The sequence below is a fragment of the Papaver somniferum genome, chromosome 7 (genome assembly GCF_003573695.1).
Source record: "Papaver somniferum cultivar HN1 chromosome 7, ASM357369v1, whole genome shotgun sequence".
NCBI lineage: Eukaryota > Viridiplantae > Streptophyta > Magnoliopsida > Ranunculales > Papaveraceae > Papaver > Papaver somniferum.
In genome coordinates, this window is record NC_039364.1 from 118,250,442 (window position 1) to 118,322,530 (window position 72,089).

Consider the following 72,089-nt stretch of genomic DNA (forward strand, 5'->3'; position numbering starts at 1 on the left):
GGCTTCGGATATGGGGGAGGATGTTGAGGCTTCGGCTTCGGATATGGATCCTGGAGCAGTTTTTGAAGAGAATGTTGAAGCGGAGCGGCTGCTGGAGCGAACGTTGAAGCGGAGCGACTTCTGGAGAGAACGTTGAAGTGGCTCCTAGAGAGAATTCCAGTGAAAGCGCCATTAACCCTTGACTTTGAAAAACGAGTTGATATGATATGGCATATGGGAAGACGGCACACAAATAGTGATGGTCGGCAAGTCGTGTTTTTATCCTCATGGGAAAGAATACGCTTCTTCTGTTTGATTTTCCCTTGCAACTCTCAGAGTCTTGACGGTTACAATGTTGAAGTTGGAGACCGGGTCAATCATCATGCTGTCAAACTCGACATACTTCAAGTGAACAGTGGTTAGGAGTCCCCAGTTCCATCTATCAATCGTGCTTTCCAGGAGAGGTTGGGGTTTGGGAAAGGCTTTGCTGGATGGAAACAACTGCTTTTCTGATACAGTGCGGTTGAGGGCTGCAGATATGTCTTGACGCTGCACCTTGGAGAAATACAGAATCTCACATAAATGTTTCATCATAGACTGCACGATTTTGTGGACGGAGTCCCCAGAAATCATGCAGCTCCTGACGGGAAGAGGGTCTCTGTGAACTCAGGAGGGTTGCTGATTTTCTTTGCCTCGATTTTGGAGAAGTCGTTCCTGATATTCACGTGTGATGAAATTGGATTGCTGATTCTTTTCTACTGGGAATTCAGGAGCAACACGAGCCTCTTCATCTATAGAGGCGCGTCCTACTGAAGTGCTTGCGTCGGATGTTAAAAGTATTCCTTGTCAGCTCCATTGGGGTTGACCTGACTCTTGTGGTAGTCGCTCCGTTAGTGTCTTGAGGAAGATAGGTATCTCTTTCAGAATTATAGCCATGTCTGTCTGAGCCTTACGAGAACCTTTTGTCTTTCCATCAAATCAACAGTGGTAACAAGAGGTTGGCTTCCTCTGACTCCTCCAGTCTCTCGTCCCGGTGGTGGAGTGGCGGCGGCTTTGGTGACAACTGACGGTGTCACTCTTGAAGAAATATTGTGAGTAGCGGCGGCTCTGGCTCTGGTTATAGGAGGTGTTACGCCAGAGGGGATGCTTCCGGTGTTCCTAGTGTTGGCGCTAGAGGGTGTAACGCCATGGGATGTGTTGACTGCGCTTGCAGAGGATACATTGGTGTCGGCCATTTTCTTCTTTCTCTCGTTGGATACATCCACATACTATGTATGCATCATCGTTGGCGGGGGCACAGACCTCAGACAAGGATTCAACATTTTGTGCCATCTCTGAAATTGGTGGCATTCTCCGAGCGAATGTTTGCTGGATATTGCTACATCCGGTTCGCCATACTCTTTAAAAGACAAAACATCTCATTTTGCGGCTTGACAATATCAGCTCGATTTGCGGCAACATCTTCTAATATTTTTTTCCATGCCTTCCATGGTGATTGGATTTCGAACATCGCGGCTTTGGGAGTGCTTTGGATGGCCGGGGTAACTCTTAAAGCGGAAGGTTGGGATTGGTGATTGAAGTGAATTCTGGTTAATGACTGAATTTATACCTAAGACCCAACATCTTGTGTTTGGGAAGATTGGAAATCGAGAAATTGGCTTCGCAACTGAGAGATTAATGTGTTTGTGGGTGAAAACTGCTTCTGCCGATTTTGGTAATTTTGTGTGGATGAGAAACGAGTCTAAACCCTAAAAAATGCACTGCGCGGGAGTACTTTTGATTCGAGAGATCAATCTGTACAATCCTGGCCTAAACCAAGAAATGGTCGTTCCAGGCTTGCTTCGGTCACAAAGTGAAGGAGAAGGGTTGGTCTTAGGGAGGGAAGCGAAGAAAGTGTTGAGACCAGAATCGTTGGTTCTGAAGGTGTAGTTGTTTACGACTTGTATCAGAAAATAGAACTGGCTAGCAGAATGGAAAGCTATCAGGTGATTTCTGGATACTGTGTTGTTCTCTGACCAAAACTTGTTTTCTGGTGGAAATAGGTGAAACCTATTTATACAAGTCGTAATAAAACGTACCCTGATCTCGTAGGAAGTGAAAACGATTGAGTGGTGGAAGAGTGGAGTAACGTGTAACGTTAGAATTTATGCTTCCATGATAAAGGAAATTTTTACACCATTACTTATTGTCATTACTAACCGCCCTTCTTCATGACACTTTCTTGTAACGGGCGTATTGCACGCCGCACGCTGTAAACCGCCAGACCAATACCCTGATGAGTATCCCCCAGTTTGTGACATGTTTGATGTCTCGAGTGTTTTCGTGGAAAATGTGTAGTGGGTTGCTATGTATGGCAAGTCAAAGTCAAGAGTCTTGCCACAGGAAAATAACATGTGATGCTATTAGGTACGTCTTGGCTGATCGCCTAAAACTTGCCACAAGTCCGTCAGTTCGGTGGAGAACTTGGATGGCTGAGATTGCATCTCATGAGGAAGGGTAGCCGTTGATTATGGCTACCTTCTGTTGGCGCCTAGTAATGGCACGGTGGAGGTTTTGGTGTATGCCAGTGGCACTGTGACATGACTGGTATAGCTCCTGCATGCCAGTTGGCGCATGGCGTAGCCATGGCCACGAGATTTAAGCGGCTGGTCGCCTAAAACTTTCCACAAATCCGTCAGTTCGGTAGCGATCTTGGATGGCTGAGATTGCATCTCAAGAGGAAGGATGACCATTGATTATGGCCATATATTGTTGTATAACAAAGTGGCGCCATTGGCACAGTGGCATCTGGCTTAGCCATGGTGTGGCGGCATGCCAGTGGCATAGTGGCATGCCAATGGCATAGCCGTGGCAACTGTTGTGGCATATTGGTGTTAGACCCAAATATGACTTCGGTAACATTGGCCCTGTTACTAAGTTAATCTTAAGGACTTAGGAGAGTTATTGAACTCAGTTGGCATGCTTTTGGCTAAATTAGGGTTTGGCGTATCGCAACCCTATTCAGCACGTGCGGCATGATGGTGGCGTGGCTGGCATAATTATCACATGCCAGTGGCACGAAGTAGCGTCTAACGTAGCCATGACCGCTAGATTTTGGCACATTGGCTTCGCAACATTGGCCATGTTTCCACATCAATCCCAATGCTCTGGGAAACATCACTTGGTTTGGTTGGCGTAGTAACTTTGCCTAAATTACGGTTTGGTGCGTCAAAACCCTAATTAGAGCAAACGCGTGTGCGTCATGTGGCATGTGGCCATTGCACATCGATGTTTTGTGCAAATGGTTCCATAGCCACACCAAAGGAACCATATCCAGGCCATCATGTGGAAATGACCACAAGAGCAGGATTCCCACGGGTGGCCATGTCGTGGCACCATTATTAGGGTTTCCTGGGTCCTGTACGATTCATGGCATGTTGTGGGCCCGAAGTGGCATGATTTGCACCACGAATGAAAATTAGGGTTAGGACTAACGCCACTAAGGCAGAGTCGTGTTTGGAATACCCTAATTGAATATGTTATGGTATTTGGCCATGAACAAGGAGTGGGTTAGCACATTGGCGCGCTATTTATAGTAAGTTTCCACGTTCGACATGTTTCTGTGGCAAAGTGGCGCGTTCGGCATGTTTGGCATGCCAATTAGCGTATTGGCGCGACTTTTGGAAAGTCAATTTGGCATTGTGACCATCTGGTGCAACTTTGCCTCTTTTAATACTGTGGCAGGTTTAGAGCGACCTGATTGGTCGATTAAAAGAGGGGTCGGCCAAACGCGGGCGTTTCCACACTTCTGGTGTGCGTGTGGAAAGTTCAGAGTGACCTGATTGGTCGATGGGAAGGGGGTCGGCAAGCAAGGGCGTGGCCACACTTCCAGTGCACCCTGGCGGGTTTAAAGCGATCTGATTGGTCGACAAATGAATAAAGGCCGTTTGGGTAGCATGGGGCGTGGCCAAGTGGCGCCGTCTAGCCTATGGCATGGCCACGCTTCCCTCGTTGTTGCTCCTACTCCGCGGCTCTGTTTATTCTTTGCTTTCTGACTGAATATTTTGCGCAAAGGCTTTAACCTTGGTACTTTGAGGTCCGTTCTACTCTGCTGCGAGTGAACACAAATCCGTCATGCCATACCGATATTAAGGGTGCCGCCGGGGAACAGTATTCTTATATTAATAAGTAATATAGGCAAGGCGCCGAAATTTACAGAACATCTGGGATGGTTGCTACATGCGCCAGTCTGGATAAATTTCATGTAAATATATTGAACGGCTCAATAAATATGCCAGTGGAGAGGTTAACACTCATGGCTCCGTTTCCTTACAGAGTGGCGTCACATCAGATGCAAGGTTTTACAATTTTAACCCTAAGCTAAAAACCACCATCAACACAAGGATGAGGTCTTTGCATAAGATATTTAAATCATAAAGCATGTTGCTCTCTGGCAATGAACTTTAAAGAACTCTGTGTCAACACATAGAATTCAATCAATTACTTTTGCGCCTTGCGCAGTATACCAGACCTTCCTTGTCGAAAGTAAACCTACACAAACTAGGTAATTAATCCGCCATGGATTAATAGGTGCAAAACCTTGCCTAGAATCAGAAAACAGGGAGCCGCAGCAGCAAAGGGAGGCGTGGCCATGCCTTAGGCCAGCTGGCGCCCCTTGCCATTGGCCACGCCCCATCCTAAACCGGACCTACTTCCCTCGACAAATCAGGTCGCCTTAAAACCGCCACGCTCACACCAGTTGTGGCTGAGCCCATACCTGCCGGCCCCAGTTCCCATCGACCAATCACGTCGCTCTAAAGCCGCCACACTCACGCTGGAAGTGTGGCCACACCATGTTTGGCTGGCCCTCCCTTTTTCGGCCAATCAGGTTGCTCTAAACCTTCCACAACTTTAAAAGAGGTGTCAAGATGTCTTCATACTATGTTGTCCTCCCAAAACCGCGCAAACATACTAACAGCATGCCAAACACGCCAAAAAGCATGCCAATCGCACATGCCAAACGGGCATGCCAAGTGCACTTGCCAAACATGTCACTTACCTCGTCAACATGCTAACGGCATGCCAAACCTGCCAAAACGCGCCAACGCGCCATAAATAGCTCTCTACGTGCTAACGTACCTCCTGTTCGGGGCCAACGCCATGATAAGCTCAAATTAGGGTTTTCTAGTCATAAGCACGACCCTGCATTAACCAAAACCCTAATTTTCGCAACACAAATTATGTCGCTTCGGCCCCACAACATGCCACGAGCCGTGTGGGGCCAGGAAGCCCTAGGAAGGGTGTCATATCATAGCCACCTACGACAATCCTTACTCCTGTGGCCGTTTCCACACTACGGCCTTGCCATAGTTCCATTGGCATAAGTATGGAACCGTTTGCACAAAAAAGTGTCGCCATGCCGCTGCTGCATGCCACACGCACCAATTAGGGTTTCGACATGCCAAACCCTAATTTAGGCAAAGTTGCTACGCCAACCAAGCCAAGTAACGTTTCCCAGAGCATTGGGATTGATGTGGCAACATGGCCAATGTTGCCACGCCACATTTTGGTCTAACACCGATGTGACAAAGTCTAGCGGCCATGGCTATGCCAGGCGCTACTTTGTGCCACTGGCATGTGCTAACTATGCCAGCCATGCCACGCCACCATGCCACAGTCATGCCGCACGTGCTAAATAGAGTTGCGATACGCCAAACCCTAATTTAGCTAAAAGTTGCCATGCCAACTGGGTCCAGTGACTCTCCCGAGACCTCAAGATTAACTTAGCAACAAGGCCAATATTTCCAGAAGCCATATTTGGGTCTAACACCAATATGCCAAAACAGCTGCCACGGCTACGCCATTGGCATGCCGCTATGCCATGGCTCCGCCAGGCCCCACTATGCCAATGGCGCCACTTCACTATACAACCAGATGCGGCCATAATCAATGGTCATCCTTCCTCATGAGATGCAATCTCAACCATCCAAGTTCGCCACCGAACTGACAGACTTGTGGAAAGTTTCAGGCGACAAGATGCCTAAATCACCGTGCCACTGGCATGCACGAGCCATGCCATCCATGCCATATTGCCACTGTCATACACAAAAACACCACCGCGCCATTATCATGCGCCAACACAAGGTAGCCATAATAAACGGCTACCTTCCTTCATGAGATGCGATCTCAGCCATCGAAGTTCACCACCAAACTGACAAACCTGTGGCAAGTTTTAGGTGACCAGCCAAAACAAGCCTAATAGCATTGCATGCTATTTTCCTGCGGTAAGTCCCTTGACTTTGACTTACCACACGTATCAAAGTGCTACATGTTTTCCACGAAAACACTCGAGACATCAAACATGTCACAAACTGGGGGGTGCTCATCAGGATATTGGTCTGGCGTTTTACAGCGTGTGGGGTGCAATTCGCCCGTTACAAGAAAGTGTCATGAAGCAGGACAATTAGTGGTGATAAAAAGTAACGGTGTAAACGAATTCACTTCCTTCATCATGGAAGCATTATGACTGACTGTTACACGTTACTCTATTCTTCCACCACTCAATCGTTTCCACTTCCTACGAGACCAGGGTACGTTTCAATATGACTTGTATAAATAGGCTTCACCTATTTTCACCAAACAACAAGTTTTGGTCGGAAACAACATAGTATCTAGAAATCACCTAGTAACTTTCCATTCTGCTAGCCAGTTCTATTTTCAGATACAAGTCATAAACAACCACACCTTCAGAATCAACTATTCTGGTCTCAACACTCTCTTCGCTTCCCTCCCTAAGACCAACCCTTCTCCTTCACTTTGTGACCGAAGCAAGCCTGGAACGACTATTTCTTGGTTTAGTAGAGTTTTATACAGATTGATATCTCGAATCAAAAGTACTCCCGTGCAGTACATTGTTTAGGGTTTAGATTCGTTTCTCATCCACACACCCAAATTTACCAAAATCAGCAGAAACGGTTTTCACCCACAAAAAAAGATATCACATGCTTCTTTAGACTTTGTGCACGTAGTCACATGATGCTGAAGATCTGGGGTAATGGCATGTATGATAGCATTTAAGTCGTCAGAATTTTTATTTGCAGCAAGGATCTCTTCTGGACTATATCTACCAATATCCTTAGGTATAGATACATCGCCTTCTGTATTAACCGGAGGATCATAGCCATTAAAAACACGTACCCATGTTTGAAAATCACGAGCTTGAAGAAAAGCACGCATAGCGATTTTCCACCATAAGTAGTTTGAGCCATCGAAGACTAGTGGTACGTTTATGGAGATAGAATTTTTGTCCATAGAGTCAGATCGCTACAAACACTGACTTATAAGGTCTTAAACGTGTTTGCCTGCTCTGATACCAATTGAAAAAGCAGGGGTCTAACAACCACACCCAATATTTCGCTTAGCAATCTGTATGGACTAACTCCAATATACTTTTAAGAGAACCAACTAGACAGTTAGACTCAATCTTAATAAAAAGTATATCAAGGATTTATATCTCAATTTCTCGATTCAATACTTACTCAAGCAAATAGAATCTGCGAGTCTAATTGAATACAAGAGAAATCACTTGAACGGTACCAAAGACCAATGTTCAAGTATCAATCAACAACCAAAGGTTGGATTTACCAATTGATCGATTCAACGCACAACCTGTGATATTTCAATTATATAACAGAATATAATGCGGAAAAGATATAACACAGACACCAGAAGTTTTGTTAACGAGGAAACTGCAAATGCAGAAAAACCCCGGGACCTAGTCCAGATTGAACACACATTGTATTAAGCCGCTACAGACACTAGCCTATTACAAACTAACTTCGGTATGGACTGTAGTTGAACCCCAATCAATCTCACACTGATCCAAGGTTCAGTTGCGCTCCTTACATATCTGATCCCAGCAGGATACTACGCACTTGATTCCCTTAGCTGATCTCACCTACAACTAAGAGTTGCTACGACCCAAAGTCGAAGACTTTAATAAACAAATCTGTATCAGACAGAAAAGTCTACAGAAATAGATAAATCTGTCTCCCACATAAATACCTACCAGTTTTGTTCCATCTTTTGATAAATCAAGGTGAACAGGAACCAATCGATAACCCGGACTTATATTCACGAAGAACAACCTATAATTATCAATCACCTCACAATAATCTAAATCGTATGATGGCGAAACTAGATATTGTGGAATCACAAACTATGAGACGAAGGTGTTTGTGACTACTTTTTATCTTGCCTATCGGAGAAATTAATCTCAAGCCAATCTTACGATTGTACTCAAATACGATAGAAACAACAAGATCAGATCACGCAACTACAGAGAAAATAGTTGGGTCTGGATTCACAATCCCAATGAAGTCTTCAAGTCGTTAACCTACAGGGTCTTGATAGAAACCTAAGGTTAAAGGAGAATCGACTCTAGATTATACAACTAGTATCACACAAGAGGTGTGGGGATTAGGTTTACCAGTTGCTAGAGTTCTCCTTTATATAGTCTTCGAATCAGGGTTTGCAATCAATGCTACCTTGGTAACAAAGCATTCAATATTCACCGTTAGATGGAAACCTGATTGGATTCAAGCTAATATCTTTCAACCATTAGATCGAATCTTAGCTTGTTATACACACATTAGATGTAACTTTATTTAGGTTTGAGTAACCGTACCTAAACGTGTACAATTCGTTGGTTCAACAGTAGTTAACCATAGGTTAGCCATATGAGCAATTTCATATCAACCTTATTCTTCTTTATCACAACTAGTTCAAATGACTCAATGAACTAGTTAGAGAGTTGTTCAATTGCTTAGATCTCATAGAAGTATACAAGACACAATCGAAACAAAAACATTTTTGATTCACTCGAATCGATTCATGAACATGATAGCCACGGTTTGCAAAGATTGCATTCCTTAAAATATAAATGTCTTAGTTCACGAATTAAACTGTTTTTAGAAAATAACCTACTTAAGTACGCATACTGGTACGCGGACTTAAGTACTCGGAATAAGTTTGTTTCCAGTTCACAAACTCCAGCAGAAATTCACGGGATGTGAACTTCCGACAGTACGCGTACTGGTACTCGGACTTTAGTTCCGGTTATCCTGAGCAGCAAAGTACGCATACTTTGGTTCAAGGATATTGAACTTACACACATATGAGTTGTCTCAAAATTTTTATATCCAACCATGGTTATGTATTCTAAACTCTCATTTCAATCATTGAAACATTCTTAGAGAACGTTATATAGTTATTTTTCACAAACTATTTTTCGTCAAAGCGATTTTCAAGTGATTGAAACTAATATGACTTTCGTCACTAGTAAAGATGAACTTGGCCAAAGCGAAAGCTTACCAACACATATTTCGAGAAATACATAAGTGAGATAAACTCAGCTCGAAATAGTACATGTGTATAATCATAGTCTATATTGCAATACGACTTTTGTCTCAAGATAGGAGATAAAGTAGACTTTTGAGTGATAGATAAGTTCAAGTCTCCACATACCTTTTTTTCGATGAAGTTCCACAAGTTTTGAGTAGTTCTTCGTCTTTTCATGATGAACACCATGGAGTCTAGAGCTCAACTACACTTTCTATACTAGTCCGAGACTTAGCTATTAGTAGACTAAAAATCAAGACTTACAGTTTTGGCAACTAAACTTGACAAACAAGCTTGAGATAGAAGCGCTTGGGAGTTCGACCGAGCAGTGCTCTAACAATAGCGGCTTAATACAGTTTGGTGTTCATTCTGGACAAGGTCCCGGGGTTTTTCTACATTTGCGGTTTCCTCGTTAACAAAATTTCTGGTGTCTGTGTTATTTCTTTTTCCGCACTATATTGTTTATCTTTATAATTGAAATATCACAGGTTGTGCGTTGATCAATCACAATAGATAGGTCCAACCTTGTTTGTTGGATAAGACTTGATTGATCCTTGGATATTAGTCTTTGGTACCGTTCAAGAACTCTCTTTGTAGTTAGGTTCACGGATTCAGTTATGTAAACGTTCTAACAACAAGATATATATATATATAACTCTAGACACTTTCCTTGATTGAGTTTTGACTCTCGGAGTTGTGTTGAGTTAGTCTATACAGATTGCCTGCGAAAAATTTGGTGGTGTATTTTGATACCCCCAGTGTTTTCAAATTCCCTATCAACTCTCCTCACAAACATATTACGTTTAAGCACAAGTTCAAAAGAACTCTCCCGCAAACAACATGAGCGACCTTGAATCTAATCACAAGAGAAAGATTTTCCTCGTACATAAACATTTACTCTCCAGTTATTAACAAAGTGAATTTGTATCCCAATATTTTTCTCTCTTCTTACCAGTTATGAACAAAGAAGTTAAAAATAACGATCTTAATGTTTGAGGCACTAAGATACAAGATTTTCGTGCGAAAAATAATCATAAAAAAGAAATCGTTCTCTATGCCAGTTATAAAAAAAAGAAAAATTAATGTGATATGACTTAACATAAGAATTATAACTTCTCTAGTCATGTACGAATGTAAAGATAAAGAATTATAACTTCTCTAGTCATGTACGAATGTAAAGATAAGTTCACCACTTATCCCTTGGCGGTTATGTAATCAAGGAAGTAAGTAGATTCCTAGAGAACATCTTACGGAATCTTGTAGCAGTATATTCATAAAATGTGTAATCTTGGAGAGATTAATACTTCCATTCTCAAAATAGTTTAATCATATTTTGCAAGAGTTAAGAGCTTAACCTATGAGAAAATATGAGATGTATGTTCTAATCACCAGAATATGATAGTAAAGAAAAATCTCACAAAGTAAACCTTTACATTGACTAACACAAGTTTGTGTAGGTGTACTAGGTGGAAGATTATCAGAATTACGTGTTTCATAGAAAACATCGGCATAGTGATTTACTTAGATGGATTATAACAATTGCTGACGATAGAAGAATTGAATTTCTTCACAGGAACTCAAGCTTAGGTGCCCAAAAGATATAGATAAAGACAGGGGAACGAGTCTCAGCTTAGATTAATGAACTAGAACAACGCAAATAACATTCTGAAATTGTTGAAACGTTCGGTTATCTAAAGGCTTGGTGAGAATATCAGCCAATTGTTGTTCAAAAGGCACAAATTTAATTTTGACAGTATCATTCTCAAAGAGATCTTTTATAAAATGATATGTTATGTCAATATGATTCGTTTTATAGTGCTCAATGGGATTCTCAGTTATTCGAATCGCATTTGAGTTATCACAAAATATTTTCATAGTTCCAGTATATATTCCATAATCTGTAAGCGTTTGTTTCATCCACAAAAGGTCAACACGAACCTGTAACAATGTATTCGGGTTCACATGTTGACAAGCATAGTAAGTATTGCTTCTTGCTATGCCAAGCCACAAGATTTAGACCCACGTGAAAAAGTCCTCCTGATGTACTTTTTTTTTCATCCACAGAACCTGCGCAATATGTATCAGAGTATGCAGTAAGTTCACTGTTAGTATCAAAAGTATAAGATAAACCATAGCCAGTAGTGTTTCTAACATAGTATGGAATTTGTATGCGGCTGCTAGATGAGACTCTTTAGGATCTGCTTAAAATCTTGCACAACAACCAACACTGAACAAAAGGTCAGGTCTTGTTGTTATTAGATACAACAGACTCCCAATACTGGATCTATAAAGTTTTTGATCTACTGGGACACCATTCTTATCTCTTTGTAATTTATCAGTAGAAGCCATGGGGGTGTGAAAAAGTGGGGGTACAACAACCACACCCAATATTTCGCTTAGCAATCTGTATGGACAAACTCCAATATACTTTCTAGAGAATCAACTAGACAGTCAGACTCAATCTAGATAAAAATTATATCAAAGAGTTTATATCTCAATCTCTCGATTTGATCTTTACTCAAGCAAATAGAAATCTGCGAGTCTTTATCAAAGAAAGATAACTTGGATGGTAACAAAGACCAATATTCAAGTGTCAATCAATTTAAATCAACAACCAAAAGGTCGGATATTCTAATTGATTGAACAACGCACAACCTGTGATATTTCAATTATATAAACAAATATAATGCGGAATAGAAATAACAGAGACACCAGAATTTTGTTAACGAGGAAACCGCAAATGCAGAAAAACCCGGGACCAAGTCCAGATTGAACACACACTGTATTAAGCCGCTACAGACACTAGCCTACTCCAAATTAACTTCGGTCTGGACTGAAGTTGAACCCAAATCAATCTCACAGTGATCCAAGGTACAGTTATGCTCCTACGCCTCTGATCCCAGCAGGATGCTACGTACTTGATTCCCTTAGCTGATATCACCCACAACTAAGAGTTGCTACGACCCAAAGATGAAGACTTTAATAAACAAATCTATATCACACAAAAAAGTCTACGGTAATAGATAAATCCGTCTCCCACGAATATACCTACGAGTTTTGTTCCGTCTTTTGATAAATCAAGGTGAACAGGAACCAATCAATAAACCGGTCTTATATTCCCGAAGAACAACCTAGTATTATTGATCACCTCACAATAATCTTAATCGACGCAGCGAAAAAGATATTGTGGAATCACAAACGATGAGACGAAGTGTTTGTGATTACTTTTTTATCTTGCCTATCGGAGATATAAAATCTCAAGTCAATTATTTCAATTGTACTCGTACGATAGAAACAACAAGATCAGATCACACGACTACAAGAAAAGTAGTATTGGTCTGGCTTCACAATCCCAATGAAGTCTTTAAGTCATTAACCTGGTTTAGAAGAAGAAACCAAAGGTTAAAGGAGAATCGACTCTTGCTTAGCACAACTAGTATCACACAGAAGGTGTGGGGATTAGGTTTCCCAGTTGTTAGAGTTCTCCCTTATATAGTTTTCAAATCAGGGTTTGTAATCAATGTTAGCTTGGTAACAAAGCATTCAATATTCGCCGTTAGATGAAAAACCTGATTAAATTCAAGCTAATATTTCTCAACCGTTGGATCGAAAACTTAGCTTGTTACATACAAATGAAATGTCCAATTTTGGGTTTACGAACCTCCCAAACATTAACATTTGTTGGTTCAACAATAATTAACCAAATGGTTAGCCATATGATTACTTTCATATCAACCATATTCTTCTTCACCATAACTAGTTCAAATGACTCAAATGAACTAGTTAGAGAGTTGTTCAATTTCTTAGATCTTATGTAACTAGACAAGACACGATCAAATCAAAAACGGTTTGATTCACTCGAATCGGTTCATGAACTTTATATCCACGGTTTTCAAAAGCATTCCTTAGTTTAAATAAACATGAGTTCAAGAACAACCGGTTTTAGATATAACCTGCTCAAGTACGCGGGCTTAAGCTCATGGAAGGAGTTCACAAACCCCAGCAGAAATTCTCGGGTCGAGAACTTCCGCCAGTTCGCGGACTTAGCTCACGCCACTTCCATTTCTGTTGATCAACAAAGTTTGCAAACTTTGGTTCAAGGAATTAGGACTTATACATATATGTGTTTCCAAAATAATGCTTATATCCTACCAATGGTTATGTAATCTAAACTGTCATTTCAATCATTGAAACATTCTCAGAGGAAGGATATAGCCGTTATTCACAGACTATTTTTCGTCAGAGCAATTTTCAAAGTGATTGAAACATAACATGATTTTCGTCACTAGGTAAAGATGAATTAGGTTAAAGCGAAAGCTTACCAACACATATTTCGAGAAATAGATAGGCGAGATAAACTCGTCTCGAAATAGAAAATGTGCATAATGAAAGTCTATATATCAAAACGACTTTTGTCTCAAGAGTAGGAGATATAATAGATAGACTTTTGAGTGACAGATAAGTTCAAGTCTCCATATAACTTTTAGTCGATGAAGATCCACCAGTTCCTTGAGTAGCCCTTCGTCTTGTATGATGATTGTCATGGAGTTATTGAGCTCAACTACACTTTCTATCCTAGTCCGAGACCTTTAGATATGTAGGCTAGAAATCAAGACTTATAGTTTTGATCACTAACATGCTTGAGATAGCAACGCATGCGAGTTCGACCGAGCAACGCTCTAACAATCTCCCCCTTTGTCAATTTTAGTGGCAAAACTATTAATACATATGGAATACAAAAAATAAATAAATTAACTTTTGTAGCTCCTATTCCACATGCCTAATCTTCAACATTACTCGAAATCTTCGTCACTTCCAAGTACTCCAATGATCCCAAAGGTTGTATGTTTAGCATCATCATGGTTGAAAATCCGTAGATATAACAACAAGAAAACAATAGTTCTCAATCATTGTTATACATTTTCATAGTATCATTACACAACGTCAAGTCCAATTGTATCACAACTTCAACAACAATACTATGGTGATATGTATCACTCCCCCTTAGTCAATACTCCATCTCACATGGAAACCAATCCCCCTTACATAATGATCCGAAAACCATATGTATTTGTAGTGTTAACTACATATTAATTCTCCCCCTTTTTGTCAATAAAATTGGCAAAGGTACAAGAACGAGATCCTAATGAAATTTCCGAAAGAGACATTTCTTGACCAAAAGAAAGCAAAAATATCAACTTGTTCTTTAGATGCAATCATAAAGCCGAAGCTAAATGCATTCATCAAGGAGTTTATGAAGATACAAGATAACCCCTATAATATTCCACAGCCGCCCTCCCCACAAAGATATGGCAATTAAGCGCAAGTTCAAAAGAACTCTCCCCCATTAAATTTCATTCCCGAAAGAACAACAAGAGCGACCTTAATTTCGAAAGAAAAGAAGGATTTATTTGGACATAACAATTCACATACAATATGAATTTTAATCCAAAATGTTCAATTAAATTAACCACAAGAGAACCATTGATTAATTTAATCGACAAATGCTCAAACATAAGTGAACTTATAAAGACTTAAAAATACAATTAGATTAATCACAAGAGAACCCATAATTAATCTAATCGAAATAAACAACCAAACTAATCACAAAAGTAATAAATTTAATTGGTCATGCTCGACATATAAAACTTACAGAGCAACAACTAAATAACCAAACAAGATGATTAACTTAGTTGAAAATGCTTAACATAAAGTACCTCACGGAACAACAACATAGCTAATCAAAAATAATCAACTTGGTTGTTTAATGCTCAACATAAGACACTTTACGGAGCCTCACAGTAATACATAAAATATGGATCAGGGAAGATCAATTACCGCGGAATACACAAGGATTCATTCTATTTTCCATCACTATTTGCACAATGACATACAATAGACGTAATCCTTGCAAACAAAAGATTTTAACCTATCTTCCATCAATAATTGACAATATAGGCTTAACTTTTGTATTTGTCAAAAGTCCATTCATTGTTTTATCAATACATGCGTATCGACATACGAAAGACTTTACTTTTGACAAGATATGGGACGGTCAAGTTCACGGACGTAAACACACAAATCCCATAACAATATTGCAATATATAAAACCATAAAGATTAATACTGCAAAAATCATCTTCCAAACAAGTTTAGAGTTTAAACCAATAAAATTAAAAACATGAAGATGAAACTGTTGGACATAGCAATGTGTAATCACAATAGTGGCTATTCCAAACTCTAGTAATCCTTCTCAAAAATAAGAATAAATTCTCATAAGAAGTTTCCTAGGCAACAAGACAAACTCGTAATGCACATACAAGATGATTTGTCCTTATAGGGTAGAATCAATCTTTTTCGCATGGATTTACACCAATAATAGCTACCTAAGGCGTATAAAAAGATTTTATTAACAAAGAAGAACATACAAAGTCAATAACGACTATGCACCATAGTTCACAAAGGATGATTGTGAACATTCAAGAATTCCATAGCACTGCGTACTACTTTCCATTCTTGAACATCCTTCTTTGTGATTAACCAACAACATTCTTGTAAAAGCTAAAAATTATCTTATAATAGTATTACTCCAAGAATCCAAGTGCCCAAGTTCAAGATAAGTGGAACAAGTGCAACGAAACGGAGCAAAATACTCAAAAACAAGAGGCAGGACAAATACCAATATTAACTCATCCAAATTCAAGGTTTCTCATATCCATATTGAAGAGAATCCAAAGAGGAAGAGATTTCAAAAAGAATGAGGTCAATCCGAGTTCGGACGAAGAAGTTACGGCCAAAACAAGTTTACCGAATATCGACGTCAAGTATTCATACGGGTTTGCAAACGCATTTTCGTATCCTGGAGCAGTATGCAGACAGGGTTTGCGAACTTAAACCCCTGGATTTTGGTTTTAAATGATGTTATGCATACTTGGTATGTGTACCATGAAGTCTAAACATCCTGAACTAATGTTTTCAAACTTAAACATTTAAGAACCTTAAATACAGATCAAGTTAGGTAGAGATGAACGATAAGCAAGGTACATGGATCATTATAAGTATGTCTGTTCATGGTCGGTTTTGGTTCGGTTTCTACCCAAACCAAAAACGAAACCAATACTATTGGTTTCTAAAAATCTAAACCAAACCAATCCATTAACCATTGGTTCGGTTTCTAAATGGTTTCAGTTGGTTTCGGTTTGTCCCAGTGGTTTTTGGTTAACCTATAATTATGTCAAACCAAAAAAAAAAAATACACAAATTTATAGATAAAAAAATCGTAGTTGCCGATAGTATTGGTTTACACAAATATACAGACAAAAAAAATAAAAAATAAAAAATATCAAGAATAGTTAAAGCTTACTCTAATTCTAGAGATCAGAAGAAGATATATAATATATCTCAATTTAGTTATTGACAAATAAAAAAGAAGGAAGATGGGAAGAAAAAAGTCGAGTAGCAGCAGCTGTAGTTGGGGGTGGAGAAGGGAGGCGGCTGAGAGAAGGAGAAGGAGAAAGAGAAAGAGGGAGAGTATCATAATGAAATATTAGATTTAGGGTTCCTATTTATCCTCTAAATCAATGGGTAGAATCTAATACTTGTAAATCGACGGTAGAAACTAAGTTTAAAAATTAATCGGTTTTCCAATGATTTTTGGTTCGGTTTTAAAGGTCAAACCAAGCCAAAACCAATACTATCGGTTATCCACTTTCTACACCGTAACCAATCCATTAGTAAATGGTTCGGTTTGGTTTCTTCCTAATTGGTCTGGTTTGGTCCGGTTCCAGCGGAAAACCGAAACCATGTTGAGCCCTAATTATAAGTCCTCAAACAAATAATAAAAACATAAAACTTGCTCAATTTTATAGACATACCTTTTTATAAAAGTCCAATTGAATTCTACAGCCTTACCAAATATAATCTGTGCGCCCCAGTTGCTGTGCTTCCCTCACCGTATACATAGCAGGGCATTTCTTGGTGAGGATGAACTTTCAACACACACAAGTTGTGTTGAGGTGAACAATGTCTTGCTCATCATGGCACCAAGAAACAGTTTCTTTCCAACAACTCTTAAATCTTGTAGTATTGAGAAACACCCAAGGAACTGTTTTTATAAGTCTATCAAAGAACTTCAAGAGAACCCAAAAAGATTTGTGTTTCTGATTTCTTGTTTTCCAACTTATAAAAAACAGTTTCTGCAGATAGTTTTTAGTACTGCGAAGGGAAACTCTTTTGATAAAAAAAAGACGTCCTAGATTCTTCATAAAAGAAGACAATACTACTATCTTGATAGGAAGTATCAGGGATTGAGCAACGAATCAATTCATGCTTTGAGGTGATACACTCAGATAACTGAGATTTAAACTCCTCTTGTAACTCGTTTAGTTTATCACAACTAACTGGATTACACATAGGAGGAGCATTGCTCTCAATGATTAGTAAATCAATATCAACCTCAACATGGATATTATTCATCATAACTTGATTTAGCCTGTCAAGAGATTCTTGCTCTTTCTGAAGGTATAACTCAACATCAAGAGATAAGCTCCCAAGCTTCTTTTCAATCCCTGAAAACACTTCAAGGGATTTTAAACCTGGTGGAGGTTTAGATAGAATTTCTTCTACATATTTTATTAAATCAGTCATGGAAAAAAATTATGAAATCCATGGATCTGGTGGTGCATTTATTGAGATAGCACTACTGTCCATAGAGTCACATCGCTACAAACACAGACTTGTAAGGTCTTAAACGTGTTTGCCTACTCTGATACCAATTTAAAAGTGGGGGTACAACAACCACACCCAATATTTCTCTTAGCAATCTGTATGGAAAAACTCCAATATACTCTCTAGAGAATCCACTAGACAGTCAGACTCAATCTAGATAAAAAGTATATCAAAGATTTTATATCTCAATCTCTCGATTTGATCCTTACTCAAGCAAATATAAATCTGCGAGTCTTTATCAAAGAGAGATAACTTGGATGGTACCAAAGACCAATATCCAAGTGTCAATCAATTTAAATCAACAACCAAAAGGTCGGATATTCTAATTGATTGAACAACACACAATCTGTGATATTTCAATTATATAAACAAATATAATGCGGAATAGAAATAACACAGACACCAGAATTTTGTTAATGAGGAAACCGCAAATGCAGAAAACCCCCGGGACCTAGTCCAGATTGAACACACACTGTATTAAGCCGCTACAGACACTAGCCTACTCCAAATTAACTTCGGTCTGGACTGTAGTTGAACCCCAATCAATCTCACACTGATCCAAGGTACAATTATGCTCCTACGCCTATGATCCCAGCAGGATGCTACGTACTTGATTCCCTGAGATGATCTCATCCATAACTAAGTGTTGCTACAACCCAAAGTCGAAGACTTTAATAAACAAATCTGTATCACGGAAAAAAGTCTACGGTAATAGATAAATCCGTCTCCCACGAATATACCTACGAGTTTTGTTCCGTCTTTTGATAAATCAAGGTGAACAAGAACCAATCAATAAACCGGTCTTATATTCCCTAAGAACAGCCTAGTATTATTGATCACCTCATAATAATTTTAATCGATGCAGCGAAAAAGATATTATGGAATCACAAACGATGAGACGAAGTGTTTGTGATTACTTTTCTATCTTGCCTATCAGAGATACAAAATATCAAGACAATTATTTCAATTGTACTCGTACGATAGAAACAACAAGATCATATCACATAACTACAAGAAAAGTAGTATCGGACTGGCTTCACAATCCCAATGAAGTCTTTAAGTCGTTAACCTGGTTTAGAAGAAGAAACCAAAGGTTAAAGGAGAATCGACTCTAGCTTAGCACAACTAGTATCACACAGAAGGTGTGGAGATTAGGTTTCCCAGTTGCTAGAGTTCTCCCTTATATAGTTTTTAAATCAGGGTTTGCAATCAATGTTAGCTTGGTAACAAAGCATTCAATATTCACCTTCAGATGAAAACCTGATTAGATTCAAGCTAGTATTTCTCAACCGTTGGATCGAAAACTTAGCTTGTTACATACAAATGAAATGTCCAATTTTGGGTTTACGAACCGTTCCCAAACATTAACATTTGTTGGTTCAACAATAGTTAACCAAATGGTTATCCATATGATTACTTTCATATCAACCATATTCTTCTTCACCATACCTAGTTCAATGACTCAAATGAACTAGTTAGAGAGTTGTTCAATTGCTTAGATCTTATGTAACTACACAAGACACAATCGAAGCAAAAACGGTTTGATTCACTCGAATCGGTTCATGAACTTTATAACCACGGTTTGCAAAAGCATTCCTTAGTTTAAATAAACATGAGTTCAAGAACAACCGGTTTTAGATATAACCTGCTCAAGTTCGCGGACTTAAGCTCATGGAAGGAGTTCACAAACTCCAGCAGAAATTCTCGGGTCGAGAACTTCCGCCAGTTCGCGGACTTAGTTTGCGGACTTGGCTCACGCCACTTCCATTTCTCTTGATCAACAAAGTTCGCAAACTTTGGTTCACGGAATAAGGACTTATACATATATGTGTTTCCACAAAAATGTTTATATCCTACCAATGGTTATGTAATCTAAACTCTCATTTCAATCATTGAAACATTCTCAGAGGACGGATATAGCCGTTATTCACAGACCATTTTTCGTCAGAGCAATTTTCAAAGTGATTGAAACATAACATGACTTTCGTCACTAGGTAAAGATGAATTGGGCTAAAGCGAAAGCTTACCAACACATATTTCGAGAAATAGATAGGCGAGATAAACTCGGCTCGAAATAGCAAATGTGCATAATGAAAGTCTATATATCAAAACGACTTTTGTCTCAAGAGTAGGAGATAGAATAGATATATTTTTGAGTGACAGATAAGTTCAAGTCTCCACATACCTTTTAGTCGATGAAGATCCACCAGTTCCTTGAGTAGTCCTTCGTCTTGTATGATGATTGTCATGGAGTTCTTGAGCTCAACTACACTTTCTATCCTAGTCTGAGACCTTTAGATATGTAGGCTAGAAATCAAGACTTATAGTTTTAATCACTAACATTGACAAACATGCTTGAGATAGCAACGCATGCGAGTTCGACCGAGCAATGCTCTAACAGGGTGAGCTTAGGAGTAAATTCTTTAAGGCCAAACTCTTGAACAAGTTCCTTGGCATATTTCTCTTGAGAAATATAAATTTCATCCTTATGTTGTTGAATTTGCAACCCAATAAAATATTTTAATTCACCAACATTTCTCATTTACAAATTCCTTCCCCTGAGTGGTTTGGAATTCTTCAGAGAGTTTCCTGGATGTTGATCCACAAATGATCTTATTTACATAGATCTGAGCTATTAAAACATCATTTCCACTCAATTTGATAAAAAAAATGTTTTATCAACTTCTCCTCTAGCAAAACCTTTTATAAGAAGAGAAGTAGTTAGCTTTGAAAAAGCGGGGGTCTAACAACCACACCCAATATTTCGATCAGCAATCTGTATGGACTAACTTCGATATACTTTCTAGAGAATCAACTATATAGTCATACTCAATCTAGGGAAAAGTATATCGAGGAGTTAATATCTCTCTCACTTGATTTGATCTTTACTCAAGCAAATAAGAATTTGTGAGTCTTTATCAAATACAAGGATAATAAACTTGGATGGTACCAAAGACCAATATCCAAGGATCAATCAATTTCCAATCAACAACCAAAGGTTGGATTTCACAATTGATCAATACAACGCACAACCTGTGATATTTCAATTATATAACAAAATAATGCGGAATAGAAATAACACAGACACCAGAAATTTTGTTAACGAGGAAACCGCAAATGCAGAAAAACCCCAGGACCTAGTCCAGATTGAACACCATACTGTATTAAGCCGCTACAGACACTAGCCTACTATAAACTAACTTCGGTCTGGGTTGTAGTTGAACCCTAATCAATTTCACAGTGATTCAAGGTACAGTTGCGCTCCTTACGTCTCTGATCCCAGCAGGATACTACGCACTTGATTCCCTTAGCTGATCTCACCCACAACCAGGAGTTTCTACGACCCAAAGTCGAAGACTTTAATAAACAAATCTGTATCATACATAAAAGTTTAAGATAATAGATAAATCTGTCTCCCGCAGATAAACCTATGAGTTTTGTTCCGTCTTTTGATAAATCAAGGTGAACAGGAACTAATTGATAAACCGGGCTCATATTCCCGAAGAACAACCTAGTATTATCAATCACCTCACAATAATCTAATTCGTATGGTAGCGAAACTAGATATTGTGGAATCACAAACAATGAGACGGAGATGTTTGTGTTTTCTTTTTATCTTGACCTATCGGATATATAATCTCAAGTCAATTATTTCAATTGAACTCGTACGATAGAAAATGGCAAGATCAGATCGCTCAACTACAAGATAAGTAGTTTCGCCTGGCTTCACAATCCCAATGAAGTCTTTAAGTCGTTAACCGACAGGGTCTCGAGAAGAAACCTACGGTTAAAGGAGAATCGACTCTAGAAAAACCAACTAGTATCACACAAGAGGTGTGGGGATTAGTTTTTCTAGTTGTTAGACGTCTCCCTTATATAGTTTTTAAATCAGGGTTTGCAATCTTAGTTACCTTGGTAACAAAGCATTCAATATTCACCGTTAGATGAAAAACCTGACTTATCCAAGCTAATATCTTTCAACCGTTAGATCGAAACTTAGCTTGTCTCACACACAAATGAAATGTATTCATTTAGGTTTGAGTAACCGTACCTAAACGTGTACATTGGGTTGGTTCACAAATAGTTAACCAATGGTTATCCATATGAACACTTTCATATTAACCATATTCATCTTTCTCATAACTAGTTCAAATGACTCATAAGAACTAGTTCAAGAGTTGTTCAATTGCTTAGGTCTTTATTCATGGACACAACAAAATCGGTTAGATTCACTTGAATCAATTCATGAACAATATAGCCACGGTTTGCAAAGATTGCATTCCTTATTGATTTATTGTTTCAGTTCATGAACGACCGATTTGAGAAATAACCAGCTTGGGTACGCGTACGGGTATGTGTACCTTAGCTACCGGATTTGAGTTTACAAACTCAGCAGAAATTTTCGGTTCGAAAACTTCCATGGGTACGCGTACGGGTATGCGTACCTAGGGTGACTGGTTTACTAGTTTGCAAACTTCAAAAACTACAACAGAAATTTTGGGAATGAAAACTTCCGCAGGTACGCGTACGGGTACGCGTACTCAACCTATCTCCTTCACCAATACCGCATGAACACATATGCACGCACTTGGTTTCCGGCACATGGATTTATACACTAATGTGCAAACACACTATATATGCTTATATCCATAGTTGGTAATCTCAACTCTACATTTCAATCATTGAAACATTCTTCTATAATGTTATAATAGTCGTAAGACAAAAAGAATCGACTATCGTCATCAAAGCTATTTTCAAGATTGAAACGTCATCATGACTTTCGTCACGGGTAAATATGAAAATGGTTAAAGCAAAAGCTTACCGACACATATTTCGAGAAAAAGATATGCGAGTAAACTCGGCTCGAAATAGAAAATGTGTATGTATGAAAACTATCATACTTATACAACTTTTGTCTCAAGAGTAGGAGATAGAGTAGATAGACTTTTAAGTGACAAATGAGTTCAAGTCTCCACATACCTTTTGGTCGGATGAAGTTCCACTGGTTCCTTGAGTAGTTCTTCGTCTTTGTAAGATAATCGCCATGGAGTCTGGAGCTCAACTATACCTAACTATCCTAGACCAAGACTTAGTCATAAGTAAACTAGAAATCAAGACATATAGTTTTGATCACCAACATTGACAAACATGCTTGAGATAGCAACGCATGCGAGTTTGACCGACCAATGCTCTAACAATCTCCCCCTTTTTCAATTTTAGTGACAAAACTATCAATACATATGGATTACAAAATAGATAAAACTTTGTAGCTTCTCGTCCACATGCTTGATCTCCTTGGTGCTTCAACATTACTCGAAAACTTCTTCTTTTCCAAGTACTCCCATGATTCCATAGATGTTCAATTCAGCATCATAGTTGTTGAAGTTCCGTAGCCATAACAATGAGAAAACAAAAGCTCTCGATCATTGTTATACAGTGTCATAGTACTATTACACAACATCAAAGTTCTTATATCACAACTTCGAAAAAAATAATCTGGTGATATGTATCACTCCCCTTTAGTCAATACTTTCATATCAACATGAAAACCACTCCCCCTTACATAATGACCCGTAAAACACGTAAATCATATGTATTTGTAGTGTGAACTACATATTAATTCTCCCCCTTTTTGTCAATAAAATTGGCAAAGGTACGAAAACGAGATCCTAATGAAATTTCCACGAGGACGCTTCAAGACCAAAGAAAAGTACATATCAACTTATTTAGATGCAATCATAAATCCGAAGCTAAATACATTCATCAAGGAGTTTATAAAGATACAAGATAACCCCTAAATAATTCCACATCCGCACTCCCCACAAAGATATGGAAATTAAGCGCAATTTCAAAAGAACTCCCCCCCATTTGATGTCATTCCCGAAAGAACAACAAGGGCGACCTTACTTTTACAAGAAAAGAAGGATTTTATTGGACACCAAAAACCATAATGAAATGATTTTCTATATCCAAAATTCTCAATTAAACTAACCACAAGTAAACCCATGATTAATTTAATCGGAATATTCAATCAAATTAAACACAAAAGTGATCAATTTTAATTGAACATGCTCGACATAATAGAACTTATGGAGGTACGACTATGTTAACCATAAAAGAATGATTAACTCAATCGTTTTATGCTCAACACAAGAAAACCTTATGGAGCATTGCAGTATACACATAAGATATGGATCAGGGAAAGATCAATACTGCGGCATATACAAAGATTCATTATATTTTCATCACTATTTGCATATTATAATAGACATAATCTTTGTTAACAAAATATTTTCACCTATCTTCCATCAAAAATTTGACATAATAGGCTTAACTTTTATTTGTCAAAAGTTCATCGATCTTGTATCAATACTTGCATATCGACATATAAAAGAGATAACTTTGGACATCGTATGGGACAATAATAGTTCACGGACGCAAACACACATATCCCATAACACATTGCAATATATAAAATCATAAAGATTAATACTGCAAAAATCATCTTCCAATCCAAACTTTAGAATTTAAAAAAATAAATCTAAAAACATGAAGATGAAAATGTTGGACATAGCTATGTGTACTCACAATAATGGCTATTCCAAACTCTAGTTATCCTTCTTAAACAAAAACAAGAATAAAAATTCTCTTAAGAAGTTTTACTAGATAACATAATAAATCTATCTAAGACTTGTTATCAAATTTCGAATACATGCCAGTTCTTCATTAGCTTCCTTCAGTTTGATCCTCACGAACTCGATATTCTTTCTGGCGATCACGAACTGTTTACGTAGAACTTCAAAATCTTGAAGAAGATCTCCAACCAGTTGCTGTGATAATTGAACGAGTTGCTTGTCTACATGATCAATTGCATGATAACAATGTATAAGAACATGGTTCTCATAAAACTCAGCAATGTTGTTTTCATTCTCAACTTCCTTCTTGCACCCTTCCATAGTTTGCACCATTATCTCACATGAGATTATCTTCCGTTACCGAACCAGTATATATCAAAAAAATCTTCAGAATATATATATATATATTAGATACATATAGCGAAACTCTAGGGTTATACCACTAAAGGTCGGTAATGGGTCAGGTATGCAAACGCTCACAGTTATGAACCAGGTTCAAAAACCGTCTAAGCACAGAAGCCTTATAAAAGGCTATGTCAAGGTACTTTTTAAATTAAAAGGAGGAGTACTGAAAGTTTCAACAAAGCATGATTTTCTCAAGAGTTTTTAAGGATCAATTATGCTTCATTTAGAAAGGAAAGCTAGAGTAGAATTCTTCTTAGAAAACATCAACCTAAAGAACCAAAAAAAAAAAAAATACAACAACCATTCAAGACGAGTTGCATCTTGAATTATGTGTGCATCCTCATGAGAAGGGAACGAGAATGCACAGCGAGACTGGTTAAGTTGTAGATAAAGTGTATAACTCATCAGCGTTTTCCTTCTCTGAGTTACAAAGGGAATTAATTTCAGAAGAAGTATTACACCGAGAATAAGGCATACCTGAAAATGCTTTCTTCCTCAATTTTTTGATTTTGCGCTTAATATTATTTATATTGGTTCTTAAATCTGAAGCATGATTGTTGATGTGTATGTGATCGAGATTCAACACTTTGGACACCGTGTGATCCTTGCAAGCCGGTGATATTCCATCCCTACTTGAGGGATCCTTCTTCCTTTGACGTCTTTTTCTCTTCACTGGAGAATCAAACGTCTTAGTTGTCCATACGACATTTTTTCTTCTATGTTTATAGAAGGAGTTAGTATCATATGTATAACTAGGTCGGTACTTATCACAGTACTCCTTGGAATTTGAGACTGTGATGTTATTGTCCCAGGGAGGAATAGGCTTGATTACTTCCTTTGACATCCATATGAGAATGTTATGAGGTTTTTCATTCCTTATTCGAAAGCGACATTTCCGTTCAACATGACCCTTGTTTCCACAATAGTAGAAGTTGAAAGAAAATTTTTTAGCGGCTCTCCTATGCCCTGTCTTCGAAGAATGACAATCTCAATTTAATGGACCATCAGCTGTGACATGTGTTTCTTCACATAGCAAGTTGTTCTTAGCACAGACAAAATTGATCTTCCCAGTGTTTGGAGCGTCTATTCCTTTATAGCCCAGACCACGTGTATCACGATGTTCTTTACATGCTCCTAACATGGAAGATAATTTTGTGGAGATAGTATTGAACCTTTTCAGATTCTCTTATAGTGATTTTATCTATCTGACAACTGTACATAGATCATTCTTCAATTGACATTCTTTTGCAAGAAGAAGGCTTTCTCTGTCATTATAGTATTTCTGTTGAGAGTCATACTTTGCCTCAGACTCAGCAAGTTTTTCTTTCAACACACAAAAACTCTTCTGAAGTTTTTCACATTCAGCAGTCTTTGAATGGACTTCTTCTTCCTTGTCTTTAAGGATTGATTGTAAGATTTTATAACCACAATCAAATCCTTTAAAGAGTTTCTTTAGTTTCCTGCTTTCACGATAGAGAGGAAACAAATATTCTGCAAGATAGGCAGTTGATAACTTTTTTTCTATGATATCGTCAAAGAGCATGATGTATCGTGAGACTTCTTCATCAATACTCGGTCCCTCATCTGAGTCACTTTCATCTGCAAGTTCATCCAGTTGATCATCTAGGCGATTTTCCCAGTTGACATAGGTTTCTGACAGAGGGAGAGATATGAGAGAATTCTTGGAAGCCTCGGAACTATGGACAGTATCAGGAGGATTCTGATATGGTTTTGCGAAGTCAGAGATATCACTATTGTCCATAGAGTCAGATCGCTACAAACACAGACTTTTGAGGTCTTAAACGTGTTTGCCTGCTCTGATACCAATTGAAAAAGCGGGGGTCTAACAACGACACCTAATATCTCGATTAGCAATCTGTATGGACTAACTCCAATATACTTTCTAGAGAATCAACTAGACAGTTAGACTCAATCTAGAGAAAATTATATCGAGGAGTTAATATCTCTTTCACTTGATTTTATCTTTACTCAAGAAAATAAGAATTTGCGAGTCTTTATCAAATACAAGGATAATAAACTTGGATGGTACCAAAGACCAATATCCAAGGATCAATCAATTTCCAATCAACAACCAAAGAAGGGATTTCACAATTGATCGATACAACGCACAACCTGTGATATTTCAATTATATAACAAAATATAATGCGAAATAGAAATAACATAGACACCAGAAATTTTGTTAACGAGGAAACCGAAAGTGCAGAAAAACCCCGGGACCTAGTCCTGATTGAACACCACACTGTATTAAGCCGCTACAGACACTAGCCTACTACAAATTAACTTCGGTCTGGACTGTAGTTGAAGCCTAATCAATATCACACTGATTCAAGGTACAGTTGCGCTCCTTACGTCTCTGATCCCAGCAGGATACTACGCACTTGATTCCCTTATCTGATCTCACCCACAACCAAGAGTTGCTACGACCCAAAGTCGAAGACTTTAATAAACAAATCTGTATCACACAGAAAAGTCTAGATAATAGATAAATCTGTCTCCCACAGATAAACCTATGAGTTTCTTTTTCCGTCTTTTGATAAATCAAGGTGAACAGGAACTAATTGATTAACTGAACTTATATTCCCGAAGAACAGCCTAGTATTATCAATCACCTAACAATAATCTAAATCGTATGGTAGCAAAACTAGATATCGTGGAATCACAAACGATGAGACAAAGATGTTTGTGATTTCTTTTTATCTTGCCCTATCGTAGATATAATCTCAAGTCAATTATTTCAATTGAACTCGTACGATAGAAAATTGCAAGATCAGATCGCTCAACTATAAGAGAAGTAGTTTCCCCTGGCTTCACAATCCCAATGAATTTTTTAAGTCGTTAACCGACAGGGTCTCGAGAAGAAACCTACGGTTAAAGGAGAATCGACTCTAGCAAAACCAACTAGTATCACACAAGAGGTGTGGGGATTAGTTTTTCCAGTTGCTAGACGTCTCCCTTATATAGTTTTCAAATCAGGGTTTGAAATATTAGTTACCTTGGTAACAAAGCATTCAATATTCACTGATAGATGAAAAACCTGACTTATCCAAGCTAATATCTTTCAACCGTTAGATCGAAACTTAGCTTGTCTCAAACACAAATGAAATGTATTCATTTAGGTTTGAGTAACCGTACCTAAACGTGTACATTGGGTTGGTTCACAAATAGTTAACCAATGGTTAACCATATGATCACTTTCATATTAACCGTATTCATCTTTCTCATAACTATTTCAAGAGTTGTTCAATTTCTTAAGTCTTTATTCATGGACACAATTGAAGCAAAATCGGTTAGATTCACTTGAATCAATTCATGAACATTACAGTCATGGTTTGCAAAGATTGCATTCCTTATTGATTTATTGTTTCAGTTCATGAACGACCGATTTGAGAAATAACCAGCTTGGGTACGCGTACGGGTATGTGTACCTTAGCTACCGGATTTGAGTTTACAAACTCAGCAGAAATTTTCGGTTCGAAAACTTCCATGGGTACGCGTACGGGTATGCGTACCTAGGGTGACTGGTTTACTAGTTTGCAAACTTCAAAAACTACAACAGAAATTTTGGGAATGAAAACTTCCGCAGGTACGCGTACGGGTACGCGTACTCAACCTATCTCCTTCACCAATACCGCATGAACACATATGCACGCACTTGGTTTCCGGCACATGGATTTATACACTAATGTGCAAACACACTATATATGCTTATATCCATAGTTTGTAATCTCAACTCTACATTTCAATCATTGAAACATTCTTCTATAATGTTATAATAGTCATTAAACAAAAAGAATCGACTATCGTCATCAAAGTTATTTTCAAGATTGAAACGTCATCATGAATTTCGTCACGGGTAAATATGAAAATGGTTAAAGCAAAAGCTTACCAACACATATTTAGATAAAAAGATAGGCGAGTAAACTCAGATCGAAATAGCAAATGTGTATGTATGAAAACTATCATACTTATTCGACTTTTGTCTCAAGAGTAAGAGATAGAGTAGATAGACTTTTAATTGACAGATGAGTTCAAGTCTCCACATACCTTTTGGTCGGATGAAGTTCCACAGGTTCCTTGAGTAGTTCTTCGTCTTTGTAAGATAATCGCCATGGAGTCTGGAGCTCAACTATACCTAACTATCCTAGACCGAGACTTAGTCATAAGTAAACTAGAAATCAAGACATATAGTTTTGATCACTGACATTGACAAACATGATTGAGATAGAAACGCATGCGAGTTCGACCGAGCAATGCTCTATCAAGCTTTTCATACTATGCTCGTGGAACTTGTTTTAATCCATTTAAAAGACATAATCGAGATTTTCTGGACTTCCAAATCCTTTAGGTTGAGCAACATAGTCCTCTTCCTTAAAACGCCCATTTAAGAATGTGAATTTAACGTTTATTTGATATAGATTAATCTTGAGAAAACAAGCATGAGCTAATAGTAAATGCATAGACTCCGGACGTGCAACAGGAGTGAAGGTTTTTCAAAATCTATTCTTTCAATATGTGAGTAACCTTGAGCAACAAGTCTTGTTTTATTTTGAACCACCGTTCCAAATTCATCTGTCTTGTTTTTTGATAACCTTTTGGTACCTACAATATTCACACTGGGAGGAAAAGGAACATGATTCCAAACTTCTTATCTCTTGAATTGGTTTAACTCATCTTGCATAACACTGGCCCAAGCAGGATCATATAGAGCTTCACCAGTATTCTTGGGCTCAACTTGGGACAGGTAGCATGCAAAGTTGCATATATTTTGAAGGTGACCTCGTGTCTTAGCAATAGAGTTTGTTCCCCTAATAATATTATTTTTATCCTGACCCTTTCGAACCCATAAGTTTTTCCCAGTGCTACGTTCGATTAGGATACCTTTTTTCAGGGATTTTATCCTCGTCACTAGAGTCATAAGGGTCAGAATCCGTTGGAACAACTTCTTCTGACGTTGGTGCTTCTTTGATTTTCTCAGTCGTCTCCATGGGAGGTGTAGATGGGGAAAAATGGTTTGCTGGTTTTTTAGGAAAGTAAAGAATCGAACGTGTTGTCGAGACTCCTCGACCGAGCAAACTGCTGAACCTCACACAGATGCACTGCAAAGGGAGTGCTTAGATTCGAGAGATCAATCTGCAGGACTCCGGCCTAAACCAAGTCAATGGCCATTCCAGAGTCAATTCGGTCACAAAGAAGGAGATAGATTGGTCTGTAGGAGGGAAGCTGAGAATTATGTGGGATCAATGATGATCAAGGATTATGGATGTGTTGAAGGTTTCTGCAATAATTGGTGAACTGGTAAGTTCGAAAAAGTTCTGACAGATTGATGAATTCTTGAGAGTAGTTACTCGAGAAATTCTGTATGAACGATTACTGATGATGTCCTTCTTGTTCATGGATTCAGATATTTATTTATATTGTCAGAGTTGTGAACACACTGATCCCTGTAAGTGTGACGGTTTCTTGAGTGAAAGAGTGGAAAAATGGGAGATAGTGTTAAAGTCAGTTCCATGTCGTGTGGAGACTTGACTGATCGTGCACCCACTACTTTGCTAACTCCTTCAACCGTTTACACGACTTACGCACATTTCTCGTCGTGGATGAATCCACGTGTCGTAGACCGCCAGACCAAAACCCTAAGTGATATCCCCCCATTTTTGACGTGATTGATGTCTCACGAATCGTGGAGTTTGTATGACAAACGTGTCTTAGTTAGTCAGTTGTTGACTGATTAGACAATGAGTCTAGGTTTTGTTGAATCGAGCACATTTGACAAATGTTTAGTGATTCATGAATATATGTTAATGTTGCTCGTCTGAGCAAATATTGTAAATTCGACGAGTTGTTGAATATTGATGAGTTACTGAATATATGTGGGTTATTCGAGTAACTGAGCAAGTATTGCTCGATTCGACGAATTACTGATAAATTACTAAATATTGATAATGGGATCAATATTCGAGCAACTGAGAAAGTATTTCTCAATTCGACGAATTATTTACTGGTGACGTGACCCAATAAAATATTAATTAAAATATTGGTAGATTACCAAATATTATATAATTAATTCAGATGTTGATCGCCAGATTAATATAATTTAGTGTTTGAACTTGCTCAGGATGGTAATTCGTGGTGCGTTTGTTCAAAACCCTAATTTTTGATCAACCCTTCATCAATTGACGAATTGCTGAAAATTGGTCATGAGTAAGGGAGGGACCGACCACATGAGGTTATGGACATCCATGTGATCCCCAAGTGCTCGAGTAAGCACGCACCAGGGTCCTCAGTTGGACTGTTGGTGAAGGAATGATGATAAAATGCCGGTTTCATCATTTATTGAAAAATAGTTTCTCGATTGAGCATTAGGTGATAAAACCTAATTCATGGAGAAGTGAGGGACCGGCCAAAAAGGCATGAAACCGGCCCTTGGGGGTGTGGGACCATCTGGTGCTTGATTGAGCAAATCCCCAGGTTAGTTGGAGAGAATTTGGGCCCAGTATAAGCAATTGAGAAAATTAGGTCAGAATTATGAAATTCTGTGGGACCGGCTTTGTGCAACCCCTAGGGATGACTCTGGTCGGTCATTAAGGCATGCACGTGTTGCCGTGGTGTCCGTGTCTCCGTACGGAGAGTTTCAGTATTTCCTGACGTGCATTCGAGCAACATTGTGAATTTTCAGAAGAGTTTCATCCTGACTGAAATTCTTGATTTTTGTTAGAATGAGCATGTATGCTCAATTGATCAATATTTTGTAAATATTAAAATAAGGACATTTTAACATTTAATATTGTCGTGAAAGGCTAGCCGGTCATGTGTCCATGTTGGCTTTTAGTTTTTCATGATTCGAGCAAAATTTGAGAAAATATGAAGGAATCATGAATTTTGCTCAAACCAAGGAGTTTCATGAATTGAGGAAAATAATAATTATAAAAGACTAGGGATTGCAAGGTGTGTGTCCGGCCACGGCAAGGGCATGACCGGCCGGCTATGTTACCCAGTCCCGCACGCCTTTCCCTAATTTTATATTATTATTTTTTCATGAAACCATGATATTATGGAGAATCCATGAGTTTTCGTTGAAACAAAGAAGTTTCATGAGTTTAAGGAATAATAATTATAAAAAACTAGGGATTGTGAGGTGTGGGACCGGACACGGCTTGGGCATGTCCGGCCGGCTAGGTTGCCCGATCCCGCACACCTTTCCCTATTTTATAATATTATTTTTCACCAACCCATGAAGTTATGGAGAATTCATGAGTTTTGCTCAAACAAGGAAAGTTGCTAAAATCAAGGAGTTTTCATGAGTTCATGAAAATAACAAAATAGGAAAAATAATGGAAGAGGCACGGGACCGGCCACAGCCAGGGCACGGCCGGCCGGCCGGTGGGCCCGCCCCTGAGCGCCTCTTATTATTTTATTATTATTTGTTGTTTTTCTCCTGTTTTGCGTAGGATTCCTCATCTGTCCATATTTTTGAATGCTCGTTTGTGCATCCGGGTGCTCAGTCGTGCATCATTATCGAGTACACTTGCACCATTTTGTGGGGCTTACTCGGTGATGATCCAGATACCCGATTGTTGAGTATTTATTACTAATTTATGAAATTCGGTGGAGAATGATTCATGAAAAAGAGTAATAAAAGTGAATGGTTGTTTATTATCAATCCATAGGATCAACCTTGTATTCGACCATGAATTTGGAATAATATAGTCGAATATTACCATTCCATGGGATCGTGGATTCGACCATAGAATCAGAGTAATTAAATATTATCATTCCATGAGATTAGCCGTGAATTCGATCATGAAATCGGAATAATGAGAAGATACAATTGTTTATTGTCATTCCATGGGATCAGGTCGTGGATTCGACCATGGAATAGGAGCAATTGTTATTTCCATTCCATGGGATCAGGCCGTGGATTCGACCATGGAATAGGAGCAATAGTTATTTCCATTCCATGGGATCGGGTCGTGGATTCGACCATGGAATAGGAGCAATAATAGATCATTCTGGAAATTCAGTGGTAAATGTCACGGAAGAATTAATCTATTACAGAAGGGATATTAGCCAGTTAAAGCGTCATACCCATTCCGAAAGTGCATAGTCAGAAGACAGCGAGTTGCCGAAGTTCTGAAGACGTTGTTGCTTTCAATTTACGGAGAACCGCCTGGATCTATACACGGTCTCTCTACATAGTCAGGAAACAGTGAGTGTCACCGACGTCCTGAAGGCGTTGTTGCTCTCAATCTACGGAGAACCGCCCAATCGTCCTTCTATGTAGAGGCGGGTCTCTCTCATGTAGTCAGGGAACAATGAGTGTCACCGACGTCCTGAAGGCGTTGTTGCTCTCAATCTTACGGAGAACCGCCCAATTACGTTATTCTACATAGAGGACATGATGAAATGCGTGGAATTGAACGCTCAGCTAGTAGAGGCCTTTCAGGAAACATATTCATCATGGCTTCGTAAAATATGAATCGTCACATGCCTGAAGCCAACTCAGAAATATGTAGTATCATGATTTTACGGTTTTGTCCTTTGTTGAAAATCCATCATCAACAGGAGGAAACTCTGTAGGAGAGTTATCATGATGAAAGTTACTCAAATCGTCAATAATAGCATTTTATGATTCCATCACGATATTGGTTATGATATTATATACTCGGAAACCGCAACTATCTGAGGCATAGCCAAGGAAAATTCCTTCATCACTTTTAGAATCAAATTTCCCTCTGTGTTCTCGACCCTTCGGAATATAACACCTACTTCTAAACACGCGGAGATAACTTGAGTTAGGTTTTTTTACCATACCTTAACTCGTATGAAGTATTTATCGTTCGTGACGTAGATAAACACGGTTGATCAAATAGCATGCTGTAAAGACAGCTTCTCCCCAAAACTTTAGAGGTAAGTTTTTGTTATGGAGCATTGCCCGAGCTATTTCTTGGATATTCCTGTTCTTTCTTTCTGCAACTCCACTGGCTTGTGGATTTATTGGTGGAGAATATTATTGAATAATACAAGTGTGTCACGGAACTCAAATACCTTAGTATCTTTAAATTTTGTACCACGATCGCTCCTAATTTTCTTTAGTTTACGACCTTGTTCATTCTGGATTTTATTTTACAATAATTTTAAATTTACTCAGGGTATCATTCTTATGAGCAAAGAATGCCACCCAAGTGAATCTGGTGTAGTCGTCAATCATTACCAAAGCATATTTCTTTTCTCCAACAGTAAATTTTCGGATTGGACCAAACAAATCCGTATGAATATGTAGCTTTGGTGACAATGTTTTGTGATGACTTATGTGGAACTCTAGCTTGTTTACCTCTTTGACAAGCACCACATATACCATCTACTTTGGCACTGATTTTGGGTACACATCTAACAAGTTATTTGTTAATGATCTTGCCAAGGTGGTGATAATTGATGTGACCAAAACTCTCATGCCAAAGTTGCGTAGACTCCACCTTACTCAAGCTACAACAAAGATTAAACTGAATATCAAGAAGATAACAGTTATTCTTGCCACGAATTCCATGAAAAGTTACTTTTCCAAACTTATCTTCAATGTCAAATCCTTTAGCATTAAAGACAACTTTATGATCTTTGTCATAAATTTGACTAACATAAAGTAGATTAGCAGATATACCTTTGACATAGACTACATTCTGAATTTCAGGCACTCCTGAAAGTTTGATCGTCCCATTTTTGCTAATGTATCAATAACCCCCATCTCCAAACTTCACAGGTTCTCCCTTAAAATCGTACGCATTCAAGAACCATCAAAGGTCACCTATCATATGTCGGATACACCCACTATCGAGAAACCACTTAAAAGGAGAGGTTAACTTCAAGGAAAAAGCTCCCAGAATGACATTACTTTTCCTTGGACTAGGATATATTGTCGTGTCTTTATAATTCTTGTAATATTAAACAGAAAATTTTCAGCCTTTTTGTGTTAAGCACCAACTTTTAACTTTTGTCTAAAGAGCTTACAAGCATGTTGATAATGATCACAAGAACCATATGCCAGTGCGCTGCAAAATCTCTTATGTTTTGATTGTTCTAATATTTGCATATGCTTAGATTCAACATCAAGACACCGTATAACAGTTCCAGCCAAAAAAAGGAAAGCATCCATTGAAGTTTTGGATATTGATAATCTTAAAACTATTGAAAAAGCGGGGGTACAACAACCTCACCCAATATTTCGATTAGCAATCTATATGGAGAAACTCCAATATACTTTCAAGAGAATCAACTAGACTCAATCTTAATAAAGTATATGAAAGAGTTATATCACTGTTTCTTGATTCAATTCTTTCTCAAGCAAATATTAATCTGCGAGTCTAATTGAATATAAGAGAAATCACTTGAACGGTACCAAAGACCAATGTTCAAGGATCAATCAATTTCAATCAACAACCAAAGGTTGGATTTCCAATTGATTGATTCAAACGCAAAACCTGTGATATTTCAATTATATAACAAAATATAATGTGGAATAGAAATAACACAGACACCAGAATTTTTTTAACGAGGAAACCGCAAATGCAGAAAAACCCCAGGACCTAGTCCAGATTGAACACCACACTGTATTAAGCCGCTACAGACACTAGCCTACTACAAACTAACTTCGGTTTGGACTGTAGTTGAACCCCAATCAATCTCACACTCATTCAAGGTAAAGTTGCGCTCCTTACGTCTCTGATCCCAGCAGGATACTACGCACTTAATCCCCTTAGCTGATCTCACCCACAACTAAGAGTTGCTACGACCCAAAGTCGAAGAATTTAATAAACAAATTTGTATCACACAGAAAAGTCTACAGGAATAGATAAATCTGTCTCCCACAGAAATACCTACAAGTTTTGTTCCGTCTTTTGATAAATCAAGGTGAACAGGAACCCATTGATAAACCGAACTTATATTCCCGAAGAACAGCCTAGTATTATCAATCACCTCACAATAATCTTAATCGACGCGGAGAAAGAATATGTTGTGGAAGCACAAACGATGAGACGAAGATGTTTGTGACTACTTTTCTATCTTGCCTATCGGAGATATAAATCTCAAGCCAATTGTTACGATTGTACTTAAAACGATAGAATCAGCAAGATCATATCACACAACTACGAGAAAATAGTATCGGTCTGGCTTCACAATCCCAATGAAGTCTTTAAGTCGTTAACCTGGTTTTCAAGAAGAAACCTAAGGTTAAAGGATAATCAACTCTAGCTAATACAACTAGTACCACACAGGAGGTGTGGGGATTAGGTTTCCCAGTTGCTAGAGTTCTCCCTTATATAGTCTTTCAAATCAAGGTTTGCAATCAATGTTAGCTTGGTAACAAAGCGTTCAATATCCACCGTTAGATGAAAACCTGATTAGATTCAAGCTAGTATCTTTCAACCGTTGGATCGAAAACTTAGCTTGTTACACACAAATGAAATGCACGATTTTAGGTTTGTGTAACCATACCCAAACATGTACATTTGTTGGTTCAACAATAGTTAACCAAATGGTTAGCCATATGAACCATATTCTTCTTCACTATAACTAGTTCAAATGACTCAAATGAACTAGTTAGAGAGTTGTTCAATTGCAAGGAAATCTTATGTAACTACACAAGACACAATCGAAGCAAAAACGATTTGATTCACTCGAATCGGTTCATAAAATTTATAGCCATGGTTTGCAGTTTGCATTCCTTAGTTAATATAAATAAGTTCACAAACAATCGTCTTTAGATATAACCTACTTAAGTTGGCAGACTTAGTTCGCAGACTTAAGTTCCCGGAAGGAGTTCTCAAACTCCAACAGATTTTTTCGGGTCGAGAACTTCAGCCAGTTCCCGGACTGGGTTCGCGGACTGAGTTCACGGCTCTTGTTCCGGTTCTCTTGATCAACAAAGTTCGCAAACTTCGGTTCAAGGAAAAAGGACTTATACATATATGTGTTGCCACACAATGCTTATATCCATCATTGGTTATATAATCTAAACTCTCATTTCAATCATTGAAACATTCTTAGAGGACGTTATTACATAGTTGTTATTCACAAACTATTTTTCGTCAAAGTAAGCAATTTTCAAAGTGATTGAAACTATCATGACTTTCGTCACTAGGTAAAGATGAACTTGGCCAAAGCAAAAGCTTACCAACACATATTTCGAGAAATAGATAGGCGAGATAAACTCGGCTCAAAATAGCAAATGTGTATAATTAAAGTCTATATAGCAAAACGACTTTTGTCTCAAAATAGGAGATAGAGTATATAGACTTTTGAGTGATAGATAAGTTCAAGTCTCCGCATACCTTTTAGTCGATGAAGTTCCACCAGTTCCTTGAGTAGTCGTTCGTCTTGTATGATGATTGCCTTGGAGTTCTTGAGCTCAACTACACTTTCTATCCTAGTTCGAGACTTAGCTATAGTATACTAGAAATCAAGACTTATAGTTTTGATCACTAACATTGACAAACATGCTTGAGATAGCAACGCATGCGAGTTCGACCGAGCAATGCTCTAACAATCTCCCCCTTTGTCAATTTTAGTGATAAAACTATCAATACATATGGAATACAAAATAAATGAATTAACTTTTGTAGCTCCTATTTCACATGCCTAATCTTCAACATTACTCGAAATATTCGTCACTTCCAAGTACTCCAATGATCCCAAAGGTTGTAAGTTCAGCATCATCGTTGTTGAAAATCCGTAGTTATAACAACGAGAAAACAAGAGTTCTCAATCATTGTTATACAGTGTCATAGTATTATTATACAGTATCAAAGTTCAATTGCATCACAACTTCGACAACAATACTATGGTGATATGTATCACTCCCCCTTAGTCAATACTCCATCTCACATGGAAACCACTCCCCCTTACATAATGATCCGAAAACCATATGTATTTGTAGTGTGAACTACATATTAATTCTCCCCCTTTTTTCCAATAAAATTGGCAAAGGTACGAAAATGGGATCCTTATGAAATTTCCGTAAGAGAAATTTCATGCCCAAAAGAAAGCACATATCATCTTATTTAGATGCAATCATATAGCCGAAGCTAAATGCATTCATCAAGGAGTTTATAAAGATACAAGATAACCCCTATAATATTTCACAGCCGCACTCCCCAGAAAGATTTGACAATTAAGCACAAGTTCAATTAAGAACTCTCCCCCATAATATGTCATTCCCGAAGGAACAACAAGAGCGACCTTAATTTCAAAAGAAAAGAAGGATTTCCTTGAACATAACAAATTACATACAAGTATGAATTTGAATCCAAAATACTCAATTAAATTAACCACAAGAGAACCCATGATTAATTTAATCGGAAATGCTCAACATAAGTGAACTTATGGAGACTCAAAAATACTCAATTAGATTAATCACAAGAAAACCCATAATTAATCTAATCTGAATACACAACCAAATTAACCACAAAAAGTAATCAATTTAATTGGTCATGCTCGACATAAGAGAACTTACGGAGCAACAACTAAATAACCAAACAAGGATGATTAATTTAGTTGATCATGCTCGACATGAAGTACCTCATGGATCAACAACTAAGCTAAGAATAACTCAGTCGATTATGCTCAACATATGACACCTTATGGAACAACACAGTATATGCACAAAAATTGTAGACCGGAGGTCGACCAAATACTGTGGAATAATCAAGGATTCATTCTGTTTTCCATCACCATTGACACAATGACATACAATAGACATAATCCTTGAAAACAAAAGATTTTAACCTATCTTCCATTAATAATTGACATAATAGGATTAACTTTTGTATTTGTCAAAAGTTCATTCCTTTTTTTATCAACACATGCATATCGACATATAAAGGACTTAACTTTTGACAAGGTATGGGACAATCATAGTTCACGGACGCAAACACACATATCCCATAACAAATTTCAATATATAAAACCATAAAGATTAATACTGCAAAAATCATCTTCAAAACAATTTTAGAATTTAAACCAATAAATCTACAGCATGAAGATGAAAATGTTGGACATAGCTATGTGTAATCACAATAATGGCTATTCCAAACTCTAGTTATTCTTCTAAACAAAACAAAAAATAGAAGATTTACTAGACAAATAAACTCAACAAGCTAAAAAAAACGGACTTCTATGCCAAAGACGAACACGAACTTGAGTCAGATAGACGGTTCGAAATCCTCACGAGTCTTGAGGTCTTTGAGATTGTGATTGACACCATCGATTACATCTTCAGAGAAGAGATTCTCTTTGAGAAGATCATTGATGTGAGGTTTTATGAGACCAAGGTCATAGGTAACCTTTTTCGACTCAGTTTTTAACACATGAAGACTTTTCAAAGTATCAACGAGTTGTAGTTTTGATTCCTCAAAGTATTTAAGAAAATCGTGAACCACCTCAGCAGATACCATATCCTCCTTCTCAACATCCTCATGAGTATAGGCATAGTGACATGAGGCATTGGGATGATCATCTTCAACAAGGGTTATTTTCTTCCTCCCTTTAGACTCGAAACCTATACCTTTATCAAGAAACCCTCTTGCAAACCCACAAGAACGTGAAGATGGAGAGAACGACATTCTTGACAAACAATAAAACCAAGAGTATGCGTACAATACTCAAGAGATTGGTATTTAAAAGGCTTTCCAGGGAAGGAAGTTTTTTTTTTTTTGGGTTTTCAAACAGTTGACTCGTACCAGAACACGGGTATCCATGCGAATACAACTTGTCCCAAAAAGGTTTGTAAAACTAAAAACTTTTGCTACATGAAAATTCATAAATGGATTAATAAATTCCATAACTTCAGAGAAGTAATTTAGAGCACAAGATTAGAAGGCAACATTGTTGCAATGAAAACTTCTTTAATAAAAAGAGAGCAACACGGAACGACATAAACAACTTAAGCAATCTTTTCTGCAAACAATAGTTTAGCTATAGACGATAAGAAGATAGCTCAACTAGACAGAAGCAGTATGCTAACAGTATACCTGATTATTGGCACAATTTACTCAACATGATTTTTATGAGTAAGTTCTTTAATCCTTATGATTAATTAGCACAAGTATGAGCTCTGAGCTCATTAAAAGAATTGTGTTTATGGTCGAATCTCGTTTTCCTTCCGAATCTAGAAAAAGATTCTTTTTGATGTGAGAAATTATCATATAACTTACTGTCATCAAAATACGATACATAGTTTGAGTCCTTACCAGAGGATTTTTTCCTTGAAGGTATTGACAACCTGTTGATAGTTTCTTTATTCCTTTTAATCATCTCCTTCAGGATATTTCTGATATCATCATTTTTGCTCCTTTCTCCTGGAATCTTATTCACACCAAGGACAACATTATCTTCTCTTTTGACGATAGGAGAGACTTGTTCCTTCCTTAAATGTTTTTTGTTAAGACTTCTGTTCTGCTTCGTAGCATTTGAGGAACTCATTGATCTGACTTTCCTGGTATGTATGTACGAAAACCAATTGGTTTAGACATAAGAATGTCAGTTACACCTTTGAGGATTAAGTCTAAGGTGCGTTGAAGTTGAACAAAGGATTTTTTATTCAACCTAGAGTTACCTTTTTGTTTACCAGAACATTTTGCCTCACAAAAGAGACATACTTTATGATCACAAGAGTGATTAGACAGTACAGTCTTAACAGTCTCGTTATGAGATTTCTTCCTTCCATGTGATGTAGAACATCCTTGATTGGAGGAGACCAAAACATCTTTTCTGAATGGAAGGGATTCCGATTTTACTTCTGGAGCTGAAACATTTTTAGTCGTAGCAGAAGTAATTGATATGTTGGACTGCTTAGAGCATCCTTGAATAGAGAGTTTACTCAAGCGATGTTCAATTTCCAAAGCATCCTTTTTGAGGCTTGCCTCAAGAGATATACATGAAGAATGATCTTCAGTATTTTCTTTGAATTTGTAGTCCCTTAAAATACCAAGGATAACATCGACATGATGTTTTAACCGATTAAATCTATCAGCTTGGATTCTAACAAGATTTAGAATCAAATCACTCTCTTCAGCTGTTTCCCGTTCATTTAGAGAGATATATTCTTTTGAAGGGTAATCGGAATAACACATGTCGGAGCTTGTCTGTCTAGTTTGAACACAGGGTTCGTCCATATTTGAGATTGAAGAATCTTTCCCTTTAATATAAATAGACGAGACATAACTTTTATTTCCGGTGACGCGTTTATAGAGATAGTACTCTTATCCATAGAGTCAGATCGTTTACAAATACATACTGATAAGGTTTTTAACGTGTTTGCCTACTCTGATACCAATTGAAAAAGCGGGGGTACAACAACCTCACCCAATATTTCGGTTAGCAATCCATATACTTTCAAGAGAATCAACTAGACTCAATCTTAATAAAGTATATCAAAGAGTTATATCACTCTTTCTTGATTCAATTCTTTTTCAAGCAAATATTAATCTTCGAGTCTAATTGAATACAAGAGAAATCACTTGAACGGTACCAAATACCAATGTTCAAGGATTAATCAATTTCAATCAACAACCAAAGGTTGGATTTCCAATTGATTGATTCAAACGCACAACCTGTGATATTTCAATTATATAACAAAATATAATGCGGAATATAAATAACACAGACACCAGAATTTTGTCAACGAGGACACCGCAAATGCAGAAAAACCTCAGGACTTAGTCCATATTGAACACCACACTGTATTAAGTCGCTACAGACACTAGCCTACTACAAACTAACTTCGGTCTGGACTGTAGTTGAACCCCAATCAATCTCACCCTGATTCAAGGTACAGTTGCGCTCCTTACGTCTCTGATCCCAGCAGGATACTACGCACTTGATTCCCTTAGATGATCTCACCCACAACTAAGAGTTGCTACGACCCAAAGTCGAAGACTTTAATAAACAAATCTGTATCACACAGAAAAGGCTACAGGAATAGGTAAATCTGTCTCCCACAGAAATCCTTACAAGTTTTGTTCCGTCTTTTGATAAATCAAGGTGAACATGAACCAATTGATAAACCGGACTTATATTCCCGAAGAACAGCTTTGTACTATCAATCACCTCACAATAATGTTAATCGACGCAGCGAAAGAAGATATTGTGGAATCACAAACGATGAGACGAAGATGTTTGCGACTACTTTTCTATCTTGCCTATCGGAGATATAAATCTCAAGCCAATCGTTACGATTGTACTCAAAATGATAGAATCATCAAGATCAGATCACACAACTACGAGAAAGTAGTATCGGTCTGGCTTCACAATCCCAATGAAGTCTTTAAGTCGTTAACCTGGTTTTCAAGAAGAAACCTAAGGTTAAAGGAGAATCGACTCTAGCTAATACAACTAATATCACACAGGAAGTGTGGGGATTAGGTTTCCCAGTTGCTAGAGTTCTCCCTTATATAGTCTTTCAAATCAGGGTTTGTAATCAATGTTAGCTTGGTAACAAAGCATTCAATATTCACCGTTAGATGAAAACCTGATTAGATTCAAGCTAATATCTTTCAACTGTTGGATCGAAAACTTAGCTTGTTACACACAAATGAAATGCACGATTTTAGGTTTGTGAAACCGTACCCAAATATGTACATTTGTTGGTTCAACAATAGTTAACCAAATGGTTAGCCATATGAGCACTTTCATATCAACCATATTCTTCTTCACCATAACTAGTTCAAATGACTTAAATAAACTAGTTAGATAGTTGTTCAATTGCAAGGAAATCTTATGTAACTACACAATACACAATCGAAGCAAAAACGATTTGATTCACTCGAATCGGTTCATGAAATTTATAGCCACGGTTTGCATTTTGCATTCCTTAGTTAATATAAATAAGTTCACAAACAATCGTCTTTAGATATAACCTACTTAAGTTCGCAGACTTAGTTCGCGGACTTAAGTTCCCGGAAGGTGTTCTCAAACTCCAGTAGATTTTCTCGGGTCGAGAATTTCCGCCAGTTCACGGACTGGGTTCGCGGACTGAGTTCACGGCTCTTGTTCCGGTTCTCTTGATCAACAAAGTTCGCAAACTTCGGTTCAAGGAAAAAGGACTTATACATATATGTGTGTGAATACCAATATTCTGCGGAGCACGTGTCACGATCTTAGTGGCCGCACACAATATTAACTGTGTAGCCCTCGCTATACAGAGAAGCCTGAGTAACAAAGGATACCTTCGCAGATCTACTTTATCCCGTCCCAAGAAAGGATGCCTCGACGGTTGAGATGAGAAGAGTAAAATCTTAGTCTACAAGGAGGCAACTGGCGAATTGACAAAGGTAGATGAGATATCTAATCGACATTAAATGCACAAATCTCTTATCTATACGCATAATCAGATCACGTGGAGAGAGACTATGTGGCAGAACCCGATTGGCAGAAGCTGGCGGTGAACAAAGGTACAACCTATACTAAGGTTGGGGAGTTCCCAAAGGAACGTGGGTCAGCTGAGATGGCAAGGTTCGACTGGATAAGGCAAGCGGCGAACGAAGGTACCATTTGTACGAAAGGTATATCAGCAGACGATGGACCCAAAGGCAGCAAAGATATACCTGGAGCAGAAGGGGATATAAATACCAAGCCTCACCAACAAACTAGAGGCATTCAATATATAGGAGAGAATATTTAGTCTTAAGCTTACACCTCTTTAATGTTTAGAACTTAAGTATTCTTCAACTTGAGTTCTCTCTATTACTTTGGGAAGCATTTAAGATCTTTGTAAACACCATACTTAATACAAAACAATCACTCATTACCCCGTGGACGTAGACGAAATTCGAACCACGTAATCTTTTATGTCTCATGATAACTTAGAAGATCTTACATTATATTTGTGTTCTTTGTTATTATTGTGATCTTGAATACCTTTTATTACTTAGCATTATCAGTTCAACAGAGGTATCAATACTACGTAGTATATGATTCTCTGAGATGTATACATTACGTATACTACGGGAAAACGAGTAGTCACAGTTTGGCGCCCACCGTGTTTTTCTCACAAGCTTGAGTTTAGACATAGTTTTATCTTTGACTTATGTATCTTCTGAAACGAAGGGATCTGTGTTCCAAAACGATGAATCTCACTTTCTAGTGATTTGTTTATCCGTTATCGGTGTATGTTCTTTGAGTTCATAGCCTCTAAAGACGTACCTTGTTACAGATCTACACAAATTTTCACAAAAACGTACTCACAAAATGTTAAAATCTTTGTTTTATACTAAAACAGCCTTTTCTAACAAAGCATCTTTTAGATCTGAGAACCTTTGACTGACAGAGGAATCTCAGTGAATATTTTAAGGAAGAAAGATCTTCTCAAACATTTAATAACCTAGTTTTTTGCGAAGATCTGACACCCCTTTTTAATTGGTTTTCAACGTTTAAGGTTGTTTCTTCCAAGGGTGTCATAAGCATTTAATACCTGTCTTTCAAAGACATTATTTCAGTCCTTTTTCTGAAAAGATGCTTAGCCGTCTTCTGTGTCAGAGCATTAATTGCTACTTTTAACGGAGGCACCCAAGTAGCAGATTTTGTCGACTTTCTGTGACCGCAGGATAGCAAAAGCCGAAGGCATGCAGAAACCAAATGATGTACCAACAAGCTCACGACCAGCACTTACCAGAGGGAGATCTCAAAAGCCGTCTCAAGCGAATCAAAGAACCGAAGCAGAGGACGGAAAAAGCGAAATAGCAAGAAGAACGATTGCTAATAAATCACCTGTTTCTGCTGAAGGGATGGGGCAAACATCGGGAGCTCAACCGCTTTACGACATGCCGTTACCAGAGCATCCCACCACTACGCAGCCACCTGCGGTCAACGCAGGGTTGCCCAGAACCTTAATTCCGGCGGGACGAGGGTTGGAAACCTAACTCCAATCCATATAGATACAGACGCACCAGTTATAAAAGAAGGAGCGGATAACTCTGAGGATCCGGCTGACAACACTCCTCAGGGTGGTGGAATCCACAATGAAGACCAAATGGCGATACAAATAGCAGCCTTGCTACTCCGTAACAAGGAGCATGAGGATGCAAGGCATGAGATGACCCAAGAGAACCAGAACCTCAAAGGTATACTGGACACACAGATCGAAGGCTCCCAAGCTCACCCTTCACCAAAGACGCGTGAAAACGGAGCCATCTCAGGAAGGCGCAGGGTGGATCTCAACCCACTAAAGGCCAATCAACCTAGGGGAGCGAGGAGAGCGCACCACGATCCAGACGAGACGGATTCAACATACAACCCTCTCAATCCTACTACGACGAAGCATTTTCCAAAGACGGTCATAATGTGAACATGGTTATGGAGCAGATGGAGAAAATACGGAAGGAAATAAAAGGACTAAAACTGGTCACGCGGGTGCAAGGTTAGAAGAAGTGCTTCAAGAGGCAACCACATCCCCATTGTGTTTTCGTATTTTGAGGGAACCCATCCCTCCGAAATGCCTGGTACCTACGTTCCAAGCATACAACTGTACCTCAGATCCCGCAGCCCACCTACGGTATTACACTCGTGTCCTTGCCCATTGAGAAAGAAATGAGGTAGTACTTTGTAGGTACTTCCCTGCAAGCTTAACGGGATCCACACTAACCTGGTATGACAATTTACCAGCAAACTCAATTGACTTTTTTGAGCAATTGTCTACGGTGTTTTTGGAGACATACATGTACAACAAATCAACAAAGACAGGGTTAGGTAATCTATTTGTTTTAGCTATCGGACCCCAGAAAACATTGATGCAGTACACAGACAGGTGGCAAAAGACGTGTCAAGCAAATAGAATGGTCAATCCAGAAATTAGCATTAACTGCTATAAGTATGGATTTGATAGAACCTCAGCCATCTTCGTGGAGCTTCACAACAGACCCCTCGATTCCGAAGACGCCCCTGCTACGATGTGGATAGCCCGATACTCTCGTCTCTTTTTGACACGTCATATTCTTAACGTGATTTCCTTTTTAAAGTTTGGTAAAGGAAAAATACCACCTAAAAAACTACCTAAAAAACTGTCTCTTCCTCTAGTCTAGTTTTTATCGTGATTCTCTTTTCCCCAAAATATGAAAACTTTAACAATACTCTCAAGCAAAATTGCAGGACATACCCAACTTTAATAATCCGACTAGATCCTAAGTGATTGGAGAAGAAGCTCAGGATGAACACTCCGAAATCACCCAACAAGAACAAAAAAGCTTAGCCCTCTCAAAGTAAGTAATTTTCATCAAACTTAGGATTAATTAATAATTTTCTGATTTCTTATCAATTTTAATTCAATTAAGAAATTAATGTTGAAAGAAACGAAAATGGGTGACTAAAATTAAAGATAATAGACAGATTATATTTCTAAGAACATGGTTTGATGTTTCCTAAGAGTTAGTTTTTTTATTTTTCAGAAATTGAAATTTGTGATTTTTATGTAATTTTGGTTGTAAATCGCACCCTATGCATCAATGACTTCATATTGCAATATAAGAAAGCGGTAATGGACTGGAGGGAAAAAGAGTTACAAGCTGATTATCAATGTATACTCGAAAGGTTTTCGCTATATTTTAGAAACAATTAAAAAGATTTGGTTGTTATCTTGACAAAATTGAAGATGAGAATGATGAAATTGCAGTTCATAAGGTTGAGATCGTGAGTCCGTTAAAAAATAACAAATGTAGGAAAGTATGGTTCAACAAAAAAGAGAATACAGTAGAATGTAGTTGCACTGGTTTCACGTTTACAGGTATTCTATGTGTGCATGCTCCGAGAGTTCTTCTTTCATGAAGAATTTTGGAGATTACATCGCAGTATTTTCTAAAAAGGTGGTCTAAGCATGCCAAGAATGGTTTCATAACAGACAATTCAGGGGCTCCCATACTTTCTGACTGCAATGAATCTTCAAGCGTCCCATATAGTGATTTAGCTCATATTGCTCTTACCGTGGAAAATACAAGGTTCAAGAGCGCAATTAATCAAAGCTTTATGAAAAAGAATGGTAAAAGATAAGCATCATCCAAGAAAAAACCCCAGATATTTTATGTCCTTTCTTTTAACATTCGTTTTATAAGTTTACATGAGACTAAAAATCCAACAATCATATGTTATTATTGAATTACACCTTCTTTTGACCTTTGTTCAGTTCCTGTAAGCTTATCTTACATTTGGTTTTCGCAGTACTCATTTTGCTACCTACACTTTACAAAGGAATTGTAATTCTGTAATTTAAGTGACCTTTGTTCGGGTGCAACAAGAAACTCTATAGGCACATTTACCTTTTGATTGGATCGAAGCCAGAAGCTGGTGGAATTGTGGAAGTATGTTCAGCATTTACCTATTGAAGGCCCTCAATAATTTTTTATATCGTAAACAACAAAAACGTATGTCCTCAAAACGTTTCTGATATACATTGTGTTCTTCCTTGATCATTACCATTTGAGTTGACAAAAGATTGAAGAAAACGATCCCAGAATGCTGATGTACTCTCTTCCATTGTACGTTCTTCTAAGCAAACAAGATAAGCCCTGCAAAGATCATGATCTTCAATGATCTTTGCAGTTGTGAAATTCATTTCGGGCTCGGTTATTTAAGCAAACAGTATGACAAATAGGAAGATGTGTATAGAAAACATATATAAAAAGAACATACTTAAGTTTAATAGTAAACATGCTAGTTTTGGGGATTTAAAAAGGCCAAAATGTGTTGGTCTTGGGATCTATGCTAGTTTGAAAATAAAGAATGTTTCTTACAATATCCTCTCGATCTAGCCCTGATTCAAATTGCGCATTATGTGCACCAAGTTGAATGGATAAATTTTCTGTACAAAAAAATACAATTGATGATTACAAGCTTTATCATGGAATATTAGAGGAATTATGCCTATGCATACAAATTACCATAACTTTTACAGTTATATACAATAGACCAAACTAGCTCTATCTTTTGGAAAACAAATGTGAACGAGGTTGAGCTTCACTGTCACATATGGATGATCTGAATCAAATGATATAAATCATATTAAACAAAGGGATATAACTAATATATCAAAGAGATTAACAACATACATACTTGCCACTTTGCTCACGAGAGTATCTTTTCTATGTTGACAAAACATAATTAAAATCACAGTAAACTTCATATAACGAATAGCAATGGTTATTTCACATAACTAATTAATTTTAAGCACTTCAAATACTTGACCTAAAACTGGTTAACCAGTGGTTAACCAGGTGTAATTCACAAAAGAAAATCTCACAAGTGATGTAAATGAGTAGGATTATAGTAAAACAAGGAATTTAAGAAATCAATAGGGACAGAGTTAGAAAACGAGATTCAAATTAAGAGGGAAGAGAAAGGGATGAACTTGCGTTCTCAATGGCTCCAGAGCGAGACAGACGAAGACGTTTTCCTTCATGGATACTGTGTTTTGACCTTATATAAGATTTTTCAAAAGATATGAAAGATCTCCCTCCAAGCCGGAAGTGACCTTCTTCTTCTTAATTTTACTCTTGTTAGAATCATTATGAGTTTTCTGTTTCGCCATTTTTTTAGGGTTTAAGGATTCGAAGGAAAATCACAGAGGAAGGAGACTAAACAAAACAAAAGTTTCGGATTTTTTAGGTAGTTATATCTTTTTCTTTATAAACGGTTGTTTTTTTACTTTATGAAAACTGTAAAAGGGAAATCTTGTTAAACACACGACGTGTCGAGAAGGAGAGAGTGGCCGAGTATGCGACCCGACCACATCGTAGCCAGGGCGTTCCGAAGGAGAGCTCAGGGTTGTCCAAGACCGCTACATCAGACTCGAAGAAATCCAGAAGGACAACCCCAGGGCACAAGCAAAAGCGACAACAACTCCACAACGTACCAACTCTCTGGAACCAATTTCGGATATACCTAAGCGACAAAACGAAGCCGGGGGCAGGACCAGCTCTCGAGACAAACGATCCAAATACGGAGATGGAAAAAGAGGCAAAGGAAGAGAAGAATTCGTAGATAAAATCTACACGAAGCTGAATACAACGTTCTCTCACATTCTCCGCGAGGAGGGAGAAAAGTCGGGCTTTCCTTACCCTAATACTAGGAGAAAGCATCCAGACAAAACGAAGGAGGCCAAGGAGTATTGTGCTTACCACCAATACTACGGGCATACAACTGATGCATGCTACCACTTATGAAACGTGATCCAGGGATTCATAGACGAAGGCAAATTCATGGAGTACGTACAGCTACAGCCAGCTGAAACTGAGGAGGCCCCGAAGAAAAGGGTAGAATTACCTCAGGACGGAAAATACATCAACATGATCACCTTTTCCAGCAGAGGTCGAGAATAACTGCTCGGACATATCCTCGAGTTAGCTCGAAATAGAAAAAATCTAGAAGCCCACGAGGTGTTAAAGCTAAGTGGACCACCTACTAGCATTTGGGAAGAATGGATGGCCACGCCATTAACATTCTCAACAAAAGACGTCAACCAAGAGGTCTAAATGCACAACGATCCACTAGTGATCACTCTTCCAATACACGGATGGAACGTTATGAAGGTCTTTGTTGATGGGGGCAGTTCGTTAAATGTATTTTTTTACGAACCCTACCTACGTATGGGTTTGACAGCGGAGCATATGGATTCTTCTACTTGCACAATATACGATTTTAATGGAGCAGTCTCTAGACCAAAGGGAGAAATTGTCTTGCAAGTACATGCAGGGCCCTTAGTAACCAATACACGGTTCTGCGTGGTGGAAGCACCTTCGCCCAACAATGTAATCATGGGAAGGCTATGGGTCCATAGATTACGTGGAACAGCTTCGACATATCATCAATACCTACGATTTACTACACCCATGGGTGAAATGGAAATCAAAGGTGACCAGCAAGACGCAAGGCTATGCAACCTAGCAAAGGTCATACTCAACGAAGAAAGAGCCGCTTCCCAGCAGCACGAAAGAAAAATACGCAAAGCAAAGACTAAGGGGGTGAAGGACGGAGCCTTCTCAGTACCCGAATCCATCTCAGTTCCAGAGACAAGCACCTCCGCCACTCCAAGGGCAGACGTCTCCGCCAAATGACAATTACTGAAAAGCACTCCTCAACGACCTCAACAACAAACCTGTTCACCGGTGGAACCAACGAAGAAAATCAACATCGGAACGGAGAAATAACCAAAAATGCTCAACATTGGAACCTTACTTGAAGAGGAAGAGGAGATGCAACTACAAAGGTTACTAAGAGAATACGCATACGTCTTCGCATGGTCAATGGAAGATATGCCAGGAATTGACCCAAATTTGGTCTCACACCACCTTCGGTTCAAACCGGAAATGCCACCATTCAAGCAACGCATCCGCAAGGTGGCAGACATCTATCATGAAGCGGTAGAAAAGGAGTTGCAAAATCTACTTGCAGCAGGATTCATACGAGAAGTCAAATATCCTACGTGGATATCTAACATGGTCATTGTACCAAAAAAGAACGGAGGCGTACGCATTTGCATTGACTTTAGCAATCTCAACAAAGCGTACCCCAAGGACATCTACCCACTGCCAAACATTGACCAACTGGTCAATGCAACCGAAGGCCACCAGAGGCTAGCCTTCATGGATGGATACTCAGGATACAACCAAATAGCCCTTGCAGAAGAAGATCATGAGCATACTGCGTTCTTTACCCCACGAGGATTGTATTGCTATACAAGGATGCCTTTTGGACTAAAGAACGCGGGGGAAACATACCAGCGATTAGTAGACAAAATCTTTAAGCCATGGATAGGAAAGATACTGGAGGTCTACATGGACGATATGCTCGTCAAGAGCAAAGAAGCAAAAAACCACCTGTCAGACCTAAGGGAAATATTCGATGCCATGAGAAATTTCCACATGAAGGTGAACCGGGAGAAATGCGCATTCGGAGTAACCTCAGGAAAATTCTTGGGGTACTTGGTAACTAAGCGAGGAATAGAAGTAGACCTCGAAAGGGTCAGAGCAATAATGGAGATGTCATCTTTACAAACTTTAAAAGGAGTACAAAAGCTAAATGGAATATTAGCTTCCATGGGAAGATTCATAGCAAGGTCGTCGGATAAATGCAAAGCATTTTTCGATACGCTAAGGAAAGGAAACAGGTTTACATGGACCGCAGAATGTGAACAAGCCTTTCACAAGATCAAAGAGTAATTAGCATAAGTACCCATCCTGCAGAAACCGGAGCCAGGTGAAATACTCACCTTATACTTAGCAGCAACAAGCTACGATGTGAGCGCAGTATTGGTACGAGACCAGGGGCAAGGAGAAAAGCATGTATACTACATCAGCAAGACACTCAGTTCAGCGGAGCGTAACTATACCAAGGTGGAGCAACTCATATACGCCTTAGTAGTGGCAACACAGAAGCTAAGGATATATTTCGATGCACACACCATCCGAGTCTTCACAAAATCTCAGATAAGTCAAATCCTCGACAACACGGAGAAAATTGGAAGGGCGGCGAAATGGAACGCCATGATCAAACAGTTTCACATAATTTTCGAAACAAGGAAAGCTGAGAAATCATAAATCTTAGCAGACTTCCTAGCGGACCTACCTCTCAACGATGAAGCAGAGATAGACGACATCCCAGGAATGGAGGAAGATAAGACGGAACCAGAAGATCTCTTGGAACCACAAAATTCATGAAGGTGGGAGATATTCGTAGATGGCTCCTCCAACAGAGAATGTGCAGGCATAGGGATTGTAATAACAACCCCTACCGGAGACCGACTCATCTATGCATTCAGGTTAGAATTCGAACAATACGCTAATAACATCAGGGAGTATGAGGCGGTCATACATGGCTTACGCTTGGCACATGAGCTAGGCTTATCATATGTTCGCTTAACTAGTGATTCACAGTTGGTCATTAGACAAATCGAACTCAAATATCAAACTCTGGATCCAATACTGTCTTCGTACCTAAGATTAACACATGCGCATGCGTCAAAGATCAACAAAGTCACATTCAGACACGTCTATCGGAAAGACAACAGGCACGCAGACGCCTTAGCATTCATATCATCAATGCTGAGGGACATAAATACCACCTCCGTGCAAATTGGGAGGATATATGAACCTTCGATAGAAGGACCAATCTCTGGTGTTGAGGAAACCTTGGACGTCCAAACTCGGGCCATGAAGGAATCAGAAAAGGAGAAAGAAGACGAAGAGGTAGAAGAACCAGATAACGAAGCTGACGAAGACCAGTCCATGTCGGACGAAAGCAACGAAGACGAAGCGGAAGATGATTGAAGAATCCCAATTCACCAGTACCTTGATAAAGGTACCTTACCAGCAGATGTCAAAGAATCTCGGAAACTTGAGTCAAATGCATCAATGTACAGCCTACGTGATGGAATACTATACAGAAGGTCATTTCTCAGACCTCTGATGCGGTGCCTGTCACAAACCGAAGGCAGAAAAATACTACATGATATACACAGCGGAGAAGCTGGCAACCATAGCGGAAGAAGGTCATTGGCGATCAAAGCCAAGATGCAAGGATACTATTGGCTAAGCATGGACGAAGACTCAAAGAACGTGGATAACCGCTGCGAAGGATGCCAACGCTTTGCAAGGAAGATTAAAGCACCAGCAACGGATCTCAACTCAGTTATCAACCCATGGTCGTTCGTCAAATGGGGGGTTGATATTGTTGGACCTTCGATAGAGGGGACATCGAAAAGAAAATACCTTATCGTGGCTACGGACTACTTCACCAAGTGGGTGGAAGCAAGGGATTTGGCAAGAATTAGAGACACAGACGTCTTTAAATTTTTGTTTGAGCAAATCATCTGCAGGTTCGGGATACCAGCCGCCATAGTCTCTGACAATGGAAAGCAGTTGGAGGGAAAGAACATAGACATGTTGTTCAATACTTTCAACATTCAGAAAAATAATTCCACTCCGATATACCCTAAGAGCAATGGACAAGCGGAGTAAACTAACAAGACGATAGCGATGAACTTAAAAAACAAGTTGGGGGCATACAAGAAAAGATGGTGTGAACAGCTACACAATGTCCTATGGGACTACCGAACTACAAGAAGAGCGGATACGGGAGAAACTCCGTTTTTGCTAACCTACGGAGCCGAAGCAGTCATCCCAACGGAGATAATACTGCCAACAACAAAAACAGAGGCGTGGGAAAAGAACCTGACGACGGACCTGATGCTGGAAAAGATTGATGATCTCGAAGAAAGACGAGACGTGGCTTTGCAAAAGATGGTAAACTATCAACGAAGGCTATCACGTGAATACAACAAAAGGGTTATCCCAAGGAGCTTCGTGGTCGAACAATACGTGCTACGACAGATACCACCATATCAGAGGAAGAAGGAGTGGGAAAACTAGCTCCAACATGGAACGGGCCCTACATCATACACGACGTTGCCGGGAAAGGATCATACTACCTAAGGAACCTCAAAGGTGAAGTATTACAACACCCCTGGAATGCAATGTACCTAAAGAAGTACTACCCGTAAGTGAATGGTTATTACTCAGGAGAAGAAGGGGAGGGGCAACGGCCCACCATGTTCTATCCCTGATCAAAGGTATTATAAACCTTACTAATCAATGAAAGAAACTTTTTGCTAAGAAAAAAGTCTATTTTGATTAAATACAAACTGGGTTAGAATAGACACCCTCCGTCAGAATTGACGATGAGACAAGGAAAGGCACAACTGCGCATATGTCAATACTCGGATCCTCGGAGTGTTAGCTCCGTTCATGAGGCAATAAGAAAAACTAAGACATCCCCTATAGAGATACCTTGTCGAAGTAAAGCAGCCTTCGCGCTGAACGCGTAGGGTTACAAGAAAATTATTGCCCACGTAGGAGCCCTCGCCACCACGGTACCTTCTGGCCAAAGGATACTTGGGTAGGATGATGAATGTTCCACCAAAGGTTAAAAATACCTTAGCACCTTGTGATAACTCGAATGTGAAAATAACTAGACACAACACGTCTACATATATTCATGCAATACTAAGGGTACCATAATAATGTTACCAAAATACGACTAACACGTCTTAAAAGTTGCAGATGACAAAGGTTCAGAACATAACGAAGCATTGTTTCAAGGAAAGGAGACAACAAAGACCCCTCAACTGGGGGCATAACACAACAAAGAGTTCAATTAAAGAGAAACGGGACACATCAAGGGTAAGGAAGACGAGGAAAGACAACTCCTTCGGCTTGGAGCTCGGCCTCTGCAAAGGCATTTGTAATGTAATCAATGGCCGAATGCTCTAATTGCACCTTAATATGAGAAGCATTAGCTTCTAGATCCGAAGCCGACTTCTGGCGAAGCTCCATCATCTGAGCACAGAGCTGATCGTTAGCTTGTTGAAGCGCCTCAGCCTTAAACTTAGCAGCCACATCAAATTGGCGAGAAATCTCCAACGAGGATATCTGGCCTTCAAGACGGGTAATCTTAGCATTTGCACCCAATAGCTGTTCCTGGAGACCTGCAGAAACGAATGATATAAGCAGTAAAGAAACAAAGCAAGTAAAGGTACGAAGGATGCCGCGGAAAAATAAGGGCCTTAAGCTACCTCCTGCATGGCTAAGAGATTTTTCTAAACTATGTTGACCCTCAGCAAGATCCACCTCAGCGGCGTCGAGATCTTCCACAAGCGTATCTCGTTCCGTCCGAAGATCATCAACATCAATCCGGAGCGAAGTATTCTCAGAGGATAAAGCTTGGTAAACATTTTCTAACTCTTCCAACCTTTTTACTAAAGATGCACGAGACATGGAAGAAGGCACGTAGCCAGCTTCGATAAGTTTGTTCTTAAGAGAACAGACCTCAGAAGACAGGACGTTTCGTTCTGCAGTAACCTTAGATAAGGAAGCGCAGACATCTTCAAAATATGCATGATACTTCTTGCAGATAACTTCTTGGGCTGAGAGACGTTTCCCGTCTAAGGAAATATCCTCCTTTTGCTTTAAAATGAGACTCTCCTTCCAATTAAGGGCTTCGTCACACTCCTTACGAAGCAAAGCCATCTGCTTCACTAAGTCCGCATTATGAGCAGACTCAAGGGAAAGTTGGGCCTCATTATGGACGGTTACGTTCATCAGCCTATCAGATTTCTTCTGATAATACCATACATCGGAGGTTAACTTGGCTACTTGATCCCGGAGGCATCTAAGTTCACTAGAACTACAAGCTGGCAGGCGAAGGATATCTTAGAACTAGGTAGCCAAGCAAGAACGAAGAAAAAGATAAGGTAAAGAAGAAACAAACCTATGGCTTTAGAAGATTCAGAAGCTAAGTTATAGTCGGCAGCTTTACGCCCGTATTTAACAATGTTGGAAGCATTATTGACCCTCCCAAGAGCCAACAAACAAGCCTCCAAGTATCTCTGAGTCTTCCTCAGATCATTCTCCAATAAAGACACCTTGCCACGAAAATAACGTTACTTGACGAAGGTCACCATGAGCTAACAGGAAGATGTTCCTGACAAGTATACTCGGGAAAAACAACAAACCGAATACGCTTAGTCCTACATAGCTTGGACAAAGCGTTTTTAATACCGAAGGGTACATATTAATTCAAACACGAGGAATATTCAAAAATCGAACCCGCACAAATATGGTGTCAACAGGCGAATAAAGGATGGCTCAAACTTTCCCACAAGGATCAGTACATATATAGGTGTGAAATGCCAGGGGCAAGGATGAAACTCATTGCTAGCGAAAACATATTCACCGTCAAACAAGACAGAGTTAAATTATAAAGACGGCCAACTTCAGCAAAGGGGCGAGGTCTACCGAGGATACCTCGCTAACAGAGGACTGCGAGAGGCAAACACAAGACCAACCACGAAGGAGAAAACACCGCATAAGCAAAGGTACTTTTTCCATTTGAAAGCAATGTGAACCAACTTTCCAAAGGAAAAAAGGGGCAAACATACATCAACCACAGTCAAAGGTGTCAAGGAACATACTGATAAGTGCCAAATATTGTATATATTTGCACCTTTTTATTGGCATTTAACTCATCATTTGTGCACTAACGCTCCATTTTATCTCATATTCTGTGTTTCCGTTGTTTTCAAGAATAAATATTTTTCTTAATTAATTTTGCATTTTTAGGTACTAAATAAAGCCTAGTTAACTCACGGAGCGAAAAGAGCAAAGAAACGGCAAAGACTCCCGCAGAAAGGCAGCGAAGAATGATGTTTGTAAGAGCCGGATCAACTAGAAGTGGGATTGAAGAGGAAGAATTGTCCTTAAAGAAGATATGAGCTTGGCATACCCAAGGCCCAAAACCCTTACCCAAATCCATTTCCAATATCCATACCCATTTCCATGAGAGCCGTAAGATTGGATCCACCACATCATCCCACGGTCGCCTCATCATCGTGCATCAAACTCTGAATCTCCTGTCAAACATCATAGTACATAACTCCCATCTAAGCCGTCAGTTTTGATGTATCAAACATCCAATGGTCGTTTCACGCCTGTTTCCCTCATTCCGTTCGATCCAATCCAGATGTGATCATCCAACGTCTTTTATTCGTTGTGCATCAAACTTGATGTTCCGCTCATCACCATAGCAGAAAACACTATCACCCTCAAACAAACACCCCCTTCTCCCCAAACTGTCGACTGCATCTCCCCCAAAAACTCCATCTTCCCCGACCTGCTATTGTCCGTTTCCTTCTCCACCATACCTTCTCTGCCACCATCGAAACCACCACCACAACCACCCGACAAAAACCCATCTCCCTAGTTTCCCTCTCTCTCATTCCTAGCATCATTCCTGGATGCTATGAATTAGGCAGTGAGAAGCTAGGGTTAACTAGGAGCGCAGAGAAGACCAAGAAGGCATGGGTTCATAGCAGAAGAGGAAAGGAAGGACGAGCAAGAGAGCAGAGGAGACAAATTCAGAGAATCAGTGAGTGAATTCTCGATTTTCAAAATTAGGGTTCTTTCAAAATTAGGGTTTAGAAATTAGGGATTTCATGTAAAAATATAAATAGAAGATGATGTAGACTGTTATGAGTGTGCTTGGTTTAGCCGAGTTACCACAAATTAGTGGTTCTATGTAGTTTAATTTCTGTTTGAACTTCAATTTCAATGCCATTTTAATTCTCTGTTTGATTTTTCAATTTCTGTTTTAATGTTCTAATTCCTCTTGCTAGGGTTGAGATGAAGTCCTAATTTGCTATTTTTTGTTCATGTTTTTGACAATAAACTTGTTATGCTTAATTGTTTAGGATGAAATTTAGTCTTAGGACTTCAACACTTAACTTTCACAGTGTATGTAATGCATCCATTGTAGTTAGAATTATTCTGTGTTGTAGAACTGCAACTCATGTTTAACAGCATATATGAACCTTTTGATTAGTTGTGCCTTGAAAAGACAGTTAATACTTAGGAGAATTACCTTAGTTGTGATTGAATCATCCATCTCAAATTGACCTTAGATATGCATAGGATTGACATCCCTCTTATTATCAGTTATAAGGACAAGGTTAGTGTTAGGAGCAGAACAAGTAGTGTAAGTTAGTGGTGGAATCAAAGGCCCTAGTACTCTTCTCATCATTTACTCAATCTCCATGTTTACATTTGCTGTTGTTTCCATTTGATCACATTATTTCCCCCTTACTACTGCTCACTCCTCACCGATCAGTGGTGTTCATAACACCACAAAATCATCTTTTCTCACTGTTTCATCATCACTGCCCCTTAGGAAGACCAATTAACAAGCAAGCTTAGAAGAAAATTAGCAAATATCCCTCCAAGTCCCTGTGGAACTGACCTGTGCTTGCCCTGTGTTGCTTTAGACACTGTGCACTTGCAGTTAGATAAATATAGTGTTGTTTCCATCCCTATCAAGTTTTTGGCGCCGCTGCCGGGGACTCGGTAGCGGCATATTTGCTATTTTTTGGGCCTGTCATAGTCTTTCACTGAGCTACTGTCTTACCTTCTATTTGCCCTGTGGTGCAGCTGCTGTTGCTGAAGCTGTTGCCCCTGATGTTGTTGTTGTTGCCTTGCTGGAGCTGCTGGGCTGTTGTTGCTGAAGTTGTTCCTGTTGCTCTGCTGCTGAACTGAACTGCTGCTAGTGTTGCTTATGTTGCTGGAGTTGTGCTTTGTTTTTGCTGTTGTTGTTGCTGTGCTGTGGTGCTGCTGCTGCTGCTGCTGGTGTTGCTGTTGGAGCCTGTTACTGTTGCTGAGTTGTTATGGTGTTGTTGTCTGCTGCTGTTGTGGCTAGACCAAAACACAGCTGGGATACACAAGCTAAGGAAAAGAACAAGGCCCAACTGGGCTGTGCAACTAGAACAACAGAGAAGCTGGGCTGTGCTAAAAAGAGTAAGCCTAAACCCAATAACTGTGTGGGCTTGCTTTAAAAACTGAAATTCTGGGCCTTGTAAATTGATTCTGAAACTCTTGAACCCAAGTGCACTTTGTTTCTGAACTCTGGGCTTGAACCCAACTCAGAATTTGTAAAACGTTTTTAAGCCCAAGTGGGCCTCGTATTTTGGCTAACTGAGAGCCCAAAAATCAAATACCCGGCTGGGCCTCGTGCATTTCTGGGCTTGGTTCACTGAACTCGTTAGTTGGGTCGTGTACTCAAATCTCTAGGCCGTTCGCTGGGCTTGTCCCACAGAAAATTTGAACCAGTTAGCTGGGCCTCATCCCATTAAAACCAAAAGGAGTTTTCAAAACCCATAAAAACCAAATGTTTCCCATCAAAAACCAAATGTTTTTCATTCCCATCAAAACCAAAATTTTCCCATAAAAAACCAAATTTTTCTCCCAACTCAAAACCAAATTCTTGCTCCACCAATGTGGGCTTGCTCCCAATTTTAAAACCAAAGTTTTTCTCCCAATATTAAAAACCAAATTTTTCTTTTTATCTCCCAATTAAAACCAAAAGTTTTTTCCCATTCAAAAATCAAAATTTTTCTCACTCTTTTTAACCAAAAATCCCAAATAGGCTTTACCTTTAAAGCCTAAAAAAAAAACCAAATTTTTGAAACCCATAACTGAAAAGTGTGGGCCTTATTTCTCTTTTTGAATTGTGTGATTGTTTGATAAACATAACATGTCTGGATTTTGGTCTGCCACTGGGAATAAATCTATTAGAGAAGCTTACGGGCAAGATTCACCTTATGAGCCTCCCACAGACCATGATGTCAATAGTTATAGGGATTATTATTATGGACCTTCTGTAGGTCATGAACCTCAATATGCAAACCCTAATGACTATTCACACATGTATCATCCACCATTGAGTGAAAATGAACATCTAGACAATATTCAACTCACACATTCGTCACTTGTGAATCAGTTAGAGGCTCGGATCACTGCTTTAGAAATGCAAACACATGAGAAATCTGTAGCATCTAGTTCACATAGACGACCTGAAATCTATGCATGTACCTTATGTGGTGGTTTAGATCACCCGGATAAATATTGCTATATTTTGCATGATTATAGGAAATTTAGAGAATCCCATGAAAATCCAAATTATGAAATGCCCACAAATTGTGAGGCTGGTAGTCATTGGGACCATAATCAATCCTTTGAGGGTTGCGATCAATCTTTTATAAACCCTAATGACCATGCACACATGTACCATTCACCACAATTTGAACATGAAGAATTTTGTACTCCCATGAATTTAGACCCCACCACAGAAGCTTTCAGACTCAGTGATCAAAACTTTGCTAGATCTACATCACGAATTCAGGCATATTTAGATCAGATTTTGCTTCACCTACAAAAGGAGAAAATTCATGAGGAAATGTATGTTGTCCCTAATGAAGTGTCTAGTCCCATTCATGTAAATGATGTTGAATATGAACCTAATTTAGAGGAACATGAATCGATAAATGACACCACCACTGTTAATGAGGACCAATATGCATGTTACCATGATGATGATTATGAAGATTATGATGATAATGATGTTATGTTAGAAGAACATGAAAATATTGTGGAACCTTTTGGTTCAATAACATATGGCTTCTCGCCCTCGACCTTCATGAATGTTGTTTCTTCTAATACTCATAGCAAATCATATGATTTTGATATTGATATGGTACTCGTACAATTGTTCTTCGAAGATGAGCATGACATAGGAATAGTTGAATCTTCTGTAGACACTAATGTTAATATGCATGAAAACAAATTTGATGTGTCTGATTCCTTGCCTAAGTCACAAAATGTTATTTCTTCCGATGTTGATTTGACTACTACGGACAATCATGATACCGATTTAGGTCTTGATGTTTTGTTCGATGAATGTGAGCATGATTTACCAATTTATGATTTAGGGGAAGTATGTATTGGTACTATTGATCTTATCCATGAAAATAACTTAGAAGTACCAACTTTCTTACCTGAATCGCATATTGAGATTATTCCACCCAACCTAGATTTGGTTTGTAACAAAACTTTTAAACCAACTTTTCTGAAAATTCCCAACCTATGATTGGAAATGTGTGCCTCCCAAGTCCTTTTGGACTATTTTGCAACAAAATACAACATTTTTAAAAAGCCACAGTTGGAATTAATTTCTTTGACCATCCCGCGAAAAGTCCATTTTGAGTTAGACCTTGTGAATCCTGAACCCCTAAAATTAAAAGATTTTGTGCTTAAAAGTAAACCTGTTGAAAAATCCAGGTTTAGGGGTGATTCATTTGGTTTTTCACTCACTCTCATTTCAGTCCAATTTTAGTTGTTTGAAACTGTTTATGTTTCAACACTTTGTCTTTTGGGTTGATCCTCAACTCTTTAGACTGTATGTATATAGTGAATTGTTTGTATATAATCTGGTAGGTAACGTTTAGTGGAATCATATGTTTCTTGTATATATTGTGCTAACCCAATGTGAATTCAGTTGAATTACTGTTGGGTTTTGCCTTGAACAATGGAGTTCAAAACTTGCTTTCGCCAATATCCAGTAATCTCTTTCCTTTTTCTACACTTAGCATCGTTCTCATGGTATGTGTTATAATCATGTTTATCTTTTGAAACATTGAGGACAATGTTTAGTTTAGGTTTGGGGGTGAAAAGTAGATACTTTGATAACATGCCATAATTGAAAACGGAACTCTTTCTTTTTGAAAAAAAAAAATCAAAAAATCAAAAAAAAAAATAAAAAAAATCGAGAAAAAAACATAAAAATGTAGCTCATTTACCTTGAAATGTTGACTCTTGTGCATGTATGTCAACATAAGGATTCTTAGTCTAGATATTTAGGCACCCTGATTCTAGCACAATTCACATACTGATAAGAAACTTGCACGTGCACGATCTACCAATACATGTATAGCCTCATCCTTGAGGTGTTCTATCGGAAGTCACGATTGCCAATCACTTTAGAATACTGAACGAAACTTGACTAGCTTGTTCTTTGGTTGGTTGGGATAGAAGGTGGAGGTAACATTAAGAAAGACAACCATCGAATTTAACTGGGTGCATCAAAAAGGGCTACCTCTTGCAAAGTGTCATGTAATTTTTTTCTTTTTGCTTATGTATCAAAAGAGTTACCATGTTGTAATTTTTTTTTTTCAAAAAAAAAAAAAAACGATGTATATATTCAGAAAAATATTAGAAAAAAAAAATCAAGTATTTATCAATTCCATCCTCTCTTGTTCCAAAAATAAAAGAGAGTAGTCAATGTAAATAAGAGTCATGTAAAGAGTCATCTTTTGTGTTTTTGTGTTATAAGCAAGGAAGGGTGTATGCCATAGATGTACAACGCGAGTAATTGTGAAATACCTCCAACTCATTCACAATTCTCGTAAAGTCCGGACAGCTAGCTAGATTTCGACCTCGGTTCTTAGCCTGAAAAACTATCTCTTGGTGATTAGTAGTCACAACGTCCGATCTTTCTTTACACATGTGTAGATACACTTTACACTCTTATCACATGTCTTTATTTGTTATCAGTGCTAGGATTGTGCGTATTGACATCTCCATTTTGCTGTGAGCTTCTACTGTCTTGCACATGTCACATTTCATGGAATCTGAGCTTATATTTTGTCCTAGAACTTTGTAGGTACGTTCTAAGCAAACCTTCACGAGACTTCACTCGTCCACTAGGGACACTTAGTGGTTCAAAAGGCTTATTGCATTCGCTAAATTCAATCGAGAGACCAGCGACAGTGGTATAGGTAGGATTTCCTTAGTTTTGTTTTACTTGAGGACAAGTAAAATTCAGGTTTGGGGGTATTTGATGAGTGCCAAATATTGTATATATTTGTACCTTTTTATTGGCATTTAACTCATCATTTGTGCACTAACGCTCCATTTTATCTCATATTCTGTGTTTTTGTTGTTTTCAAGAATAAATATTTTTCTTAATTAATTTTGCATTTTTAGGTACTAAATAAAGCCTGGTTAACTCACGGAGCGAAAAGAGCAAAGAAACGGCAAAGACTCCCGCAGAAAGGCAGCGAAGAATGATGTTTGTAAGAGCCGGATCAACTAGAAGTGAGCTTGAAGAGGAAGAATTGTCCTTAAAGAAGATATGGGCTTGGAATACCCAAGGCCCAAAACCCTTACCCAAATCCATTTCCAATATCCATACCCATTTCCATGAGAGCCGTCAGATTGGATCCACCACATCATCCCACGGTCGCCTCATCATCGTGCATGAAACTCTGAAGCTCCTGTCAAACATCATAGTACCTTACTCCCATCTAAGCCGACAATTTGATGTATCACACATCCAATGGTCGCTTCACGCCTGTTTCCCTCATGCCGTTCGATCCAATCCAGATGTGATCATCCAACGTCTTTTATTCGCTGTGCATCAAACTTGATGTTCCGCTCAGCACCATAGCAGAAAACACTATCACCCTCAAACAAACACCCCCTTCTCCCCAAACTGTCGACTGCATCTCCCCCAAAAACTCCATCTTCCCCGAACTGCTATTGTCTGTTTCCTTCTCCACCATACCTTCTCTGCCACCATCAAAACCACCACCACAACCACCCGACAAAAACCCATCTCCCAAGTTTCCCTCTCTCTCATTCCTAGCATCATTCCTGGATGCTATGAATTAGGCAGTGAGAAGCTAGGGTTAACTAGTAGCGCAGAGAAGACCAAGAAGGCATGGGTTCATAGCAGAAGAGGAAAGGAAGGACGAGCAAGAGAGCAGAGGAGATAAATTCAGAGAATCGGTGAGTGAATTCTCGATTTTCAAAATTAGGGTTCTTTCAAAATTAGGGATTAGAAATTAGGGATTTCATGTAAAACTATAAATAGAAGATGATGTAGACTGTTATGAGTGTGCTTGGGTTAGCCGAGTTACCACCAATTAGTGGTTCTATGTAGTTTAATTTCTGTTTGAACTTCAATTTCAATGCCATTTTAATTCTCTGTTTGATTTTCAATTTCTGTTTTATTGTTCTAATTCCTCTTGCTAGGGTAGAGATGAAGTCCTATTTGCTATTTGTTGTTCATGTTTTTGAAAATAACCTTGTTATGCTTAATTGTTTAGGATGAAATTTAGTCTTAGGACTTCAACACTTAACTTTCACAGTGTATGTAATGCATCCATTGTAGTTAGAATTATTATGTGTTGTAGAACTGCAACTCATGTTTAACAGCATATATGAACCTTTTGATTAGCTGTGCCTTGAAAAGACGGTTAATACTTAGGAGAATTACCTTAGTTGTGATTGAATCATCCATCTCAAATTGACCTTAGATATGCAGAGGATTGACATCCCTCTTATTATCAGTTATAAGGACAAGGTTAATGTTAGGAGCAGAACAAGTAGTGTAAGTTAGTGGTGGAATCAAAGGCCCTAGTACTCTTCTCATCATTTACTCAATCTCCCTGTTTACATTTGCTGTTGTTTCCATTTGATCTCATTATTTCCCCCTTGCTACTGCTCACTCCTCACGGATCAGTGGTGTTCATAACACCACAAAATCATCTTTTCTCACTGTTTCATCATCACTGCCCCTTAGGAAGACCAATTAACAAGCAAGCTTAGAAAAAATTAGCAAATATCCCTCCAAATCCCTGTGGAACTGACCTGTGCTTGCCCTGTGTTGCTTTAGACACTGTGCACTATCAGTTAGATAAATATAGTGTTGTTTCCAGCCCTATCAAGTTTTTGGCTCCGCTGCCGGGGACTCGGTAGCGGCATATTTGCTATTTTTTGGGCCTGTCATAGCTGTTCACTGAGCTACTGTCTTACCTTCTATTTGCCATGTGGTGCAGCTGCTGTTGCTGAAGCTGTTGCCCCTGCTGTTGTTGTTGTTGCCTTGCTGGAGCTGCTGGGCTGCTGCTGCTGAAGCTGTTCCTGTTGCTCTGCTGCTGAACTGAACTGCTGCTAGTGTTGCTTCTGTTGTTGGAGCTGTGATGTGTTTTTGCTGTTGCTGTTGCTGTGTTGTGGTGCTGCTGCTGCTGGTGTTGCTGCTGGAGCCTGTTACTGTTGCTGAGTTGTTGTGGTGTTGTTGTCTGCTGCTGTTGTGGCTAAACCAAAACACAACTGGGATACACAAGCTAAGGAAAAGAACATGTCCCAACTGGGCTGTGCAACTAGAACAACAGAGCAGCTGGGTTGTGCTAAAAAGAGTAAGCCTAAACCCAATAACTGTGTGGGCTTGCTTTAAAAACTGAAATTCTGGGCCTTGTAAATTGATTCTGAAACTCTTGAACCCAAGTGCACTTTGTTTCTGAACTCTGGGCTTGAACCCAACTCAGAATTTGTAAAACGTTTTTAAGCCCAAGTGGGCCTCGTATTTTGGCTAACTGAGAGCCCAAAAATCAAATACCCAGCTGGGCCTCGTGCATTTCTGGGCTTGGTTCACTGAACTCGTTAGTTGGGTCGTGTACTCAAATCTCTAGGCCGTTCGTTGGGCTTGTCCAACAGAAAATTTGAACCAGTTAGTTGGGCCTCATCCCATTAAAACCAAAAGGAGTTTTCAAAACCCATAAAAACCAAATGTTTCCCATCAAAAACCAAATGTTTTTCATTCCCATCAAAACCAAAATTTTCCCATAAAAAACCAAATTTTTCTCCCAACTCAAAACCAAATTCTTGCTCCACCAATGTGGGCTTGCTCCCAATTTTAAAACCAAAGTTTTTCTCCCAATATTAAAAACCAAATTTTTCTTTTTATCTCCCAATTAAAACCAAAAGTTTTCTCCCATTCAAAAACCAAAATTTTTCTCCCTCTTTTTAACCAAAAATCCCAAATAGGCTTTACCTTTAAAGCCTAAAAAACCAAAATTTTGAAACTCATAACTGAAAAGTGTGGGCCTTATTTCTCTTTTTGAATTGTGTGATTGTTTGATAAACATAACATGTCTGGATTTTGGTCTGCCACTGGGAATAAATCTATTAGAGAAGCTTACGGGCAAGATTCACCTTATGAGCCTCCCACAGACCATGATGTCAATAGTTATAGGGATTATTATTATGGACCCTCTGTAGGTCATGAACCTCAATATGCAAACCCTAAGGACTACTCACACATGTATCATCCACCATTGAGTGTAAATGAACATCTAGACAATATCCAACTCACACATTCGTCACTTGTGAATCGTCTGGATTTTGGTCTGCCACTGGGAATAAATCTATTAGAGAAGCTTACGGGCAAGATTCACCTTATGAGCCTCCCACAGACCATGATGTCAATAGTTATAGGGATTATTATTATGGACCTTCTGTAGGTCATGAACCTCAATATGCAAACACTAATGACTATTCACACATGTATCATCCACCATTGAGTGAAAATGAACATCTAGACAATATCCAACTCACACATTCGTCACTTGTGAATCAGTTAGAGGCTCTGATCACTGCTTTAGAAATGCAAACACATGAGAAATCTGTAGCATCTAGTTCACATAGACGACCTGAAATCTATGCATGTACCTTATGTGGTGGTTTAGATCACCCGGATAAATATTGCTATATTTTGCATGATTATAGGAAATTTAGAGAATCCCATGAAAATCCAAATTATGAAATGCCCACAAATTGTGAGGCTGGTAGTCATTGGGACCATAATCAATCCTTTGAGGGTTGCGATCAATATTTTATAAACCCTAATGACCATGCACACATGTACCATTCACCACAATTTGAACATGAATAATTTTGTACTCCCTTGAATTTAGACCCCACCACAGAAGCTTTCAGACTCAGTGAGCAAAACTTTGCTAGATCTACATCACGAATTCAAGCATATTTAGATCAGATTTTACTTCACCTACAAAAGGAGGAAATTCATGAGGAAATGTATGTTGTCCCTAATGAAGTGTCTAGTCCCATTCATGTAAATGATGTTGAATATGAACCTAATTTAGAGGAACATGAATCGATAAATGACACCACCACTGTTAATGAGGACCAATATGCATGTTACCATGATGATGATTATGAAGATTATGATGATAATGATGTTATGTTAGAAGAACATGAAAATATTGTGGAACCTTTTGGTTCAATAACATATGGCTTCTCGCCCTCGACCTTCATGAATGTTGTTTCTTCTAATACTCATAGCAAATCATATGATTTTGATATTGATATGGTACTCGTACAATTGTTCTTCGAAGATGAGCATGACATATGAATAGTTGAATCTTCTGTAGACACTAATGTTAATATGCATGAAAACAAATTTGATGTGTCTGATTCCTTGCCTAAGTCACAAAATGTTATTTCTTCCGATGTTGATTTGACTACTACGGACAATCATGATACCGATTTAGGTCTTGATGTTTTGTTCGATGAATGTGAGCATGATTTACAAATTTTTGATTTAGGGGAAGTATGTGTTGGTACTATTGATCTTATCCATGAAAATAACTTAGAAGTACCAACTTTCTTACCTGAATCGCATATTGAGATTATTCCACATAACCTAGATTTGGTTTGTAACAAAACTTTTAAACCAACTTTTCTGAAAATTCCCAACCTAGGATTGGAACTGTGTGCCTCCCAAGTCCTTTTGGACTATTTTGCATCAAAATACAACATTTTTTAAAGAGCCACAGTTGGAATTAATTTCTTTGACCATCCCGCGAAAAGTCCATTTTTAGTTAGACCTTGTGAATCCTGAACCCCTAAAATTAAAAGATTTTGTGCTTAAAAGTAAACCTGTTGAAAAATCCAGGTTTAGGGGTGATTCATTTGGTTTTTCACTCTCACTCTCATTTCAGTCCAATTTTAGTTGTTTGAAACTGTCTATGTTTCAACACTTTGTCTTTTGGGTTGATCCTCAACTCTTTAGACTGTATGTATATAGAGAATTGTTTGTATATAATCTGGTAGGTAACGTTTAGTGGAATCATATGTTTCTTGTATATATTGTGCTAACCCAATGTGAATTCAGTTGAGTTACTGTTGGGTTTTGCCTTGAACAATGGAGTTCAAAACTTGCTTTCGCCAATATCCGGTAATCTCTTTCCTTTTTCTACACTTAGCATCGTTCTCATGGTATGTGTTATAATCATGTTTATCTTTTGAAACATTGAGGACAATGTTTAGTTTAGGTTTGGGGGTGAAAAGTAGATACTTTGATAACATGCCATAATTGAAAACATAACTCTTTCTTTTTGAAAAAAAAAATTAAAAAAAAAAATCAAAATAAAAAATTAAAAAAATTCGAGAAAAAAACATAAAAATGGAGCTCATTTACCTTGAAATGTTGACTCTTGTGCATGTATGTAAACATAAGGATTCTTAGTCTAGATATTTAGGCACCCTGATTCTAGAACAATTCACATAGTAATAAGAAACTTGCACGCGCACGATCTACCAATACATGTATAGCCTCATCCTTGAGGTGTTCTATCGGAATTCACGATTGCCAATCACTTTAGAATACTGAACGAAACTTGACTAGCTTGTTCTTTGGTTGGTTGGGATAGAAGGTGGAGGTTACATTAAGAAAGACAACCATCGAATTTAACTGGGTGCATCAAAAAGGGCTACCTCTTGCAAAGTGTCATGTAATTTTTTTCTTTTTGCTTATGTATCAAAAGAGTTACCATGTTGTAATTTTTTTTTTTCAAAAAAAAAAAAACGATGTATATATTCAGAAAAATATCAGAAAAAAAAAATCAAGTATTTATCAATTCCATCCTCTCTTGTTCCAAAAATAAAAGAGAGTAGTCAATGTAAATAAGAGTCATGTAAAGAGTCATCTTTTGTGTTTTTGTGTTATAAGCAAGGAAGGGTATATGCCATTGATGTACAACGCGAGTAATTGTGAAATACCTCCAACTCATTCACAATTCTCGTAAAGTCCGGACAGCTAGCTAGATTTCGACCTCGGTTCTTAGCCTGAGAAACTATCTCTTGGTGATTATTAGTCATAACGTCCGATCTTTCTTTACACATGTGTAGATACACTTTACACTCTTATCACATGTCTTTATTTGTTATCAGTGCTAGGATTGTGCGTTTGATAGCTAGATTGACATCTCCATTTTGTTGTGAGCTTCTACTGTCTTGCACATGTCACATTTCATGGAATCTGAGCTTATATTTTGTCCTAGAACTTTGTAGGTACATTCTAAGCAAACCTTCACGAGACTTCACTCATCCACTAGGGACACTTAGTGGTTCAAAAGGCTTATTGCATTCGCTAAATGCAATCGAGAGACCAGCGACAGTGGTATAGGTAGGATTTCCTTAGTTTTGTTTTACTTGAGGACAAGTAAAATTCAGGTTTGGGGGTATTTGATGAGTGCCAAATATTGTATATATTTGCACCTTTTTATTGGCATTTAACTCATCATTTGTGCACTAACGCTCCATTTTATCTCATATTCTGTGTTTTCGTTGTTTTCAAGAATAAATATTTTTCTTAATTAATTTTGCATTTTTAGGTACTAAATAAAGCCTGGATAACTCACGAAGCGAAAAGAGCAAAGAAACGGCAAAGACTCCCGCAGAAAGGCAGCGAAGAATGATGTTTGTAAGAGCCGGATCAACTAGAAGTGGGCTTGAAGAGGAAGAATTGTCCTTAAAGAAGATATGGGCTTGGCATACCCAAGGCCCAAAACCCTTACCCAAATCCATTTCCAATATCCATACCCATTTCCATGAGAGCCGTCAGATTGGATCCACCACATCATCCCACGGTCGCCTCATCATCGTGCATGAAACTCTGAAGCTCCTGTAAAACATCATAATACCTAACTCCCATCTAATTCGTCAGTTTTGATGTATCACACATCCAATGGTCGCTTCACGCCTGTTTCCCTCATGCCGTTCGATCCAATCCAGATGTGATCATCCAACGTCTTTTATTCGTTGTGCATCAAACTTGATGTTCCGCTCAGCACCATAGCAGAAAACACTATCACCCTCAAACAAACACCCCCTTCTCCCCAAACTGTCGACTGCTTCTCCCCCAAAAACTCCATCTTCCCCGACTTGTTATTGTCCGTTTCCTTCTCCACCATACCTTCTCTGCCACCAACGAAACCACCACCACAACCACCCGACAAAAACCCATCTCCCTAGTTTCCCTCTCTCTCATTCCTAGCATCATTCCTGGATGCTATGAATTAGGCAGTGAGAAGCTAGGGTTAACTAGGAGCGCAGAGAAGACCAAGAAGGCATGGGTTCGTAGCAGAAGAGGAAAGGAAGGACGAGCAAGAGAGCAGAGGAGATAAATTCAGAGAATCAGTGAGTGAATTCTCGATTTTCAAAATTAGGGTTCTTTCAAAATTAGGGTTTAGAAATTAGGGATTTCATGTAAAACTATAAATAGAAGATGATGTAGATTGTTATGAGTGTGCTTGGGTTAGCCGAGTTACCACCAATTAGTGGTTCTATGTCGTTTAATTTCTGTTTGAACTTCAATTTCAATGCCATTTTAATTCTCTGTTTGATTTTCAATTTCTGTTTTAATGTTCTAATTCCTCTTGCTAGGGTTGAGATGAAGTCCTAATTTGCTATTTTTTGTTCATGTTTTTGACAATAACCTTGTTATGCTTAATTGTTTAGGATGAAATTTAGTCTTAGGACTTCAACACTTAACTTTCACAGTGTATGTAATGCATCCATTGTAGTTAGAATTATTATGTGTTGTAGAACTGCAACTCATGTTTAACAGCATATATGAACCTTTTGATTAGCTGTGCCTTGAAAGGACAGTTAATACTTAGGAGAATTACCCTAGTTGTGATTGAATCATCCATCTCAAATTGACCTTAGATATGCAGAGGATTGACATCCCTCTTATTATCAGTTATAAGGACAAGGTTAGTGTTAGGAGCATAACAAGTAGTGTAAGTTAGTGGTGGAATCAAAGGCCCTAGTACTCTTATCATCATTTACTCAATCTCCCTGTTTACATCTGCTGTTGTTTCCATTTGATCTCATTATTTCCCCCTTGCTACTGCTCACTCCTCACCGATCAGTGGTGTTCATAACACCACAAAATCATCTTTTCTCACTGTTTCATCATCACTACCCCTTAGGAAGACCAGTTAACAAGCAAGCTTAGAAAAAATTAGCAAATATCCCTCCAAGTCCCTGTGGAACTGACCTGTGCTTGCCCTGTGTTGCTTTAGACACTGTGCACTTGCAGTTAGATAAATATAGTGTTGTTTCCAGCCCTATCACATACATCGTTCTAAAACATCAAAAGAAAGTATTTTAACTAAGAAGAAGAAGATCTTAAGCCTACAATATCTCCAGAACCATGCCCGGATTCGAAGAGCTTCTTCTCAGCAATAGGGGTCACCACCGAAGCATCGCATAAAGACCGGAGAATACGCCATAAATCACCACCATACTGCATCGCTACAGAAGGGGACACCCTAACCATACGATTTTCAGCTTATGTCGGCTCAAGCACACCAGGTGAAACCCTTATCTTCTTTTCCCTAACGGCTACTGAATTACTAGCGGATCCAGGAACAATCTTAGCAGCAGAACCTGGGGCAGTTCCTCCAGCAGAGAAAGCAGAAGAAGACTACAAATGGAAGTCGGAGTATATGAGAATATATACAGAACAAAAAATAACATAAAGAACCTTGAAACGAAGTGGAGGTCACCTTATGAGAAGCAACAGGGTGGGAAACCCAAGGATGGTATTCATCACGGTTCATGAGTAAGGAAAAGGCCGTCTGAGAAACACTGGGGTCCGCGGAAGCGAAGCCGACCCAAGGACCAGTCATAAGAAAAGGAGTATACGCCCAACATTTACCGCGATCAGGACAAGAAGACTTGGTGATCTCAACAATGGATAGATGAGCGAAGCTATCCTTGTCACATGATTGAATCCTCTGAAGCTCATAATGAGGAGGAGGAGATGGAAGGTCCTCAACAACAACTTCTTCAACCTCAGGGTCCGCAACATCCTCAGCAACCATAGCCACCTCAGTCCCAGTAGGTATCTCAGGGTCCTCAGGGGGGCGGGGATGGGGTAGCATCAGGATGATCCATCCGCGGAGGTGGATCAGTTGACGAAGATATCCTCAGAACCTTACGCGTAGGCTTCTTCGGGATTCTCATAATTCCCTGCACCAACAGGAAGAACATCCCAATCAACAATGGCGGACGAAAATCACAGTCCATTTCAAAAACAAATGAAGGGAAAAAACCAATATACTTTGGGCATGGGTTTTATTAAACCAACCAAAGGAGAGGGTTTAAACTCATCATGGGGCAAAATCAAAGATCATTCATCACATAATCAAAGATGCAGACGAAGAACGATCATAGCAGAATCATCATCAAAGCGCGAAATGGGATGAAACCCAAGTTCTCAGACAACATGAACAGGTGAAAAAGAACTATAATTCCTACATGCAAGCACCACAACAACATCAAGCAATCAAAAGAGAAGATACAGAACCGAACATGAAGAAATATGAAAACAGCAACAACAAGTAAGATTCACTTACTTGTATAATCAAGCGCCAAAACCAGAACT